Source organism: Bidens hawaiensis, unplaced genomic scaffold, assembly GCF_021521415.1.
Source record: "Bidens hawaiensis isolate Kalapana, Puna unplaced genomic scaffold, B.hawaiensis_p1.1 tig00001440_1, whole genome shotgun sequence".
NCBI classification, from domain to species: domain Eukaryota; kingdom Viridiplantae; phylum Streptophyta; class Magnoliopsida; order Asterales; family Asteraceae; genus Bidens; species Bidens hawaiensis.
In genome coordinates this window covers 2,724,557-2,796,645 of record NW_027491081.1, presented here as the reverse complement: position 1 = coordinate 2,796,645, position 72,089 = coordinate 2,724,557, and the positions used below count along the sequence as shown (strand labels likewise).

Genomic DNA, 72,089 nt, shown 5'->3' with positions numbered 1-72,089 from the left:
TTGTCTTCTTGAGATTGGAGGCCTAAAAGGGATAGACTTCTTTGGTTTTCCAGGCCTTAAGTTGAAAACTTTAATGTAGATGGCCTCCACCATTTCTGTTGGAAGGTTAGCCAAATCAACAATATTCTATCCTGCTAGTTCTTTAAGATCCAGCAGCATTCTTGCCATACTAGGAGTGTTTGCCAATCCAGCAGGCACAAAACTTCCATCCACAAAGGTTCTAGGGTTATCACTTTCCCTTAAAGCTTTCTCCCATTCAGCCTTTTGTATATAAAAAAGTTCTTTCAAATCTTGTTTCTCCAAGACATTAAAATCTGCTTCACTCATTCCCCTTTGATCAATCATAACCCTTCTTAGAATATTTATCATCTCTTCATTTTCCCAAGGGACAATGGGTTCTTCTTTAGATTCAGGTTTCTCTTCTTGTGGGGTAGGAGTTTCAACTGTTCTGACCTGTTCTTTTAACTTCTCCCTCATGGTCTTAATTCTTCTTTTCTTTGCTTGAGGTTCATCAGTTTGTTCAGACAGTTTGGTAGAGCTCTGAGTTTGGACTCTCTTCAATTTTTCTTTTCTTTTCAACTTGTTGTACTGGTCCAACACTGATTCTCTAGATAGGTTCTCAACAATCTCAGGCTTCATACCTCTCTCAAACAGGTATCCACACATACCTCCATACTTTTTCTTCAAAGTTTCCATCTTCTCAAGTTTTTCATTTTCTCTAACACATTTCTCAATCACCTTTTCTCTCTCACTGTTATATAGATCTTGGAGTTGGTCAAAGTTAAAGTGAGATAGATCTTTCTCTGAATAGTTAGGCCTTCTGAGGTATTCTCTAAACTTTTGACTCTCCCTGTTTTTCTCTTCCATCTTTTTCTTCAAGGCATATCTCTCTTTATCAATTCTCTTTTGCAACTGATCATCATCAAGATCAGCCAAAGATTCAAAACTTATCCCATATCTTCTCAGCTTTACAACCAATGGATTACTCTTTTTAGCTTCTCTCATACTCAACTCAATGTTGGCTCTCTGCACATCTGTCATTTCAACTTGTGGAGATTCAACATTCATAGCTTCTCCACCTTTTCCTTGATCATCATTGTTTTCATCAGAATCATCAGTTTCATCATCCTCTTCAGTTGATACATTGACTGCATCTATCTTTGGTTCATCTGAGGGTGGATGATCTGGATTCTGTTCAGACCTAGCAGGCACATCAGGAACACCTAGAATCTGTTGTCCTGGTTGCAGTGTTTGCAATGGAATTGCCCTGATTGGGCTATTATCATTATCACCTTCATCTTCAGGAGTCTCAACATAGCATTTGTTCTTTTCATCCCATCTCCCTCTCTTTGTTTTCCTCTCATCATTCCTTTTCTGTTCATCAGATTTCCTCTTTCTTGTATACACTTGTTCAAATCTTTTGGCTCTTTCCATCCTGATTCTGGTGATATTAGCCATCATTTCCTCAACAGATTCACCAGTTGGCCTTTCAGGTTCCCTTTTAGGTTCCTTTTGAGGCATTTCTTCAGATTCACAAGCCTTTTCAGATTCCTTTTCAGGTTGGCTCTGTGGTTGAAACAAACTTATCACCATAGCCAAGGAATTGTCAACTCCCTCAGTTTTGTTCATCATAATTAGTGTTTCAATTGCTTCTTGATCAGCTACATCCTCAAAAATTTCTTTTGCAAGTTTGGCTTGTTTGATCAAGATTTCTTGTTCTGCCATTTCTTCAGGAGTCATGGATTGAGCCAGTATCTCCCTATCCCTTGTTTCTCTCAGAATGTTCTCTTGTTCTCTTAGGGCATCTTCATTGGCAATAGCATCATCTTTAAATGACACATATTTTTCTGGATATGCCTTAACAGGCTCTTCTACACTGATTTTTTCCTTTGCTTTCTCAATTCTCCTCCTCACATCCTCTTCATCCTTAGACTGTACATAGTCATCAATCTCTTTTTCTAGTGCTTCTAACACAGGGTCATACTCTTCCCTCTTGGAGCTTTCTGGTTGTTCAGTTTGAGTGATGGGCTCCTCAGCAGCAGTATTCCCTTCATTCAAGACTTCAATCTCAACTCCAGTTTGAATGTCAGTTAAGACATCAGTAGATATATCAGTAGCAGATACATTCTCCTCAACATTTATCTTTTCAACCCTATCCTCTGTCTCAACTTTCTCTCAATCCCTCTCCACATTTACTATTTCATCATTAAAATCGTGGTCTTTTTCTCCTACATCTGATCTATCATCATCATACTCATCATCCTCAACTCTCCTCTCCTCACTACTCTCCTCACCATCATCATAAACATTCATAATCAGTTTTAAACTGTCTGCAGTCTCCACAACTGTTACAGTTTCTTCAACATTCAAATTAGAGACAGTTGGGATATTCTCATTCTCCCCCTGTTTTGGGGCAGCTGAGGTCTTCCCAACCTCCTGCTCCAGGGATTTGATTCTCATTTCAGCTTGTATCAACTTCTCAATCAACATTACATTTTCATCAGTCACTTCCTCATTCCTCCTCTTCAATTCAGCATTTTATAACATCAAATCCAGATTTCTTTGGAACAAGTCTGTGTAAGTGAGTGGTGTTGTGGGTGGTGTTGTGAAGAATGTTTCATGTTCAGGTTTTTCTGTGTTTGTGGTGTGGGTTTGAAGTGGGGATTGAGTGGTTTGATGTGGTGGAGTTTGTGGTGGTGACTGTGGTGGTGTTGAAATAGGTTGTTTTGTTTGCTTAAATTGCTCCCCTGATCAGGTGCAACAATATCCATAGCTATTCCAGCTCCTCCTTCATCTCCATCTATGTCATCATCTCCATCATCAGAACCATCATCATCACTCTCAACATTATCTCCTCCTTCCTCCTCTGAGCTTAACTCAGGCACTGGCATCACCTCCAAGTTATGATCTAACAGCCATGGCAGAATTTCAAATGGAACTTCAGAATTGAACCTATTGGCAGCACTTGGATTCTTAATTCTCTTATAAGTGTCAGGATTTTGTAGTAGGTGTGTTATACCAACAGTGGGTAGATCTTGTAATTCTCTGTTGAAGATTATCTGTAGGAACCTTGGGTATTGCAAAAATCTATCATTCTCAGCCTTTTTCAAATATGAAACTAATCCCTCAAAGATCATCTTTGAGAAATTAAATGGCAAATCATAAATGATTCCAACAGTGGCATTTACTAGATCACGACTCATCAAAGTCCATGATCCTTTTCGTGGAGCAAACCCCTGTATCACATGATGAATAAGGAATATGTACAACATAGGGAACATGCCCTTTTGAAATTGCCCATCATGTATCGTTCCCTGATATCCCATTGCCTGTTCAAAGATCCTCATCAGGTGATCAGTATTGAAGTTTATTGGATTATGATCATCATCATTCAACCGTAAACATCTTCTGATCATTCTTTTGGTCACATGTATCTCATGACCAGCAACATATGCTTCGATTCTCTTTCCATTGATATCTTCAATAAGTTCGGCAGATCACCAGAAATCCAGTGAATGATTTCTGTAGATGACAGGATTTTCAGTGAATAAAAATCTTTGAATTTCATTGAAAATGGTTAGCTTCAAATCAAGTGAAAGACTCAAGTTAAGAATTGAAGATTATTTGATGATCACAATGAGTTTATTTCTTTTTGTGATAACCTTGTTACTTGAAGTAGATCTTTGAAGTTCAAAGCCTCATTCATATATCCATACAACTATATCCAAAAGTGATATAAGAGTGATGATTTGAAATGAACAACGGGAGAAGCTTAACGTGAGGGGGAGAATTTCAACGAAAGACAACGAGTTATGAGGTGATCATAGAAGAAATTCGATGGCATCGGTCTAAGGGGGAGATTGTTGGGACTTATATTTTAGACCGACGCATCGAATTAATTTGTGGGTGAAAAATAAAATATTTGGTCTCAACCAAGGGTGGATGGCTTGAAGACCAAGTCATGCTAGACTAGTTTAAATAGATGTTTTTATTCATTTGTCTAGTATGAGTAATTGTATTGTGTAAGTGTGATATTTAGGGTTTTATCCCTTTGAGAGAGTCTCCACCTCCAGGATGAGCTCTCCTGGTGGCGGCTGATATTTCTTAATCGATTGTATGTATGAATGTATGTATGTGTGTTTCATCTTTATGAGAATCATTCGGCTAATATTATCTTACTACCATTTCTATCTTTTGTGTTTTGATTACAATTGTTCATCCTACTTTATTGTTGATTGTTAATCAAATCAGGCTCTCTCCCAATACACCTCATCCGTCCAAATATATTTCAAGAGTGAATAGCGAATACGATTCGATCCTAAACCTAGATACGAGCTCCACCGTTAATAATACCGATTATTCACGCTTCCACACCAGAGCTCTGTTCTCACAATTGGTATCAGAGCTTGTTGCCGCTATTTTGGAAAGATCGTTGCTGATTGAAGATTTGAAGAAGAATGATGTAAGCAGACCACTGTTATATTGAAAAGTGACGTCAGCAGCTCTGTTCTTCATTTTTCTTCCAGATCTACAATCTTTTGGTGTTTTCTCTTCCTTATTCTATTTAAAGTTTTAATCTTTATATATAAATCTTGTTCTAATCGCATCAGACAACTCAGATCTGAACAATCGATTTCTTCAGATCTGATTATTTTTAAAATTCTGTTTTTACAAAGAAATTACTTTTGATTTCACAAAATGTCTGGTTACGAGGAACAAGAGGTGTCTACTAACAAGATTCCTAGACTGTATGGACAGGAAAATTTCACAAAATGGAAGGTCTTGTCTGAAGCAGCCGTTTGCTATAATGATGTTGATATGTGGAACTCCACCAAGAATGGTCCACAAGGAGAAGTTGTAGAAGGTGCAAATCCGGAAGCAACTGCTGCTGTGAGAGAAAGGATGAGAAAAGTAGATGAAAAGGCTTTAGCTATGTTGAAGAGAGGTCTGTCGTGGGAAATACTTACCAGGGTTGCACATCATCCCAATGCCAAGGAAATGTATGATGCAATACTTGAAATGTTTGAGGGAAATATTGAACTCAAAAACATCAAGAAGCAGAGATTGAAGCAGCAGCTAGAAAGATTCAAGTATAAAGAAGGAGAAAGGTTGAAATCAATTATGGAGAGGTTTCTGGGAATTGTGAATGATCTCAGAACCACAGATTATGTCATGACTGACTTTGACCTCAATACCAAGCTGCTCAACTCTATGCCAAAGAAATGGTATACGGCCTGCAAGTTCATCCTCACAAAGCATAACTTCAATGAGCTAAAAGTGGATGATGTAGTGTGTTTTCTTCAAGCTGCTGAGATAGAGATGATAGAGAATGAGATGATAAAGGAGGAAAGACCCTGCTTCAATGTTTCAAATGCATTGATTGCACCTATGGGCAATTTGACTACCAAGAATCAACAACAGATACCTATCATTGAAGAACCTGTTGAACTCAATTCTGATACACCAAAATCATTTGTTGGTGTGAGCACAAGAAATCAAGGAAACCAACAGAGGTTCAATGTGCAGCTGATTGATGACACTGATTCTGCCTCTATGGCAAGTGGAAATGTTCCTCACACTAATGGTGAACATGGTCAAAGCAGTGATACACAGGCATTGCTTTCAATGTTCGCTGAGTTATATAATGCATTTGTTGCAAAGAACTTAATTCACACAAGTATAGTACAAGATGATCTTGAGCAGATAGATGCTGATGATTTAGAGGACATGGATTTGAAGTGGCAAGCAGCTATGTTGGCTCTAAGAAGCAAGAGGCTTTACAACAGGACTGGTAGGTCACTCCTATCAGGACCAAATGAAAGAATTGGTTTTGACAAGTCAAAAGACATTTGCTACAATTGCCAACAGCCTGGTCATTTTGCAAGAGAATGTAACATGCCAAGAAATTTCCAAGTAAACCAATTTCAGAATCAACCAAGAAATCAGCACCCTCAGTATCAACAGCAGCCTCAATATCAACAGAGACCAAACACTAACAACTTCAACAATAACTTCAATAACAACTTTAACATCAATCCCAACAACAACTATAATCCCAACTTCAACAACTTCCCACCTCAAATGAACAATCATGATCAAGGAGTGCCTCAAAATCAAGGTTTTCAGAGAAACAACAACCAAAACCTTCAAAATGTTCCTAACAACACTATTCCAGCCAATCAAAACCAGATCAGAAATCAAGGAAATGTTGTTGTGACAACACAGCATGAAGGTAACTTTGATTGGAGCAATCATGAAGAAGATATTGCAGATGATATCAAGATGGCAAATGTGACATTCATGGCTATAATTGAGAAAGAAGATGGATCATCATCTCAGGTATATTCTGCTCCTACTATTGATTTAACTGAAGTTATCAATGAACTGAAAATGAAAGTAGGCAAGTTGGAAAGTGAGTGTTTTAAGAAACAAAGTATCATCAACGCATATGAGGCAAGTGAACTAGTGAGTGAAGACAGAATGAAAAGTTTGGAAGAAGACTGTGTAAACAGTTACAGAGCTCAGAAAAGATTCACCACTGAAATTGATGGGTTAAAGAAAATGATTATAGAAGAGAAGGTGCTGAACACAAAACTGCAAGCTGACAATGAATTCTTGAAGAACTTGGTCTCCACTGGAAACATCTGTGAAATTTTAAACCAAGTTAAAGAAGAAGACAAGTACAAAGTAGTACCACCACCTTTCAACAACATTTTATATGCCAAAAGTTGATAAAGAAAAAAAAATGCATATCTACAACAATTCAAAGATGTCTTTCAAGAAAAAGAAGAACTTGTGGATTTGTACAAGAATGTTGAGGTGAGTGAAGAAGGAGAGTTTGTTGTGAAGAAAGACTTGAAAGAAGAAAAGTCTATTGGAGTTTAAGTCTCTGAAGATGACCTTGGGTCTGATGATTTGAACCAAGATGACTTGAGTGATTTAAGTGATCAAATTACCGAAGAGGAAATTAAAGCTGCTAAGAGAGGAAGAAGATACAAGAAACCAGAATCAGTTGATAAACTTCCAAAGTATCCACCTGTCACACCAAGAATGAAGAAACAGAATGAAAGAACAAAGAGAGAACATGTTTCTTTTGACATTTGTGAAAGGAAGAAGATAAGCTACAATGCAGTAAGACCACCAAGCAAGGCTGCATTGGAAAGGATAAAACAAAATAAAAAGAAGATGGTGACTGAAGAAATTGATACAGAAAATTTTATCCCAGTTTATCCAGTCTTTTCTAGTAATGAGGTGTTAGATGTTTGCTAGTGCACAGTTTTGCGTCTGGAGTCTTTGTATTTATCGTTAAAGTTTATTTGATAATTAATGTAATATTTAATGTTTATATTTGACTAGTTCGTTAAGATTAAGTCTAGTTCGCTAGGATGTTAGCGAACTAAGACTAGTTCGTTAAGGTTAAGTCTAGTTCGCTATGGATGTTAGCGAACTAAGACATTATAATATATTCCCTCCTGATTCGTTAGGGGATGTTAACGAATCAGGGGGTGGTTCGTTATGTTAAGTTATGTAACAAAGGGGAAACTGGTTCGCTAGGGGATGTTAGCGAACCAGGTCGCCTTCTATCTATAGTGAACAACTGTTCACTTGTAAATTAAGTTTTTGAGAGATAAGTTTATACAGGAAAAATCTTAAGTAATTACTCTCTCTCAAGCTTCATCTTAATATTATTGATAATATATACACATACATAACATTAAATCAAGGTTAATTATGAGCTAGATCTTTAATAGTGGTAATTGGATAATCTACAGATCTGAGATCTGTTTTATTGTTATCGACTGTTAATCCGGGATCAAACAAGTGGTATCAGAGCCGTTGGTGCTCTTTACACTTGATTTGGTGTTTTAAGTGTTATTGTTATTGTTATTATTATTAAGTTTTTTTGGTTTTATTTGATTTTGAATCAATTTGAGGTTATTTTGGTTGAATTATGTACGGATTGAATGGAATTCGTGTTGGTTAAGGTATGGATAGGTGTGGTTAAGAGGAATTGAGGTTTGAATTGGAATTGAGTGATCTGGTTTTGGTTTCAGTTTAAGTCCAAAACAGGGTGTTTGTTTTTGGTGAATTTGATTTGGTTAAAGTGTTAATCGATTACGAGGATATGTGTATTGGATTCGAAATTGGTTTACGAGAATTTTGATTGGTTATTTGTGCAATTTGGTTGAGTAACGAGGTTGTATTACGAATTCGGTATTTCTGGGTTTCTGGGTTAATCTTCATAATTTCTGGAAATTAGTTTGAAGATTTGAAGATTTGAAGATGAACTTGATTCGTTATCTTCTTCCTGGTGATTCGCTATATGTTTCTTGGTGATTCGTTATCAACAGTGTTACTTCGCTACCTTGTTCGTTAGCCAGTTCGTGTGAATTATTGATTCGTGTTATCTAGTTCGTTAACTAGATTAACTGATTCGTGTGACACGTGTTCTTCTTGGGATTTGTGTCATAACAACCTTTGCCACGTGGCATAAGGTGTCAGAGTTTGTTACAGACGGTTGTAACAACCTGATTCGCTATAGTGTGATTCGCTAATCCACCGTAGCTGATTTGCTAAGCATTCCTTAGTGATTCGCTAAGTTTATGTTGGCGATCCGTTACTGATTATCATCTGAGTCGCTAAACTAATCCTTTGTAATTCGTTTGGTCAATTCGTTAAGTTGACTTGGTCAATTCGTTTGGTCAATTCGTTAAGTTGACTTGGTCAATTCGTTAAGTTGACTTGTGATTCGTTAAACCTTCATCTCATTTGTTATCTGTTTCGCCATTTGGGTGATTCGTTAACCTTATTTGTGATTCGTTAAGTTGACTCGTTAAGTTGACTTTTGATTCGCTAAAACACTCACCTCATTCGTTAAGGTACTTCGTTACTGATCAGGTTTAACTTTGTTAAGACTTGATTCGCTACACTATTCACAGTTCGTTATACCTTTTCATTGATTCGTTAAACACAGTTCGTAGTTCGCTATAACTGTTCACACCCTTTAAATTTTTTGAATTTCTTTTTCAAAAATGGCCGGTATGTATGCATTAGCGTCTCAAAACATGTTGATGCAACAGATGTTGCAACTTGATACCGAGATAGGTTCACAATCTAAATGTCCAAGATTGATGAAGTTCAGTGACTTTGCCAAGTGGGAACCTCGGTTTCGTGCACATTTGGGATCAGTTCATCCTGACTGCTCCTATTGTCTTGATGAAGTTTATGTTGCACCAATGATTGGTGATGATACTATTGGATATACTCTTAAAGCTGTTTCTCAATACTCACAAGAAGAGAAGAAAGCTTTAGAAATTGAGATAAAAGCATATTCTACTTTGACTATGGCATTACCAGAAAATATTTTTCATCAAGTTGGTAGTATCAAGAGATGTGCATCTCTATTTCAACATCTGCGTATGAGAAGCATGGGAAACACTGCTGAGAGTAAGAAAGTGATGCTCAAGTTTCAGTTTCGAAACTTTAATTTATTGAAAGGAGAAACAGTTGAAGAGATGACAACAAGATTTAGTCATTTAATTGCTGAAATGGACAAGATGAAAATGGAAATTTCTGAAAGAGACAAAATTGACACTATTAAAAGTGTGCTTCCAAGTTCCTACTCAACATTTCTAATGGTTTTGAAAGAGAATGATTATTTTCTGAATGAAGACTTGACGGCACTTGAATTTCTACAAAAGATCGAAGCTAGAGAATATGATCTTAAGTGTCAAAAATCCTCCAAAGAAAATCAAGATCCAGCTTTCTATGGTGGAAGTATGCCTCTTAATTCAACGATCTCTCCAATCACTGCTTTTCTTACTCATGCTGCAAGTGAAAAAAAATCAGCTATGTTTAATGATCCAAAAGTTTGTTTCTACTCTGTTGGTAGTTCGGGTGGTTCTGAAAGTTCAACTAATACCAATCCATTTGCTACACCACCTAGTGTTAATATGAAGGAAGCTGAGCAAAACTTTGCTTTTCTGACGGCTTTTATGTCTTCATATGAAAACTTAGTGAGTAGTAAAATTGCCACAAGTGATTTAACAGATGAGGACAATGATCAGATAGATCCAGATGATCTAGAAATCATGGATTTGAAATGGAACATGCCTATGATCGTTCGTAAAGTTAGAAGATTCATGCAGAGAACTGGAAAAGATCTTCCAGCTTTAAACAAGAAGTTGGGTTTTGACAAATTAAAAGTAAAGTGTTATAATTGTCAAGAATTTGGGCATTTCGTGAAGGAATGTGACAAACCAAGGAAAGAATATACTGGACCTCGTGGTCAAAGTCAAAATGCTTCTATACCACGAGGAAGTGATGCTGAAAAGAAACCATCTTCTTCTACAACACAAGCAATGTTAGCAGATGGAACTGATTGGTCACAACGGTTACTATGCAATGATGTTCAAGCAAATTTGGCTATGTTACATAAAGATTGTCAAGATGCTACTGGTAGTGAGATATCTTCTGATAATGATTCTGGATCTGATTCTGACGACTCTTGCGAAAAGCCTTCTGAATCAATGTTTGCTTGCATGGCTAAGATCAATGAGGTTAGTAATTCTATTTCTACTACTTCATTTGTTAAAGCATCATGTGTTGACTGTGAATCTTAAAAATCTAAGTTAGAAGCATTGAACAATCAAAATGATAATCTTATAAGAGAAATTGCTTCTCTTAAGGATACTTATCGACAATCTCTTGAATCTCAAAGGAAATCTCGAGAAAAGATTGAAGTATTGTCGACAAGTAACCACGATCTCAAAGCCGAGTTATCTGTGAAAATGACCATTAATGACCAAAAGTTTCAGGAAATCTTGAAACATCGTTCTAAGATAACTGAGCTTGAGAATGAGGTTCTTGAATTGAAGAACAAATTGGGAAAATTTAGGAATTCATCTTTTCTGTTGAATGAAATTATTGAAGTATCTGGAAAACAAAAAGATTCTAAAAAGGGTATTGGTTTTGTTGAAATTCCACCACCTTTTCATAATGATTATAAAATTAATCCTTTTGCAAGAAAAGAAGAGGATTTGATTCAAAAACAATCTGTGATTTCTGAACAATCTAAATTGGTTAAACCTGAAATTGTCAGATCCCAAGTTGCTCCTCAAAAACCTCATGTGGAAAGTAAAAAAGTCTTTGTTGAAAATGTTGACAAAGTGATTATTGAAGATGTGCTTGAACCTGAGATTATACACAAGAATAAGAACATTCCTAGTTCTAATCATATTCTTTGCGAACCTCAAGAGTTTGAGGAAGCTGTGTATGGTTCATTCAAATCTCAAATGAACAAGGAAGAAACTGTGAAAACCAAACCAGTGAGGACAAAGAAGTCAGTTAAACCAAAGATTTCTGACGAGGACTTAATGTGTTTCATTTATCCTCCGAGTTCTAAGTCTTCATCGGCTAGAGTTTTTAAGTTAAAGGGAATGGACACAATGTTCACTGAAAAAGACATTCCAATTAGTATCATTAAACCTGAACTAATTGAAAGTGTGTTTTACAATGAAACTTCCAAAGTTCATGAACTTAAACGTATGTACGCTCAAGCGAAAACATCAGTTTCATCTTATTCATTGACTAAGGCAAAACAATTTTTAAAACAAGATAAGAAGATTAACTTTGTGAAGTCAACTGGAATAGATACACTAAAAAGCTTTTCGAATTGTTCTAATTTAGATTTTTATTTAAAGAAGAAATCTGACTTATCTGATGAGTTTGCTAAGAGCATGACTAAAAATGTGAGTCATCATCAATCATCTGCATCATTTATTCCAATTTCTTCTAAACATCATCATGTAGTCATGCGAACTTGTTTTTTATGCGGTTAACAAGGTCATGTTGTGAGGAATTGTAGTCAGCAAAACTTTCAGAATCTTCATCCTTTTATCAAGGACAAATCTAAGCCAATTCCAGTGGTTAAGGAGATCCTGAAACGACCTGTGTCGTATGCTGATGATACTCATATTTTGTTCTCTGATGTGAATCCTAGGAAGGTTTTTCATATCAATGAGACACACGGTCAAGTGAAACCAAAAATTCATTCCAACTGAACCTATATGTCAAAACAAGAATTCAAACATTGTTCAAGCAGCGTACTTAAGACGAAAGTCTAAGAAGCCAGTAACTTATTCACAAGTGGCTGAACAACAACTGAAATCTGTTAAGGTTAATGTTCAAAGAGAAAACCAAAAGGTGCCCAAGAATGAGGCCTGGGCTGCCTTTTTAAACTAATCACTTTTGTTTGTGTGTAGGGTTCATCCAAGACCATTTCTGGTGAAAACTGGATCATGGATAGCGGATGTTCTCGTCATATCACTGGGAATCTCAACCTATTAACCAACGTAAGAAATATTCAAGGGGGTTATGTAGCGTTTGCTGGGAATTCTGGGGGCATGATCACACAAGAGGGTGAAGTTTCAAATGGTCACATTACGTTTGAGAAAGTAAATTATTGCGACAAGGTTGATCATAACTTATTGAGTGTATCGCAGATTTGTGATAAAATGTACACTACGATATTTACTGACAAAGAGTGTCTTATCTTGAAACAGGGTTATGTTATTCCCGAGGACATGGTTGTCATGCGATCACCACGATCTAATGATATTTATGTCTTAAATATGAGTCTAAGATATCAACATCGATCGAAACATGTTTTGTCTCTAAAGCAACCGAGAAAGACTCGATTCTATGGCATCGTAGAATGGGTCACATACATGTCAGAAAGATGAATTATTTAATGGCAAATGACTTAGTTGAGGGTGTCTCGTTAAAGAATTTTAAGTTATGTGATCACTGCGTTGCATGCAAAAAGGGCAAGCAGAAGAAGAAGACACATCCCTCTAAGTTATTGAATTCCGTTGATACTCCTCTTGAACGACTTCATATGGATTTGTTTGGTCCAGTGAATCGTGCGAGTATTTCTGGAGACTGGTATTGTCTTGTAGTGACAGATGATTATTCAAGATATTCATGGGTGTTATTTATGATTTCAAAAGATCAAACACCAGTTTTGGTACAAAACCTTATTACTAAGATCGAATCACTGTATAAACAAAAGGTGAGGAGAATCCGATGTGATAATGGTACTGAATTCAAAAACACTATATTGGATTTCTTTTGTATTCAAAAGGGAATTCACCGAGAATATAGTGCACCTTATGTACCTCAACAAAATGGTGTTGCTGAAAGGAAAAATAGAACTCTGATTGAAGCTGCACGTAAAATGCTCGCTGATTCAAAGCTTCCTGTTCAATTTTGGAATGAGGCAGTGAATACAGCTTGTTATACGCTTAATCGAGTTCTAACAGTGAAACGACTCAAGAAAACAAGCTACGAGATCTTAAATAATAGAAAACCTAATTTAAAGTACCTGGAACCATTTGGGTGTCCGTATACAATGTTGAAGAAGGATTCGGGTAAATTTGAAGAAAAAGCTATCGAAGGGTATTTCTTGGGATAAGCATTTCCAAAGAAAAGGGTTTTTAATTCCACATCTGGCTGTGTTGAAGAATGGTACCATGTGGACTGTCAAAAGTACACAACTCCTCCTCAAGGGAAAGGTCCAGACTGGATGTTTGACTACGATTGTTTATTTAATTCTTTTACTCCTTCGACTGAACACATCGATGAAGATCTGGTTAGAGCATACTTTGAAGAACATTTGAACATTCCAGGATTTTCAAGTTCTAATGCAGTTGAAGTTCAACCAGATGCTCCAACTGAAGAATCTCAAGTTGTCTCTCCAGTTGCTATTGATAATGTTTCTACTTCTTCTGATGATGATCAAGCTGAAATTCAAGTTATTGATCTTGACAGTGATAATGCTTCATCTCCCGAGTTGGGTGAACATTACACTAACTTATTTGATAATGTTGTTGTTCCTGAAAATCCCACTCTTCGGATTCATGGATATCATCCACAAGAAAACATCATTGGAGAACTTGATGTGGGCGTTCGTACACGTCATCAAGTTGCTTTGTCAAGTGACAATAACACATTGTGTGCTTATACTAACTTACATTCTTCGAAAATTGTGAATATTGCTAAATTCAATTGCTTTCTATCTCAAGTTGAGCCAACGACAGCTCGTAAGGCACTTGAAGATCCTTCTTGGGTAGAAGCTATGCAAGAGGAATTACAGCAATTTGCACGTTTGGGTGTTTGGGATTTAATAGACAAACCTGCTAGAGTCAAGAAAGCCATTCCGACTAAGTGGGTATTTAAGTGTAAGAAGGACGATCTAGGGGTGATTGTCAGAAACAAAGCACGTCTAGTGGTGCAGGGTTTTCATCAGCAAGAGGGTATTGATTACACAGAGGTATATGCTCCAGTTGCAAGATTAGAGTCGATTCGAATCTTCCTGGCTTATGCATCTTATAAGAATATCAAGGTCTATCAAATTGATGTTAAAAGTGCTTTTCTCAATGGTGAATTATACGAGGAAGTGTTTGTCCAACAACCACCTAGTTTTGAAGATCCTGATTATCCAGACCGTGTTTACCGATTAAACAAGGCTCTGTATGGTCTACATCAAGCCCCGAGAGCTTGGTATGGCACACTCGCCGACCATCTGACTGATAATGGCTTCAAACGAGGAACTGTTGACTGCACTTTATTTCATAAAACTGTTGGTGACGATCTTCTTCTAGTCCAGATTTATGTTGACGATATTATTTTTGGGTCTACAAATGACACATTGTGTAGGGAGTTCGAGAAGTCCATGCAAACAAAGTTCGAAATGAGCTCGATGGGAGAGATGAATTTCTTTTTAGGGCTGCAGGTTCACCAGTCTGCTCATGGAATTTTTATTCACCAGACTAAATATGTGAACGACGTCTTGTGCCGATTCAAGATTTCTGCCGGAAAAATCCCTTCAACTCCTCTTCCAGTAGGGCACAATTTATCACCGGATGAATTGGAGGATTCCGTTGATCCTACCCTCTATCGTGCCATGATTGGTTCTTTAATGTATTTAACGGCTTCTCGCCTTGATATTATGTTTGCTGTTTTTCTTTGTCCACGAGTGACTCACCTAGCTGCAGTTAAGAGAATTCTTCAGTATTTGAGGGGAAATCCAGACATCGGGTTGTGGTACCCCAAGGATGATACTTTCGTTCTTACTCCTACTCAGACTCAGATATGGAGGATGCAAGATCAACTTCAAATCAACGACAGTGGGATGTCAATTTTTTGGAAACCGGCTTGTTTCCTGGCAGTGTAAGAAGCAGACAACGGTCTCCACTTCAACCGCCGAAGCTGAGTATGTTGCAGCCTCGAGTTGCTGTTCCCAGGTTTTGTGGATACAACAACATCTTCGCGACTACGGTTTGAAGTTTCTTACTACTCCCATCTTGATTGATAATTCTGCTGCTATTAGTATCACCAAGAATCCCGTACAACAATCTAAAACGAAACATATCGAAATTCGATATCATTTTATACGGGATCGCTATGAAAAGAAATTAATCGATCTTGAGAAAGTGCTTACTGATTTTCAGAAAGCCGATCTGTTTACTAAAGCTTTTGATAAAACGCGTTTTAAATTTTTGCTTGATTTAAACGGTTTGAAGACCCTCGCTGATATCCTTAAACAAGGATGACTATCTTTATTTTCTGTCATATTTTTTTTTTTTAAATTTATTTTGGTTTTAGGGGGTGAAAATTTAGAAAATACAAAAAGAGTGTGTTTTCGTTTGTATAGATAAAATCAAAAACATTTTAAAAAAAATTGAAAATCCAAAAAGAATGTGATTTATGTTTTGTACAGAAAAATCCGAAAATATAAAAAGATTGTGAAGTTTATTTTGTTTATAAGAAAATTGAAAAAGACAAAAATATTGTGTTTTTAAAGTTTGTATAGAGAAAAACCAAAAAAATTGTTGCAGACGTTTTTAGATTATTTTCTCGCTGAAAATTACGTCGGTTATTTAAGTTTATGAAGCATGCTTGCATGTCTTGGTCCTATGATTCACTCGTGAATTGATGGTTAGCCATTTATTTATAAATTTAAGTTAACTGGAGCGATTAAATTTATCTTTTCTTTATTTTATGCTCCTCAAATTTTGAGTTTTTGAAGGAAAAAGTGAACATGATTGTACATTGATTATCTTGACCCCAAATTCAGAAAAAAGTAAGCTTAAAAGACTATGTGCTTAATTGCATTGGTGCATTGGTAGTTCTTAAAACAACCCAGTAGAGTAAAGTATGTGATATAAACATAAAGAAACGCCAAATTGAAAGGGGTGTTAGTCTCTAGCAAAAGTCTCGGTGAGGATGGCAGAAATGTAATAACCAGTCATACTCAAGCCTTATATTTGTTGATCACCCAAAAATCAAATAAAGCAAATAACAAGCGTTAAGATTCGGGACACTGTGAGTCTTTATGCGGCTTAACCATCTGGGTATTCATAAGCATGAATATTTCACTCGCCTTCTAGAGCAAAACCAAAGTCATTAAACTTGATCACCGCTGTACTTCATACAATTTAAATTACTGACTTGATCAAAATCCGTTGTTAGTCATACAATTGTTCCTCCCTTACGTGCGTCTTAATACCATTAAGAAACGGACCCCAGGGGGATACAATGTATGTAAGCCGACAGATGGACTCATGCATACTCACTCACAGTAAAGGAAACTTGATGCATTGCTCAAAATTTCTACAATTGGTATCAAAAGTTTGATCAACAATATAATGGTTTAAGTCAAGTTGGGGTGATTTGGCAAAAATCAAATTAAGCTTGAACCGTGATTAGAGGCTAATAGTTTCTGATATTCTGTGCTTTAATTGAACTATTTAATCATATCACAAAAATACTTGAATGTGTGTTATTAGATTTATGTGGACAACAATACCAATGACCGACTTATCGCCAGTCAAAATATTGCTGAAATATAAAACTGTGATGGAAAGGCAATTTGGTCAATATGATTCTCTGCTCAAACTCAACAAAAATACAAAAATATGTACTGCTTTTGGTAAAATCATTGAAAAACACAAAAAGATTGTCTATCCTTTAACGGACCGGATATTTTTTTGTAAATACATTCTTTAAAATTCTTACAAAATACCAAAAATATTTTCGTCTTCTTTGTACAAAATACTTAAATAATTTTAAGTTATGTTTCGGAAATCGATAATTTGATTTATTTATTTATTTAATTCTTTAATTAATTCATTAATTTATTCATTTAGTTATTTAATTTAAAATTAAATAAAAGAGTTTATTCCACTAAAATCCAATTCGTTATTTATGGATAACGAACTAGGTGATTCTTTAGCGAACTAGCTTCTGGTTCGCTAACCTAATTCGCTTCCGCACTCTGTAACGAATCATCCCTTCGTTATGCATATTTAACGAATCATGACACGAATCATGTCTTGATTCGCTACCTTTAATTTAACGAATCAAGTAGCGATTCGCCAACATAAGGTAACGAGTTGAGTTAGCGAATGGGCTAATTCGTTAACTTTAAATTACACGAATCGTCTGATTCGTACAAGTTGTACCTAGGGTTATGCACTGTTATATAAGACAAGAAAACGAACAGTCTTCCACTGTTCGCCTTCTTTCTTCATTTTTAAGAAACCTGTTCAAATTCTCTCTAAAATTTCGACTCTCTTGTTTGAATATTTCAAGGACGTATTTGAGTTTCTAAGGTATAGCTGATTATGGCGATATCATTTTCGTCAAAAATGGCTATGTGTTGATAGTTAAATTATGAAATTTTAGGAGTTTAAGGGTTTCTGATATTTTAAAACCCATTTGTGTATAATTTATGTTAATTCATATATGTTTTTGATGTCATTATGATCGGAATCATATTCCGATACCCTTGGTGGGCTTCAATCATGAATTGATTGTTGTTTGTCAGGTTAATTATTGTTTTGTGACATTGGTGTTTACTGTGGGTTCGTCTACCTATGTACTTAGAGATTTTGAGTCTTAATCTCATTCATCTTCGATTACGATTGTAATTACGAGTACAACGAGCTCATTAGCGTGATGATTCGACGATAGTTATGGCCTAATTGTTCTTGGATTCATTTTGTTGACTATCCGTGTTCATCCTAATTTTGACCATTGACTGTGTGAAGTCAAAGAAAAAGTCTTATTTATGACAATTCGTTAGTCTTAGCGAATTGGAACTGTTTCGTGTCCAATTCGTTAAGATTTTACATGAACTAACTTAGCGAATAAGATGTTACACGGATCAGATTTAGATTCATTTTAAATATAATGAACTGGAATTTAGTTCGTTAAAATTAAATAGTGATTAGCTAGTTTTAGTTCGTTAAAGTATTTACTTGATAGCGAATCGCCTGATTCGTTATCTAGTATAACGAATCAGTGTGATTCCTAATGAATGACATTTAAAAAAAATTATTAATTTAAATTAATTTCAATATTCATTTATTTTAATATATAAGAATTAAATCGTCTAAAATACGTAAATAGCTTAATTACACATATTTTTTATTATATATTCTGATATCTAGTCTCATATTCGGTTTTATTTATACAGTAAAACATGGCTGATCAAGAACAACAAAATCAACCGCCACAGGAACAACCTCCACAAGGACAACCACAACAAGATCAACAAGCTGAAATGATCTTATTGTCGTTCGATAAGAAGCACAACATTTGTGCTTATGTTGATCAAGATGTGACTGATTTGAGAACGTTTGGAGCTATGTTGACTTTTTTACGCCGTTCAAAGATACACTATGCACTCACTGCTAAACCTAAAGTGTATCTTAGTATAATCAGGCAGTTTTGGAACACGGCGGAATATGTTGAGGAAAATAATTGGGTTCGAGCTACAATTAATCATATCCCTATTACGATTGATGTTGAGGTCATTCGTCGGGTACTTCAATTTGACGATAATGATGATTACCCGAGTGAATTTGACAGGACATTGGTTAGGGGTTTATTCACACGTTTGAATTATGGGGTGATATTCGTAAGTTTATGTTGAACAAGAATGGGTTGTGTCCACCATACAAGTATCTGCTGCATGTTTTACTTCATTGTATGAGTGGACGTCGCGGTGGTTTTGATGAGTGTAGACTAAGTTTGCAATCGGCATTTGTTGCTCTAATCCTGAATAAGCCCTTCAACTATTCAGAACTCATCTTTGATCATCTGAAAGAGCAAGTTCAGCAAACTCTACCGTCAAAGAAGTTCTTGATGTATCCTCGCTTTTTACAGCTAATTATTCAGGATTTGATACCGAATTTGGTGATTGATCGATCGTTGGTGAACGATGTTCTTGATATGGAACATATGAAAGCTGAAACGGTGCATCGTATGTTAATCTATAGAAAAGACAAGCCACAGGATAAACGGATGATTGGTCATATAATCAATCCGGATTATGTATGTCCTCCTAGTGAGCGTTGGATCCATGATGATTCGGATTCCGAGCGTGAAGGGGGAGAAGGTGGGAACAATGATGGTGGAGCTGGTGAACGAGCTCTTAAAGAACAACAAGATGCAGTCGATGTTGCTCTAGCTGCCACCATGAAAGCTCAGCTAGAAAGAAAACGAAAGGGGAAAGTTGTAGCTACTGGTGAACCATCAAAGAAGCCCCGTGTGTCTGCTGGGGCTGGGGTAATTATTGGAACTCCACCACCACGTCAATCAACTACTCAAAGCTCGGCGGTGTCGCTAACTACTAGCATTCCGATGCTTACCTTGACGACGACGATGGTGTCACATGAGAGGCTCGGTCTAATCTCTCAAATGACGTTGACCGAGATACCGAGGCCTCCTGCTGTGATGTCTACAGTATCTTCCACCACATCCATGAGACCTCCTCCTCTGCCAACAACTACTCTTCCTCCACCTCCGCCTAGTGATGTCTCTTTTATGAGGATTACTCGACCTCAAGGACCTGTTCAACCAGTTCATCCATCTGTATACAATTTGCCACCAGGTCGTCAAACTGAAATGCTGCTAAATCTGCTACATCTATATGAAAATCAAATGGCAGCTGACCATCAAACTCAAGAATGACTCATGGAGAATCAACGTCGAATGATGAGTTATATTTCTTTCTGTCAGAAGGAGACTAAGTCGTTACGTACGATTGTTGAGTGTCAGGGGGTGAAATTAAAGGAACAAGAAGAGTTGATTTTACAATTAACTTGTAAAGAAGATGCCCTCAAGAAAATTAAAAATGACGATGATGATCCTGACGAATCTGATGCAGGAGGTGAGCCTAAACAATCGCATGGTTCATCCTCTAGTGTTGGTGTTAGTGGCGCTGATGATTCGAACAAGCAGATAATTATTTATCAAGATCCAACAGCTGCCAAGCCAATTGAAATGATTGAGGCTAACACGGTGATATTTATGGATGGATCGGGGGTGGTTAGAAGTGTGGTGAACAGAGATGAGATAGAGGTCGGTGAGTTTATTGTTAGATCTTTGACACGGGAGCAGATTTCGATTCTGCTTGGGCTGAATGACGATCAGTTGACTGCTTTAGAGACTGAGCCCGATGTCGAAGTGATCAATGAAGAATAAATGGAAGTTGATCCGTTATTTATGGATACGGATTTTATTTATGAGAACGAGGAGATTGAGATGGAGGATGTGACAGCTGAAGAGTACCCGGACTTGTATCAACACGCAAACGTTGATCAAGGTGCTCCGGTATTTCACGAAGATATAATTAAAGAGACTGAGGATGAACTAGAAAAGGTTGTGCAGCGAACAGTTTCTTCACTCAAAGAAGTGACTGATGATGACATAGAAAGATGGTTCAAACGTCAGAAAGTGGGTAAGATTATCAGTGCTTATCGGTATGTAGATCAAGAAAGAAAAGATACCGCTGCTGCTTGGATTGAGGCGAATCAGGTGACTACCTTCAAGACTGTTTCTAAGGTACATGGTGATATTGTCTCCTGGCTCTATAATTCAAACCTTAAAGTATGTATAGTCAAGTGGGAAAAGGGTGTTCAGTATTACGAGAGGATAATGGATGTTTTAACTCTACCGCGTTGGGATGTACGTACCCTCGCGAGACGTCCATTTATCAATCGTGGAGGTCACCGAACGGCTGAGTGGTTTCATTAACACTTACTGTTCGAGGTCAATCATGGCTTCAAATTCTTCAAGCCCCAGGTTCCAAGACGTAAGCGCATTGACGAGATTGATCCAAGGATCGGCTGGAAGAAACTTGTCTTGAAAGTGAAGCCGCCAAAGACAATGAAAAAGGTTCCTGTGAAGACAATGCCTCAAGATATTTATCTGTCTTTCAACCGTTGGTACTATGGCAATCATACTGGCGAGGCCGTTATTGTTTGTGGTCGAGGACTGCAGACCAAGCTCATCAAGATAATCGACCCGATGTGGTTGGTTAATTTATCAGAGACAGACAATGACGTGCTATACAGGAAGCAGATTTTGTTTGAACGCCAAGAAGATTACAACCTGGCTATGCAATTCCAACGAGTCGTTCGTGTGTGTCACGAACATGGAATTCATAGTTGCATAGACTGGCAGTCCAAGCGCTTCAAATAAGTTAAAGACAAAGAGCTCAAGACGAGGGGGTGTCTGTTAGTGCACGGTTTTGCGTCTGGAGTCTTTGTATTTATCATTAATGTTTATTTGATAATTAATGTAATATTTAATGTTTATATTTGACTAGTTCGTTAAGATTAAGTCTAGTTCGCTAGGATGTTAGCGAACTAAGACTAGTTCGTTAAGGTTAAGTCTAGTTCGCTATGGATGTTAGCGAACTAAGACATTATAATATATTCCCTCCTGATTCGTTAGGGGATGTTAACGAATCAGGGGGTGGTTCGTTATGTTAAGTTATGTAACGAAGGGGAAACTGGTTCGCTAGGGGATGTTAGCGAACCAAGTCGCCTTCTATATATAGTGAACAACTGTTCACTTGTAAATTAAGTTTTTGAGAGATAAGTTTATACAGGAAAAATCTTGAGTAATTACTCTCTCTCAAGCTTCATCTTAATATTATTGATAATATATACACATACATAACATTAAATCAAGGTTAATTATGAGCTAGATCTTTAATAGTGGTAATTGGATAATCTACAGATCTGAGATCTGTTTTATTGTTATCGACTGTTAATCCGGGATCAAACAATGTTGGAGAAGTTGAAACTATGGAAGAATATGAGAAGAGACAATCAAGGATTAGAGAAAGCAGTGATAAAGAACCTATGATTATGGAGAAAGTTGTCTTTGGCAAAAGCAAACTTGAAAGACAAGATATCAAGATTGAGGAGTTTGTGCCATTCTCAATTAACTTAGATAGTTTAAAGAATCAGAAGACTCTAGGATTCAAGTCACCCAAGCCTAGTGAAAGATTCAAGAAACCAAAAGAACATGAAAAATTCAAAGGAAAGGTATGGTGCAAGAAGTGTGATGCATATGGATACCATACAGACTCATGCAATGAAAGATTGAAATTTCAACCATTTCATGTCCCAGATGGAACAAAGTATGGCCAAGACTTTGTTCTGTACAAACAGAAGTATGATGAATATCTGGGAAAAGGAAAAGTGTGTGGAAGTGAAACCATGAACACAGAAGAAAAGCAATCAACAAAGGAGACAAGGATTAAGAAGAAAGCTAATGTCAAAACAAAGAAGCAAGTGACTGAATCAGCAAGAAGAAGTATATCTCCTAAGAAGCATGAGAAAGTGATCAAAAAGAACTATCAACCTTTGAGATTCAAACAAGATACTCAATCTGTCAAATCCAATAGTTCTCTAGGATAATCAAGCAGTGAGAAGACAAGAAGAAAAGATGCATATCCTAGAAAGAAACCAACAGAACTCACTGGTGATGAGAAGTTTTTGTTAAAACATGGATTTGAACCTGAAGGATTCCTTTGGAAACCTAAGACTGAAACCAAAGTTGAAACAGTTCCTGATGTGAGAGATTACTGTGAAAAGAAGGAATATGTGATAAAAGAGTATGCTACTGACTCTACTGAGTACCAGAACTCAACCTCACTAGTCAAAACTCCAAGAGAGTGTGGTTATGAAACAGACAATTCAGACAATCTAGAACTCACTCATGAAGATCCTGAACCAACAACACTCACTTCCCAAGCTGTGTCTGAAACTGAATCTGATAAGGTGCAAGTTGATAAGGCTTGCACTTCATCACTCAACTAATCAAACTTTTTCTTATGTGCAGGAACAGTCCACTCCTCTGAATGACATATGGTATATGGATAGTGGTTGTTCTAGGCACATGACTTGTGATAAGAGGTCTCTTGTCAATTATGAAGAAAAGTTTGAAGGTCTTGTAGCTTTTGGTAGTGATGAATATGGTGGAAAGATTGTTGGAAAAGGAATCTTAACAAATGGAAAGTATCATTTGATAATGTATTTCATGTTGAAGGTCTTCTAGTACAATCTGCTAAGTATATCACAAATGTGTGATAATGGATACAAAGTCAGTTTTGATGATTCACATTGTTTCATTCTAAAACCTGAGTTTGTGATTCCACTTGAAATGATTATGATGATGGCACCAAGAAATGGCAACTTGTATGAATTGAATATGAAAGAAGCTGTTTCAAGAGGAGGTGCATGTTTTGTTTCCAAAGCCACTGAAAATGAATCAAAATTGTGGCGTAGGAAACTGTGTCATGTGAACTTAAAGAACATGAATAGACTTGTCAAAGGTGAGAATGTCATAGGCTTACCTACTAGAGAGTTCAAATTGGAAGATCATTGTAGTTCATGCCAAAAGGGAAAGCAACACAAATCTACTCATAAGCCAAAGCTCATCAACTCAATTGATCAAGTACTTGAATTACTTCACATGGATCTCTTTGGTCCTATGAATGTGCCAAGTATAGGGAAAAAAGATATTGTCTTGTGATCATTGATGACTATTCAAGATATACATGGGTCTATTTCCTAAGTACCAAGGATGAGACTGCTGAGTTGATTAAGGGTTGTATAACAATGATTGAGAACAAATTGAATAAGAAAGTGAAGATGATGAGAAGTGACAATGGCACTAAGTTCAAGAATGGAGTTATGAAAGAATTCTATGAAGTAAAAGGAATACAACAACAATTCTCAGCTCCTAGAACTCCTAAACAAAATGGTGTTGCAGAAAGAAGAAATTAAACTTTGATTGAAGCTGTAAGAACCATGTTAGCAGATGCTAATCTGCCTGTCACTTTCTGGGCTGAAGCCATAAATACAGCCTGATATGTTCAGAACAGGGTACTTGTCAACAAAAAGCATAACAAAACTCCATATGAAATATTTCACAACAGAAAGCCTTACATTAAGTTTTTCAAGCCCTTTGGATGCAAATGTTTTCTTCTGAACACAAGGGACTATTTGAACAAGTTTCAAACAAAATCCCTGGATTGTTTCTTTGTTGGATATTATACACACTCAAAAGCTTACAGAGTTTATGTGAAAGACCATTTGAGTGTAATAGAATCATCTGACATCATCTTTAATGAGAATCAATTCAATACAGTTGATGGTGCAGCATGGTTGTTTGATCATGAAAAATTGATAAGGTCCTTCAAGATTTATCCTGAATACTTTAATGAATCTTTCTACAAGACCAGTGAAATTGAAGAGAAAAAGAAGAAATCATTGGACTTGGAAGAATTATGGAAGAAGGTTTCTAGAAAAGAAAAGGAATATACTTTTGTGAAGAATTCCTCATGTGACATTGGTGAATATGATCATACTGAGAACAATCAAGACAATCAAGATGTGCAGAATGATCAAGTTCAGAATGAGGGTGACACAGGCAACCAAGCAAGTGGAGAAGAAGTTGCATCTACTGCAAGATTTCAAGATCTATTTCAAAGATTGAATTTAGAAAACAATGGTGCATCTACTTCAGGACAAAATAATGATGAAGCACCTGAATTTCATGATGCAGAAACTAATTTGATCATTTAAGAACCAGAGCTCAATGAAACAAATCTTGACACAAATTTGTCTACAAATATGATTATACAAACTCCATATGTGGAAAAGAATCATCCTTCTGAAAACATCATTGGAGATTTGCATAAAAGAGTTACAAGAAGTCATTCTGAAGTTGCAAACATCTGTCTTTACTCCTGCTTTCTATCCCAAATAGAGCCAAAGAACATTGCTCAAGCACTAAAAGACAATAGTTGGGTAGAAGCAATGCAAGAGGAACTGGCACAGTTCAGAGATCTACATGTGTGGGATCTTGTTGAAAGGCCAATTGACAGATATGCAATAGGAACCAAATGGGTTTTTAGAAACAAAAGGGATGAAAGGGGTTTGGTGATTAAGAATAAAGCTAGACTTGTAGCACTGGGATGTCTTCAATAAGAAGGAATAGATTTTGAGGAAGTCTTTGCTCCTATTGCAAGACTTGAAGCTATCAGGATTTTTCTTGCATATGCTGCCTCAAAGAACATTAAAGTGTTCCAGCTTGATGTTAAGTCTGCATTTCTGAATGGAAAGATTGATGAAGAGGTGTATGTAGCTCAACCTCCAGGTTTTGAGGATCCAATGTATCCAAACAGGGTGTATAAGTTAAACAAAGCCCTTTATGGATCGCATCAGGCTCCTAGAGCATGGTATGATGAGCTATCAAATCATCTTCTTGAAAATGTTTTTACAAGGGGAGCCATTGACAAAACACTCTTCTACAAAAGAAAGGGATCAGACTTACTTCTGTTACAAGTGTATGTGGATGACATCATCTTTGGATCTACTAATGAACAAATGTGCATGGAGTTTGAAGGGGTAATGAAGTCAAAATACAGCATGAGTTCTATGGGAGAAATGAACTTCTTTCTTGGATTGCAATTTCAACAAAAGGCTGAAGGGATCTTCATTCACCAAAACAAATATGTGCAGGACATCTTGAACAAGTTCAACTATCATGAGTACAAGACTGCTTCAACTCCAATGGACACCAAAGAAAATATGATTGCAGATGAAAAGGGGGAGTCTGTTGATGAACATGAATATAGAGCCAAAATTGGATCTCTGATGTATCTGACTGCAACAAGACCAGATATCATGTTTGATGTATGTGTGTGTGCAAGATTTCAATCAAGTCCAAAAGTCTCCCACATGAATGCTGTTAAGAGAATATTTAGATATTTAAAGGGAAGACCAGACTTAGGAATTTGGTATTCAAAGAACCAATCTTTTGATCTTATTGCATATACTGACAGTGATTATGATGGCTGTAACATGAGCAGAAAGTCAACCTCAGGAGGATGTCAATTTTTGGGTGAAAGGCTAGTGTCATGGCAATGCAAAAAGCAGACAACAGTCTCAATATCTACTGCAGGAGCTGAATATGTTGCTACATCTTCCTGCTGTGCACAAGTTCTATGGATTCAAAATCAGATGCTGGACTATGGTTTGAATTTTCTGAACACCCCTATTCTTATTGATAATACTGCTGCATATTTTACTGTTAAAAATCCATTTCAACATTCTAAAACTAAGCACATTGAAATCAGACATCACTTCACAGAGATTGCAGTGAAAAAGGTTTGATTGAAATGCCAAGAGTTTATATAAGTGACAATTTGGCTGACCTATTCACCAAACCACTTGATAGAACCAGGTTCAACTTTCTTTTGAAAGCCCTGGGAATGATCAACTCTGATTAAATCTGATTAAGGATGTGTACCTGGTTGTGTACCTCTATGTGCTCTGATACCAATTGTGAGAACCGAGCCCCGGTGCGGAAGCGTGAATAATCGGTATTATCAACGGTGGAGCTCGGATCTAGGGTTAGGATCGAATCGTATTCGCTATTCACTCTTGAAATATGTTTGGACGGATGAGATGTATTGGGAGAGAGCCTGATTTGATTAACAATCAACAGTAAAGTAGGATGAACAATTGTAATCAAAACACAAAAGATAGAAATGGTAGTATGATAATATTAGCCGAATGATTCTCATAAAGATGAAACACTCATACATACATTCATACATACAATCGATTAAGAAATATCAGCCGCCACCAGGAGAGCTCATCCTGGAGGTGGAGACTCTCTCAAAGGGATAAAACCCTAAATCTCACGCATACACAATACAGTCACTCATACTAGACAAATGAATAAAAACATCTATTTATACTAGTCTAGCATGACTTGGTCTTCAAGCCATCCACCCTTGGTTGAGACCAAATATTTTATTTTTCACCCAAAAATTAATTCGATGTGTCAGTCTAAAATATAAGTCCCAACACTGTCACACCCCTACCAAAGGCGGCGGAACATGCTGGGGTGCAACGTATTTCCCATGAACACAAGACACTATTAAAGTGATAATATTTAAACAACTCATTAATTTCATTCAATCACAAAAGTAATACATCTTGTTCATACATAACAACACAAGATATAAGAATTTAATTTCTCATTCTTCTAACAACTTAAATGGTCTCAAAATAAAATAGCATCTCCGAACTCCAATCAACCAATAATCAATCCTGTATCAATGCATAAAATAATATTTGTCAACACATATGTTGGTGAGCAATTTCATAATTTTGAGTATATATAATATGAAGCAAAATGTAACATCCCGTTTTCTAGTTTCAGTTAATGAAATAAATGAGTTATTATGAGTCGGGCTTGTGTTGGGTTAAATAGATATGGGTAATGGACTTGGATTAAAAAGGAAGGAAGAAAAGACCATGGGCTTAAGCCTATGACCCATGATATATAAACCTTAATTCATAATCCATTAATGTCACTCATTCCATACACCATCAAAAACACACACTTAAGCGCTCTCTCTCTCTCTCTCTCTATCTTTCTCTCTTTCTCTAACCGAATCAAGAAGGAAAACCGAGCATCGACCCGAGTTAATGATGTTACGATATCTTATGGATCCAAACCCGCTAGATCTAGACGTGAAACGATGAGCCAACACACTCAACCGTTAGCGTCACGAGATCCGGATGGAATTGGGTATAAACCGGTCAAAATATAAGCTTAGGGGTCACCCTAGCTCAGATCTGGATCGAACGGGACGTAAAACGGTGCAAAAATACGTTTTTCCAGCCACCGCCCGTTTTTCCGGCACGACGGCGCTGGAAAGGCGGAGTACGAGGATTAAGATGTCAGAGAATGTTTCTGACATTCTCTGACCTGGCCCTAATTCGTTAGCGAAAGAATAACGAATTAACAGCGATTCGTTATGCCCATTCATTATGGAAGAATAACGAATTAAAAGCAATTCGTTATGCCCATTCGTTAAGAAGAAATAACGAATTAACGGCAGTTCGTTATGAGCATTCGTTAAGGTTAGTTCGTTATAAAGACCTGTTCATTATAAAGACTAATTCGTTAAGAGAGTCTGTTCATTATGAGCCCCATTCGTTAAAGAGCATAATAACGAATTAAACTTTGAAAGAATGACAGAAAGGTCCCTGGACTTATAATAAAATGGATTAATTACAAAGAAGCCCTCTAACTTTACGAACTAGCAAATTAAATAATAAGTTAGAATTCTAATGAAAGAATGTGTTAAGACAGCTCGAACCCATTCAGGGGCTCTGCCCCTTGGACCCTGCTAGTGGCTTCCGCCCCTAGAACCCCGCTGCTAGGGGCGCTGCCCCCGGATCCCTGTTCGTTTAGGGTTATAATTAAACTAGAAACGTGATATCGGTAGTGATTGTTAATTGATACGTGAGAAAATTACTGTTTGCATCCATGTGGTTTTAGGAAGGAGGCACAAAGAGTCCCCAAAAGAAATTTTGAATTGGTTGAGTCCCTATGGTTTAAAAAATGAACTATTTGAGTCCTTGTTGTTACTTAACTATGTTAGCTTCAATGGTAGATTTGACATTTCACTTCTATATATATACATTGTCACTCTAAGTCCTTGAACTTTCATAACTGGTCACTTTGAGTCCCTTTCACTTTTTAACAAAAATAAATAAACTTGGCCATTTTTTTATCAAAAATAAACAAACCAAACCACCTTTTCAACTGAAAATAACGAACCGAATTACTTTTTAATAAAAATAAACAGACCAAGCTAACTTTTTAAGCAAACTAAACGAACCGAATCATTTTTTTAACAAGTAGTTATTTTGTTTAACAAAAATAAACGAATCAAACTTATTTTTTAACAAAAATAGGCGACCCAAACTTGTTATTCTTAACAAAGATATACTATTCAAACTATCTTTCTAACAAAAATAAATGAACCAAACTTAACTCTTAAAAAAAATAAACGAATCGAACTACTTTTTTTCTACTAAACTAAACGAACCGAACCACTTATTTTAACAAGCAGTTTGGTTCATTTCATTTAACAAAAATAAATGAATCCAAATATTGTTGAACTAAACACAAAAAACGAATCTAACTTATTTTTGAACAAAAAATAAACTAACCGAACTACTTTTTTGACCAAAAAAATATAACTAAACAACTTTTTTAACAAAAAGAAAACACCGAAATACATTTTTTAATACAAAAAAACAAAAGGAACTACTTTTTTTACTAAACTAAACAGACTGAACAATTATTTTAAATAAAAGCAAACATAGAATTACTTTAAAAAAACGAACCAAACTTATTTTTAACAAAAATAAAAAACAGATCGAACTACTTTTTTTTTACCAAAAATATGAACCAAAATTTTTTTAAACAAAAATAAGCTAAACCGAACTTATTTTTAACAAAAATATCATCATAGCTTCCGCTAAGGTGGAGTGGGAGTGCTATTTGATTGCTTATTTTAGAAGTAGTTACGTTCGTTTAGTTTACTAAAAATTAGTAAAAAATTTGTTCGTTTATTTTCGCTTAAAAGGTACTTCGATCATTTATTTTTGTTGAAAAAGTAGTCTGGTTCGTTTAGTTTTATTAAAATTTAGTTTGGTTCGTATTTCTGTTAAAAAATAGTGCGGTTCATATTTCTGTTAAAAAAAGTCCGATTCGTCTATTTTTGTTAAAAAAAATTAGTTTAGTTCGTTTTTTTTTTTGGTTTTTTTTTTGGTTTAAAAAAAGTTCGATTCATTGTTTTTGGTTGATTTTGGTTTGGTTAGTTGATTATGGCTTGATTGATTATAGTTTGGAGGTTAATTATGTAATTTGGAGGTAATTTTTAAAGAGGGACTAAAATTGATCAATTACTTAACCACAAAGACTCATATGGATCATAAAAAAGGGTTAACTAGTAATTTCAGATCTGGCAGGGACTCAAATGGTTCATTTTTGAAACCACAGGGACTCAACCAGTTCAAATTTTCTTTTGAGGACTCATTGTGCCTCCGCCTTGAAACCGCAGGGATGCAAACAGTCATTTTCTCTTGATACGTGTAATTGTTATACAGTTAGTCGCGCACAGCTAAAGAAAGGAATAACCACTAATGGTGAACGTAACCGAGTTAGGTGAGTTTCTAGCCCCATTTCCTTGTTATGTTTCGGGGCTGTGTGCATACTCAATGTGAATGTTAAATACACTTACCTTAAATGGTATGTGTATGCTATGATGATTGATGTGATAGTATGTATGAATATTATGAATGTATGCTTGTCGGTATGTGAACGATCTTCAGATATTGCGCGTATTTCCAGGAAAGGTGTGTCTTATATAAGATAGATAAATGATGCATGAATGGGTAAGAATATATATGAACATATATTATAAAATGTATGTATGAAGAAGCATAGGAATTATTGAGTAGATAGAGAAGGAAGGGACCAGACCCTTATAATATCTAAGATAGAGAAAAAAGGGACCAGACTCTAATAATGTCTGAGATAGAGAAGGAAGGGACCAGACCCCAAAAATATCTGAGATGGAGAAGAAAGGGACCAGACCCTAAGAACATCTAAGATAGAGAAGGAGGGGAAAAGACCCTAATAATATCTGAGATAGAGAAGGAAGGGACCAGACCCTAAAAATATTTGATATGGTAAAGATAGTTATGTATGTATTATGAATGTATGAAAGTATGAAAAACAGAAATAAAGTATGTATGTACGAATGAAAGAAACATAACAGGCTAAGTATGTAATATGTATCTACTGATACGTATATAAAAATATGTTAATGTATTGTATGTTGCCTGATTAACTAGAATTCACTCAGCGTAGCTGACTTTTAGTATGCACGCGGGTGAGTAGGATGAGACAGCTGGCTTGAAGGGGGACACACGGCAGATGAATAAAAAAGCTGGCATCTGAAGACTCAGTTGTTAATGTTTGAACTAAAATACATGTTTTAAGTTGTGTTTTAGAGACAAGTTCGAATGTTTTGTAATGAATGTTGAAGTTTTATTTATTCCGCGAAGTTTTAATTAACTCTGATATTAAGAACTATGTTTATGAGTAAATCCAATGCTAAAGTAGGGCACCGGGATCGGGTCCTTACAAGTTGGTATCAGAGCATAAATTCGAGAGAATTAAGCATCCTACATGCTTAGACTCGAACAGAGAATGGGATTTAAGTTAGAAAAGATAAAAGATGTCAGTTCAAGTAAGTCATGTGTCACTCAAGCAAGCTAAGTAAAGGTAAAGTATGTGATTAATTTCACATGTAATGTAAAAATGTGTAAGGAAGTTAGCTTAATTTCTAGAGATAGGAGTGTATGCTTATATGAATAGTTTGAATGTTTGACTGTTAGAAGTAGAACTATCACAAGTGGACTCACAAAGGGAAGTGTATATGACACGGAGAGTAACGTGTTCAGCTAATCAAATATGGCCACTGTTATTACCTGTTAGCCTTACTATCCTTATACTAAATGGTTCCTTAAGTGATGACGTTTTTGTTTCCTTATAGAACACGAATGGCTTGAGCAAGAAAGGCTATCAGTCAAGGAGGTCGTACTGGACGTCATGGTAGGCCACGTATTATCTGAGAACCTTCTATAGAATCAGCTTCTAACACATGGGAGGAAGGAAGCGCAGCTGGACGGAATCCGAGCAACAATGAGGGGTATCAGCTTGACCAACCTTCTGTTCAAGCAGCCATTGCTCAAGCTGTAGTTGCTGCTGTGAAGAACCTACAACCTGAAAAGTCTACTGGAAGCCATGCAAGAATTGCAGAGAGGTCAGGAGAGAATGGTAAGAAGGATGATGAGAGGGAGAAAGGTGACTCGAGTGAGGTTAGGTCTGTGAAGATTGATGACAGGAGGAGGGGCAGAGGCAGGTGTAACTATAAGTCCTTCAAAGGTTGCGACCCGCCGAAGCTGACTAGTTTAAGAGATGCCATCGCTAGTCTCCAATGGATAACCGCCATGGACACGGCTATCCGAATTTGCAAGTTCCTTCCTGTCCAGGCAGTGGGTTATGCCACCCAATCCTTCGGAGATGAATCCATGTACTGGTGGGAGTCAATAGAGCAGAGAAAGACTCGAGAGGAAGTTAAGGCTATGAGGTGGGATGACCTGAAGGAATTGGTGATGAAGCGATTTTGTGCTGATGCTGAGGTTGAAAGGGCTGAGATGAAGTTTCTAAATTTGAAGGCGGGAAACATGGCACACCGTGAGTATACTACTGAATTCAACCGCATGTCGAGGTTGGTGCCTAACATGGTGAATACCGAAGACAAAAGAATCAAATGCTACATAAGAGGACTGCCACAGAATGTCCACAAGTAAACCTGCTACTTTCGACTCTGCTATTGAACTCGCAGAGATGGTTTACGAGGATCTGGCGGTGGATTAGGTGGTGATGGAAGCGAATAAAGAGAAGAAATGGGTTGTTCCTGCTAAACGACCCGATACTCAGTTTTGGAGCCCTAGATATAAGAAGCAGAGGGTGTGGGAGAATAAGCAATGTAAGACGTGTGTAAAGATGCACGGTGGTGAGTGCAAATGGGGTAAGGTTACTGATGTTTGTCACAAGTGTGGTAAAGCTCATGGTGGAGAGTGCAGGCTTGGATCAAATGCATGTTACAAGTATGGGAAGGTGGGCCATTATGCTCCAGATTGCACTGCAAAGCCCGCGTGTTACAAGTGCGATAAGACTGGTCATATGGCAAGGGAGTGCACTGACGGTGAAGATGGAGGAAACGGAAAGAAAGATGTTGATCAAGCAAGGCCAAGGACTAGGGCCTTCATGTTGACTCAGGAACAAGCCAAACAGATTCCTGATGTTGTGACAGGTACGTTTTTAGTGAACGGTATTCCTGCTTCATTATTGTTTGATTCATGTGCGAATAGAAGTTTTGTAGCTACAATATTTAGTTAGCTAGCAAAAATGAAATGTTGTCGGGTGCCTGAAACTTTTAAAGTAGAAACCGCGAGTGAGACCTCAGTTAGAATAATGAGAATGGTTAAGGACTGTAAGATAGAGTTAGAGGGACGTAAGTTCCCTGTTACCCTGTATGTTATGACCTTAGGAGGGTTCGATGTGGTTTTGGGAATAGATTGGCTATCTGAGTTTGAGTCTCATATAGTGTGTAAGAGTAGATTAAAAAGGTTAAAATACTTGGATGGTGGTACGGTGACGGTTTATGGTGATAAAGAAAGTTCAGGGCTTAATGTCATTTTGACGATAAAAGCCGAAGGTTTGTTACGACGAGGGTGTGGTACCTACTTGGCGTATGTTGTCAAGGCTACGGCCGAGACGAAAGAAGTGAAAGGCGTTCCCATTGTGTGCGACTATCCAGAAGTGTTCCCTGAGAAACTTCTGGGGTTGCCACCGGAGCGTGAGATAGAATTTCAGATAGACTTAGTACCAGGAGCACAGCCCGTCACGAAAGCACCTTACCGCCTGGCGCCATCCGAGATGAAAGAATTGTTGTCCCAACTGCAGAACTCCTCGATAAAGGTTTTATAAGACCGAGTGTTTCACCGTGGGGCGCACCGGTGTTGTTTGTTAAAAAGAAGAATGGAATCATGAAAATGTGTATAGACTATCGTGAGTTGAACAAGCTTATGGTGAAGAATAGATATTCGTTGCCACGGATTGATGATTTGTTTGACCAACTGCAAGGTTCGAGTTGGTTCTCATGAATAGACCTTAGATCAGGTTATCATCAGCTGAAGGTGAGATAGGCAGACATCCCTAAAACAGCGTTTCGGACGCGGTATGGACACTACGAGTTCCTCGTGATGTCGTTTGGTCAAACAAATGTTCCTGCAGCATTTATGGATATGATGAATAGGGTATGTCGACCGGTGTTAGACAATTTAGTTATCGTCTTCATTGACGATATACTGATTATTCTAAGAGCGAGTCTGACTATGCAGACCATCTAAGAGAAGTGTTGGATATGTTGAAGGAAGAGAAGCTGTATGCCAAGTTTTCAAAATGCGCATTCTGTTTGCGTGACGTGCATTTTTTAGGTCACGTAATCAATCCTGAGGGGATTACTATGGACCCAGCTAAGAGTGAGGCGATTACGAATTGGAAGACTCCGCAGAACCCGACTGATATACGAAGTTTCATAGGGTTGGCTGGCTATTATAGGATATTCATCGAAGGCTTCTCCAAAATAGCAACACCGTTAACCAGTATGACCCAGAAGTCAGTAATATTCAGTTAGGGAAAGTTTCAGGAAGAAGCTTTCGAGCAATTAAAGAAAAGACTCACACAAGCTCCAATCCTTTCTCTACCTGATGGTAACGATGATTTGGTTGTTTGTACGGATGCCTCGCATCGCGGGTTAGGTTGCGTGTTAATGCAACGAGGGAAGGTGATAGCTTATGCGTTCAAACAGTTGTAGGTTCACGAAAGTACTTACCCGAAGCATGACTTAGAGCTAGAAGCAGTAGTTCATGCTCTCAAGATATGGAGACATTATCTGTATGGTACTAAGTGTACTATTTATACGTATCATAAGAGTTTAATGTACTTCTTCGAGCAGAAAGAGTCACATGAGACAGAGGAGATGGTTAGAGTTGATAAAGGACTATGACTGTGATATCAAATACTATCCTGGTGAGGCTAATGTGGTTGCTAACGTGCTAAGCCGTAAGAATGAAGAAGTCATTGCAACAGTGAAGTCTTATAAGTTGCTTATCAACTCATATCTTTTTAGAGAAATCATCGAGGCACAGTCTGGGGTACTGACAGATGAAGGATTAATGAAGAAATAAATGTTTTCAAGAAACAAGACGAGCTGATAGATAACATTCATGGTGTGAAGATTAAGTTTGACCGCATGTGGATTCCACGCCATGGAAATCTTAGAGGTCGAATCTTAGATGAAGCTCACAAAGTCAAGATACTTGATTCATCCGGGATCTACCAAGATGTATCAAGACCTAAAGAAAGACTATTGGTGGCCGGGTATGATGAATGATGTAGTAGATTATGTCAGTAAGTGCTTAACTTGCTTGCAAGTCAAAGCGGAGCACCAGAAGCCCTATGGGAAGATGCAGCCACTAGAGATACCTGAATGGAAATGGGAACACATCATCATGGATTTCATAACTAAGCTACCCCGTACAGCTAAACATCATGATACCATTTGGGTCGTGATTGTGGACCGTTTAACGAAAAGTGCTCACTTTCTGCCTATACGAGAAGCCATTTCGTTAGAGGTATTGGCAAATGTGTTCATAATGGAAGTTGTGTCTAAGCATGCAGTGTCGTTATTGATAGTGTCTAATAGAGATACTCACTTTACTTCCAGATTTTAGAAGAATTTCCATGAAGCTATGGGAACAAGACTAAACATCAGTACGGCGTATCATTCTCAAACAGATGGGCAGTCTGAAAGGACTATCCAAACCCTTGAGGATATGCTACGTGCTTGTGTTTTAGACTTTGGAGGAAGTTGGGATGATCATCTGCATCTTGTAGAATTCTCTTACAACAACAACTACCATTCGAGTATTGGTATGCCATCGTTTGAGATGCTATACGGTAGACGTTGTAGAACCCCTATATGTTGGGGAGAGATTGGACAGAAAGAGATTGGAAGCCTGGAAGTTATGCAAGAAACCTCTTCAAAGTTTGATCAAATCAAAGCAAGAATGAAAGCTGCTCAAGACCGACAGAAGTCATATGCTGATAAGCGGGGACGACCGATCGAGTTTACCGTTGGTAACAATGTGATGCTCAAGATCTAACCCTAGAACGGAATTATTCGTTTCAGGAAAAGAGGGAAGCTAAGTCCAAGGTACGTTGGACCGTTTAAGATTGTGTGTGGGTGAGGTAAATTACAAGCTAGACTTACCTGAAGAGCTAGAGGGAATTCACTCGACCTTTCATGTTTCCCATCAAAGAAAATGTCTGGCTAATGACACGTCGCATGTACCATTAGTAGACATTGAGGTTGATGAACAGTTAAACTATGTCGAGCAGCCGATAGAGATAGTCGGAGAAGCAGCTTCGTCATAAAGTTATCCCTTTGGTAAAAGTGATATGGAAGCATCACAAAGGATCGGATGCCACTTGGGAAGTCAAAGAAGAGATGCGCAAGTTTTATCCAGATTTGTTTCAGTAATAGTTAGGTTTCGCGGACGAAACCTCTTTATGGAGGGAAGACTTGTAACATCTCGTTTTCTCGTTTCGGTTAATGAGATAAATAATAGTTATTATGAGTCGGGCTAGTGTTGGGTTAAATAGATATGGGTAACGGACTTGGATTAAAAAGGAAGCAAGAAAAGACCATGGGCTTAAGCCCATGACCCATGATATATAAACCTTAATTAATCCATAATCCATTAATGTCACTCATTCCATACACCATCAAAAACACACACCTAAGCTCTCTCTCTCTCTCTCTCTCTCTATCTCTCTCTCTCTCTTTCTCTCTTTCTCTAACCGATACCAAGAAGGAAAACCGATCATCAACCTGAGGTAATGATGTTATGAAATCTTATGGATCCAAACCCGCTAGAACTAGTCGCAAAATGACGAGCCGACACCCTCAACCGTTAGAGTCACGAGATCAGGAGGGAATCGGGTATAAACCGATCAAAAGATGTGCTTAGGGGTCACCCTAGCTCAGATCTGGATCGAACGGGACGAAAAACAGTGAAAACGGTCTACAAATACGTTTTTCCGGCCACCACCCATTTTTCGGACACAGCGGCGCCGGAAAGGCGGCGTACGAGGATTAAAATGTCAGAGAATATTCCTGACATTCTCTGACCTAACCCTAATGCGTTAGAGGAAGAATAACGAATTAACAGCAATTTGTTATGTAATTCGTTATGCCCATTCGTTATGGAAGAATAACGAATTAACATCAATTCGTTATGCAATTCATTATGGAAGAATAACGAATTAACAGTAATTCATTATGCGCATTCGTTAAGAAGAAATAACGAATTAACAGCAGTTCGTTATGATCATTCGTTAAGGCCAGTTCGTTATAAAGACTAATTCGTTAAGAGAGTCCATTCGTTTTGAGCCCTATTCGTTAAAGAGCATAATAACGAATTAAACTTTGAAAGAATGACAGAAAGGTCCCTGGAATCATATTAAAATGGATTAATTACAAAGAAGCCCTCGAACTTTATGAATTAGCAAATAAAATAATAAATTAGAATTCTAATGAAAAAATGTGTTAAGACAGCTCGACCGCAGCCAGGGGCTCTGCCCCTTGGACCCTGCTAGGGGCTGCCGCCCTTAGAACTCCGCTTCCAGGGGCGTTGCCCTCGAACCCCCGTTCGTTTAGGGTTATAAATAAACTAGAAACGCAATATGGGTAGTGATAGTTAATTGATTCATGTAATTGCTATACAGTTAGTCGCGCACAGCTAAAGAAAGGAATAACCATTAACGGTGAACGTAACCGAGTTAAGATGAGTTTCTAGCCCCATTTTCATGTTATGTTTTTGGGGTTGTGTGCATACTCAATGTGAATGTTAATACACATACCTTAAATGGTAAGTGTATGCTATGATGATTGATGTGATAGTATGTATGAATATTATGAAAGTATGCTTGTCGGTACGTGAACGATCTTCGGATATTGTACGTATTGCCAGGAAAGGTGTTTCTTATATAAGATGCATGAATCATCATGAATGAGTAAGAATATATATGAACGTATATAATAGAATGTATGTATGAAGAAGCGTAGGAATGATTGAGTATATAAAGAAGGAAGGGACCAGACCCTAATAATATCTGAGATGGAGAAGGAAGGGACCAAACCCTAAGAATATCTTAGATAGAGAATGAATGGACCAGACCCTAATAATATCTGAGATAGAGAAGGAATGGACTAGACCCTAAAAATATCTGAGATGGTAAAGATAGTTACGTATGTATTATGAATGTATGAAAGAATGAAAAACAGAAAGAAAGTATGTATGTACGAATGAAAGAAATATAACATGCTAAGTATGTAATATGTATCTACGGATACGTATATATAAATATGTGAATGTATAGTATGTTTCCTGATTATCTAGAGCTCACTCAGCGTAGCTGACTTTTAGTATGCACGCAGGTGAGTAGGATGAGACAGTTGGCTTGAAGGGGGACACATGGCAGATGAGTAAAGAAGCTGGCATCTGAAGACTCAATTGTTAATGTTTGAACTAAAAGACATGTTTTAAGTTGTGTTTTAGAGACAAGTTCGAATGTTTTGTAATGAATATTGAAGTTTTATTTATTCCGTGAAAGTTTTAGTTAACTCTGATATTTAGAACTGTGTTTATGAGTAAATCCAACGCTTAAATAGGGCACCGGGGTAGGGGCCTTACACAAAATCCACAAACGAATATGAGACTATAAATAAAAGCATCAATTGCGACATATAAAACATATCTAAATGTTCTAATAGGTAGAAACCGACATACTTGAATAATGATTCCCTATGCTTACTTGCACAAGGCTAAGGAGTTAGGGGTGCGTATGATCATACTTATTGAGACTCCACAACTTGCATAAAAACAATTACTCGTGCACGTAAAGCATATGAAAGATATAACACACAATAGAGCAAGTATTCTAAGTATCATACACTCTAGAATTTGTGGTTTGAAGATAGAGTATTATAAATCATTCTTGTTTTGGATAAGTATGCATGTTACCCCCAAAGTATAAAAGAAAACGGGGCTTGAAATGTACTCACGTGAAATAAGTAACTTGAAGGATAGTTTGCGATAATACGGGGGAAGGGTAAATTCAACGGGCAAGACCTAGATTAAAAAGGGTCTTGAGTTAGTAGATGGTTTTGAAAGCTTTAAAGTAAAATAACTTGACAAATAACATAAATAATTAAAGTTTGAAGGCTCAAATGTAAATACATAAGGCATTAAAGTAATGAATTTTTGAAAAGTAAGTTTACTCGAAGTCGGGTCTTGGTATTATATTCATTAGTTTTTACTTAACCTTTGTTAAGTAAATATTTGGGTATAATTACAATATTTCAAAGTTAAGTAGATACCAAAACGATATTTTACGAGTGTTCGGATTTGTCGGTTCGAGTCTTGATAATTGGTCAAGCTCGAAGCCGATATTCCAAAGTATTAAATGTTGTGAGATAACTCAATGAAATCAAAAGAAGCTTAACCAAGTGTGTAGTTCTATTAAGAAAAACCTTAACGTCCGTTAAGCGGGTGTTTGGCTTTGTTGGTCCAAGCTTGTTATGAAATCTAGTTGGATCCGACACACCATGTATTTTGAGAAAACAAGTTAAAACTAGTTTATAGTATAGTTTTTGAAGAAAATGAAATTCGGTGGCCCAAAACACAATTGTGTATCTTAAGCGAGTGAACTCGGTTTAGTTCGGTCATGGTTCGGTCCTTGACTCAGAATAAATTCGATGATGGTTGTCACATATCCAATGCCATAGAACTTTATTAAAATAATTTAGAAATGATAATACTCAAGTTTACTTACAACATGTTAAAATAAAGTGTTTAAACAAGAGCTCGGTTTCGGTTCGGTCCTTGACTCGGAATAAAACCAAGGATGGTTTCCACATACCCAATATCATAGAACTCATTAAAATAAACTTAAAAATAATAATACTCAAGTATTACATACAATATATTAACAATAAGGTATTAAAACAAAAGTTCGGTTTTGGTTCGGCTATTGACTCGGGATGAAACCGAGAATGGTGACCACATTCCCAATACCATTGAACTATTAAAAATGATTTGGAAACTAAAAGTAAGGACTAAACAATATGAAACAAGTTATAATAACAAGCTTTAATTAACAAGAATTAGTCAGAAGAAAAGATTAGCACTAGTTTGACCTTGAGAAGTCAAACTATCAAGAGTTTGGACAAAATACTTAGATCTAGATTGGGGAGAGTTTGAAGTGAAAGAGCAAACCCAAATGGGATGCATTGGCCTTGTTTATTTAGGGAAAGAGTGAAGGGTTGGTCATGGTGTTGTTTTTATAAAGTTTTATGCATTTGGATGGTTTAAGTTGGTCAAACAAGGTGTAAACAAACAAATATAAGTAAACCCAATATTTCATTAATAACAACGGATCTGAAAGATCAAAACGGGTCAGTTTTTTGATACAAATATAAATATAAGTTATACCGAAAATGACGAATGTTACATAACGTATTTCAAAAATATTAGAGTTTATTAAATATATCTTTTAGCTATTTTAAACAGTTTCATACACTATTTTCTTCATAAAACACGAAAACATAAACCGAGAAATCTAGGATTTTAATCAAAGTTCACGTCTTCCGATTTTAGTTCCAGATTTAGGAAAAACATGAATAATTAATTAACATCGATCTGTGATACCACATGTTGATCAGTTTTTCATTAACTTAATAGAAAACATGAATATAATATTGAAATTATGAACTTGTTAGAGCAGAGAGAGTAGTAACCCCAACAAAGAATGATGTAGACGAGATGGTTGTGGCTTGGTCGAGTTCCCATTTAGAATCTATAGTTGAGGATAGGGTTCATGGGTTCTTGAGAAAAAACCATGAGGGAGAGAGAGGAACACGATTTTTGTGTTTGATTAGGTTAAAATGTTAAAATATTTGTTTTTTTTTTTTAATTTCTATACACCAAAGGAAAAACTCTTTATTAGTTAATTAAGGTTAATATGGTCAATCAACAATTATCAAACTAATATATAATAAGGTATAATTATTATTTTGATATGTTATTATATAAATGATAATAACTAATATATAATAAGATATAATTAATATGTTCTATGTTATTATATAAATGATAATTACAACCATATTAATAAATATAATAATATAGTTATTCTTACATAACATTTTGATATTGTTTTGATATATAGATCTTCAGCAAGAGTTTTAGAAAAGAAAAATTAACTGACTGTTTTTACTAAGGGTTAAGTGTTCATCAAGTATTTTCTTTGTAGGTGTTAATGTGGTTGATGTTTTATTTTCTGTTTACAGTACTATCAATTTAATAACACCATCAATGAGCATGCACACAACACACGTAAGTGTCAACAAAACAAAAGATAGAATTATGGATATCATATTACATAAGTAAACTATATAACACAGGTCCACCACATTAAACGATTCTACTGCAATATATACTCAGCGCGCTTCATTCTCTTGGCGCTATGAAACTAGAATTGTTATTTTTGTAGTTCCTCCTATATTGTATCATATTGTGTGGATGAAAATAATGAAATGTAGGAACATCGATTTTTTAAGTAACTATGGGATTGGCTTCCGGAATGTTCACCGAGGATTCCACATTTCCCAGATTTTGTGTTTCTAGCGTAGGAACGATTGGGGGTTGCATTCTTCGTGTTACCGTCATGTTCAAACCTTCGGTTGTGTGAATCGTTGCTCCTGTTGTCATTTTCACCTGAAAAAAAGAACAGTTTCATGTTTTGTAAGGTCTTAAATTCATATTATGGGTGTTCATAAACTATTAGAACCGATACAAACTAACAGAATTTTATAAAGTTGACTTACCGGCGGTGCTCCTAATGCCATTTGAAAGTTGAACCTACGAACAAGCATCGCGACTGCAACTATTGCCTGCACGCACAATTTTTTTTTTTTTTTTTTGAACACTTATATGTTACCCAAAACTTTTAGAGCATTAGTTATGAAACATGGATGACTTATTAACATTATTATTGTATGTAATATTGTAATATGATTACCTCAAATGAAGCAAACATGTCACCAACACATTTTCTTGGTCCACCACCAAACGGTAAGTAGCTGAAACAATTCACGGCATGCAGTGACTACATAATACTTAATTCATTAAATTCATATGAATTACATCTAACATAAGAGAGCAAAATAAGTTAGGTTGAGGTTGAAGCGTTACAATTAAAAAAAAAAGTGTCAAATAAAAAATTTATATTATTTAAGTGATAATATAACAAATGATATGAAGCGTTTAGTAGGTTTTATGCATTAAAACGTTAGGTGAATTTCAACCAAAGTTCGACAATTCGACATGTTTGTTTTAAAGCTTATTATTTAAAAAATTGTTCCCAGTTGTGCCCGGTACCATTAATTTGAAATATAAAACACAATCCAGAATCTCAGATCAAATAAGGGGACGCTTGGTTCACAAATATGTTAGTATCTTACACATTTTGTTACAGAACCAGTGCCAATTATCAATTCCCAAAAAGTAAACATCGATTGAAAAAATATAGTACCTGAAGTTTTGGTTGCTCTCATTGGGATTTGGTCCATCTAAAGGCCATCTTTCGGGATTGAATTTATCTGCGTCTACCCAATGAGTCGGAGACCGATGAAGATTCCAAACAGAAATAAACAAGTCTTCACCCCTAAAAATAAATGAATAACTTCAATAATCAGTTTCATGCTAGCTGCAAATAAACTGATTAAAATACCCAATTACCCCTTCTTACAACCTAATTTGCAAGAATGCCATATTTGGGCATTTCATGTATTAATCTCTTAAATAATCTGAATTTGTCATAAACAATCCGATTATTTCAAAATAGGGGTGTCCATGGGTTGGTTTGGGTAGGTTTTGGGCTAAAGCTAAACCAAACACCGAAGTTCAGTTTCAGTGTTTATGGCTTTCACAATGGGTTTGGTTCGTTTTGTTTTTTTCAATTTTGCCATTGTGGCTTGAAATTTTTGGGCCCAAGAAAATGGCTCAAAATAATGAATTGAATTTGGGCCTGAAACTTGAGCCTAAATTTTATGTTAATTTATAATTAACTTATTATGGGTTTGGATCAAATACAAATGAACTTAACGTGCTAAACGTGAGAATCAAGTAGAGTAATTATATATACAAGTAGAGTAATTATGTAATTACATCATAGAGTAATTACATAATTACTCTATGACGTAATTAAATAATTACTCTACTTGATTCTCATGGTTAGCACATTAATTTCATTTGTACGTTAACTTTCCTACACATTTGGTCTAAAATTTTTGGGCTTCCACCATTACTTAATTTTTATAAACTACTTAACATTAGAAATATAAGCTATAATCCATAAATTCAACAAAAATTTCGGTTTTTTCAGTTTTCAGGCATGCAAAAGTACAAAACCAAACTGGAAATTTGGTTTTTTGAAGAAACATGAAACTAAACCCGTCAGTTTTGGGTTGGGTTCTGCTATCTCAGTTACTAGTAGGTCGGTTTCATGCACACCCTTGTTTTAAAATAACATAATCACAAAATCATAAATTGTGGTGGTTCATAGTAGTGTTTTAACAATTGTAGCACAAGTATAGTAAGTTAAATCATTTTCACTTCCAAAAAGACTTAAAATAAAACTCCGTAAAATAATATAATATCCCAAAACTTAAATAATTTGACCTTTTAATTGGATACTTGTCAAGAACATCATCTTCTATAGACCGCCGTATCAATACAGGAGGTTGTGGGTAAAGCCTCAAAGACTGCATTATGTATAATTACATGTAAGGGAATAAATACTATTATCTAAAGTTCTAAACCCGAATAAATAAAAATTTAATTTATTACCTCGTTAATCACTCGAGTTGTATATTTAAGTTTCTTCATGTCTTCCATTGTCGGAAACCTATCACCTAGAACCGCATCAACCTAACAAACATATCATTTTAAATAATGTATCATTTCAAAATTTAGTTAGATGTCTATATTCGTATATTACATGTAGAATGACCATTTATTAATGAATGTGGCAAATGAATCGAATGACAAAAGACGCTAAAGGACTATTTTTAACGCACACTCTTTAATCATTTTATACGATAAATAAGATTAATCATTATAATTATTTATTATAGTACACAATACAATCGGTCTGCGAAAAAATGATCATTTTAATTATTTGATACGATAATTTAGCAAAATCATAATTACTTTATTATGGTAAATAATCTTATACGATAAAATTAATGATCATTCATCTTATTTGTTACAATACATATTTAGTTTGGGAAATAAATGATCATATAATTATTCTATAGGATGAGTTAGCAAAATTATGATTATTTTTAAGATAATTCAAATTTAAATATTAGTTAAATCATTTTTAATACATACCTCTTAAATCACTTTATACTATAAAATAGATAATCATTTTAATTATTTATTACAAAATATTAGTTTGGAAAAAGATTTTTCAGGCAATGGGTAACCCAACATATGTTTTAACTAACCTCGTTTTGAAGCTTTACCATGATTTCAGGTTCCTGCAACATATCAAAGTACCCATATTTATAACGTTTATAACAACATTAATATGCTTAGGTAAGGAATTCTTGTTTCAAGATTTTTAACATTAACACGTGTTTGATGATCCTAATTAACCTTTAATGTTTGATGATAAACTTGATTAAAAAAACTATTTATTAAGGAAAATATTTTTAGAACCGTAATAGTGAGGTACCTTGGAAAGAAGATAAAAAGTCCATGTCAAAACTGCAGCGGTTGTCTCATGTCCTGCAATAAGCATTGTCATCAGATCATCCCTCAGTTGCTTGCTTGACACCTACATATCACAAACATGTTTAATGATTGATTCAAGTTACGTATTATATGATTTACTTCTAATGAGTCAATAAGGAATTTTTAAAACAATTAGCTGTGAAGAAAGCTAGTCAAATGGGTTGAAAGTAGAGGTGTGAACGAGCCAAGCTGCTCGTCAGCTACTGAGATTGGCTCGCTAAAAACTCGAATCGAGCCAAACTTATACGAGCCCAAGCCCTAGCATAAAAATAAGCTCGTTTGATAGACAACCCTTAGATTCACTCATCGAGCTCAAGTAGGCTCACCAGCCTATTATTTTATTACTTTTTAATAGTTAAATATATATTTGAATCATTTATATTAGAACAAATTGCACTCTTCGTCCTTTAGGGATAGCAAATTTCACATTTCATCCTTAAACCAAGGAGATAACATAATTCATCCTCCATGTTCACATTTTGTCACCGTTTTCGTCCTTTAGGGATAGCAAATTTCACTTTCAAAACGTGTTGAACTCTCATAAGTTAAACGAACTCGAGGTTTGACAAGCTCTCTGCTCGGCTCATTTACAACCCTAGTTGAAAGTATCCTTTTAATTCATGCAACCTACTAAACTGTAGTCATATTTAACATAACCCATTTTAACACTTGCCAAAATTACATATACTCGACCCGCCCATTTTAGAATACTTAAAGAAGTGTCAAAATAAGAATCATACATTGTCTCCTGATGCCAACAGAAAATGAAGAATACTTGGATCACTTTCATTCATGTATTCCTCATTGAACTCAACGTCCTCTTCGTCTACCATCCTCTGCATGATATGGTTAAGATGAAGACTTAAATTTGTAAAATATTATTTAAAATCAAAATGAATAGTTTTCGGATTACTAAAGTCAACCTGAAAAATTGGGTCACTATTCTATGGTATTTTCCCTATTGTATATATTACTTTTTTGTGAAATTAAAGAGATATAAAAAAAGAAACTATTGCTGGGCCAGCCCCATCCAATCCAAACCATTCAAAAAAAATTACCAATTTTGACCCCTTACCCACCGACCCGACCCATCAGATTTCCCACCTATAAATAAAAAGTAGAGGTGTCCATGGGTCGTTTTGGGCACAAACCGAATCAAACACCAAAATTTCGATTTTTCAGTTTTTGAAAGCCGTTCGATTTTGGGTCTTTTCAGCTTTGCCATTTGGGGTAAAAAAGTTTGATCGAAACAAAAATTGGGCCAAAATAATGAATTTTGGTCTAAATGTTTTTGCTAATTAGTAACTAATTAAGTTTTATAGTTCAAAATAAAAAATGAAACTCCATAAAATTATTATGTGTCTAAAAGTTTTTGTTAATTAGTAACTTTCAAACTTTGGGGACTAAATCCAAAGTTCAGGCAAAACCACAGGGACCATCTGTGTAATTTACTCTAAAACTTATTACAAGCTTTACCTTGCAAATTGCAATTAGATCATCCAATGTTGTGTTGATTAGTTTAAGAGCTCCGTTAACCTTCTTCTGCCTAGGAGAAATATCTTTCCATATCGGAATCTCCCAAGTTGGAATAGGCGAGACGCTTCGATCCTCAGCTTCTCGCAACACCGTGTATACCGCCTGTCTAAGATGATCCATCACAAAATATGAGCAAAAACGCAAAAACTAAAAATTAGAAATATCAGGCGTATTTACTAAAGTAAAACTTTAACATACCTCCACAATCCCGTTATCCGTTGTCAACGAATCAAAATCATAATTAAATACTGATTTCCCAATGATATCTAACGTTAAACGTGAAAAAAGTGATTCCATCTCCACATCCTCGCCGTTATAGGCAGCAGCATCTAGCTTTTTGCCCAGGCGGTCGGTTGCTTCTCCAAATAACCCAATCATTCTTGCTACATACTACACATGAAACCGAGATAACCGATCCGTAACCAGAAAACTGAACCGAAATAACCGAATACAAATAAAAACCGATGGTATTACTTTATGTTTTCGAAAAACCGAACTTAATAATATTAAGCTAGTAAGGTTGACCAGTACTGTTTCACCTTTTTGTAAATTTTATACAAATAAGATAATAAAAAAAATACTATTTTTAATATAATAACCTCTTTACTTTACTAAATTGTTTTAAGTAATTTTAAACATTTGAGAACATTTTGACTGCTTTTTGACCTGTTTGCACCGAACCGCTTGACACTTTGGCCATCTCCCTTTTTAACTAGGTTTTAATATTTAGCCGTGTGACGTGTGAGATAAAATAAAACCTACTTCGAAGGAATAATAAATTAACAGGTTAAAAATGCCACATCACCATATATATAAATGCAGACGGGTCAACTAGGTAAAAGTCAAATTTAAAAATAAAAAAAGTTCAAAAGCAAAGAGATCAAACTGGTTAATCAAGTGTTTGCAACCCCCCAAATTAATTAGTTAAAATAACTAGGCATTATTGTTATATCATTATTTGTAATATATTTAACATATTACTTTATTGTGAAAACTGAAAAAAAAAAAAAAAAGACACAAAAATTGTGGCAAGTGTTAATAATTAACAATAATTAAATATAATAATCCTTAATATACATACATACATACATATATATATATAAAATAACTATTAAAAATATATGAAACGATAATACCTTAAGATGTAACGCAGGAACTATAACCCGTCGTCTAACTCGCCACACCTCCCCATCAGCTGGAATTAGTCCAGTGCCCATTACAAATTCTAGAATTTCAGCTAATATACCCTAAATATCAAATATAAAGTTTACACACATTAATATTAACACAGTTTATATTATCTTTTATCAACATGAATATAACGGCTAAAATACATACAAACAACAAATCAAGAAAAAAGTGCTTACTTTTGAGTATGCCTTTGCATTGTCTCTCAATATATGTTTTGCAATGTTGGGATCAGAAACTATCAAAAAAGACTGCAATACAATACAATGCAATTAAATCAACAAGTGCACTTCTTTTAAACATTATTGGTACGTTAAAAATAATAATCTAAATCTTTTAATAAACTGGGTTAGAAGATTGTATTATAATTCATACCATTTGACCTATTTGGCTTTTAGCTTTTTTTTTCTTAATTTAACATGTTTGATGTAAAAATAATGCAGGTAAAAAACATTCTTGTTTGGCTTTTAGTTTTTGACATGTTTTTATATAAAATATATAAAACATAATTCAGGTAAAACACATTTTTGCTAACTTTTTAAACAAAATTGGCGCGTTTAAATAATAATCTGAACCTTTTATAAACAGAGCTAGAAGATTGAATATAAATTATAACTTGGCTGACTTTCAACCGGTTGCCCCCATGGGACTCATCTAACTTTTAGTTAACTTTTTTAATTTAACATGTTTTATGTAAAACAAAATCCAGGTAAAACACATTTTTGTTAACTTTTTAAATATAATTGGCGCGCTAAAAATGATTATCTGAATCGTTTAATTAACCGAGTTAAAAGATTCTATCAAAATTTAATTTGACAAGTTTGACTTTTTCACTAACGTTTTAATCTAGCATGTTTGATACAAAAGTAACAAACATAATCCAGATAAAACACATTTTCTTTTTAACTTTTTAAATATAATTGACGGGTTAAAAACAATAATCTGATACATTTAATAAACCGAATTCAAAGATTGGATTATAACTTATACCTTGGATGACTTTTAACCCGTTCCCCTGTTTGACTTTTAGCTAACTTTTTTAGTTATGACATGTTTTTATATAAGACATAACACAGGTAAAACATATGTTTGTTGACTTTTTTAAAAAAAGTAACTGATGCGTTAAAAATAATAATCTGAATCATTTAATAAACTGAGTTCAAAAATTGTATTATAAATTTATAATTTAACCTTTGGTGATTTTCAACCCTTTCACCTCGTTCACCCTATCTGACTTTTAGCTAACTCATTTAATTTGGCCCGTTGTACTTTTGGTTCACTTTTTTAATTTGACATTTTTGATATAAAACATAATCGAAATCAACCCATAAGTAAACGGGTCAAAATTGGCAACTACATCTTTTACTACATGATGAATAAGCAAGAAAATGAAAAGAGTCAAACCTTGGGACCAAAAGTCAACCTAAAAATTCCACCATATGTAAGATAAAGCTCGTACAAGGGTATAAAAAACGCCTCGCTTCGAATGGCACTAATTGCTCCTTTTGCTTCCGGAATCTTTGGATAATTTTCTCCCAAATTTATCAAATCTGATAACGGTTCGAGAAAATCCGAAGGCACGCCTAATTTTGCCAAACCACTCACCAACAACGACCCTAAACTGTTATCCCATGAAAAATAAATAAACAAGAATAAACATTAAGATTTGATTTAGTTTTTGCCAACTAGTAATCATTACTTTATTCATTAAAATTATTCCGAGAAAACTCCACCAAAACTAAGCTTTCCAAATGTTCCACTAAAGTCACTTAAACTCTTAAAAGTTTTTTTGTTCCTCTAAGGTCCACTCGTGTTTCAATCCTATGTAATATTTTTTAAAATGCTTACATCTTTCAATCCAAAGTGACTAAGTCAAAACACTTTGATGAAACATACTAGCATAGGGAGAATATTTTGGGACATCCCAAGTAAGATAAATCTCATCAATTTCTGGAACATAGATAACACAAAATCTCAATTAAACATCAATTTCTAGACATCTTAACACAAAATCTTGCATAACAATTGTCCGTTATCTATTTTAATTAAACATCAAAGTTGTAACTTCAATCAAACCAAACAACATTCACCTAATCACTAAATATGTTACTATGTTAGGCCAAAATTGTTCAATAAATAAAATCTGTACCTCGGCTGCTCAACTGTGAACTTGCCCGAAGCAATTTGGGCCGACAACTCTGCCCGCCGCCTCTCCTCTCGTGTCATCTCCTCCGGCTTCCTCCCATTTGAATACGAGCATTTAATCCGTGAAACCCCTGCCCAAAAACCCCCCAAATTACTTACACAAATAATAATATTCATATTGATATTGTAACTTAAAAAATCAATTTTAGTTAACATAATAAAACCCCCACAAATTAATTAAACTAAACAGATAATGGAATTGTAATATAAGTAAAGCATACTAGCATTTAATTTTTGGATTGGAGTGGATTTGAGTTTAAATTTTCTGGTGGTGTGGGATTGGAGATATGGAGAAGGAAATTGAAGGGTTGTTAAAGTTGAAGCCATACTCAGAGAGAGAGAGAGAGAGAGAGAGAGAGAGAGAGAGAGAGAGAGATATTATTTGATTGAGGATACAAGAAACGTGATTTTTTTATATATAATATAGACCTGTAAAGTGAATGGTACAAAGACAACGATTTTGTTGGAATGAAACAAAGAGACAAACCATGGAATCTTTTGTTTGAGAGAGAGATGGATCCCCTCCTGAGTACATTGGTCGGCAACAGCTTTGGTTTCTATCTTTCTCCTTGTCACATAATAATTAATTAATTACCGAAGATTGATTTTCATTTCATTTTTATTCGACCCATGGTCAGTAGTGACAGATACACAACAAAACTTACAACCAAAATCCCCTGGAAATTAAGCGTATGTAGGTGAGTATGAATATAGGATGATTATGTCACTGGTATTCTCTTTCACAACTTCTTTTTTTAATCCTTTAAATTGGCTACTGTTAAATTCATCATAGCGTCCTAACAGGGCATTCCTCGGTATTCATGGCTTGCAATGTAACCGGTGATGAAGAGAGCGATAGTGATTTGTCTATGGGACAGATGTCCACAATGGGTGTAGGAATCATTAAAGAGAGAACAAGATGGGAGATATGTTGTGAAGAGATACGTCCATAGAGGCGTATGGCTTGGTCGACGTCTATGCACCCTCTAAAGCTCGGTGTAAATAAATTATAATATTACATATAGAAACTTTTTTTATCATCGTATCCATAATTGTGTTTGCATCAGTGGCAGACCTAGTTTATTATTAGGGGTAGCCTTCGTTACTCCTCAACTTTTAGTTGATAGTGCAAAGAGTGTTTTTTGGGGTCTGTTTTCGTATTTCACTACCCATGAAAAAATATAGTGTTATCCTTATTTGTTTAAAAGCCAACCAATTTAAAAGTTCAACTCAATTAAAGCCTAACCGTACTTTAAAGCCCAACCAAATTAAAACTCAATAACCCTTTTCAAAAGTTATACTCATTGTTTGGAAATTGGTACTAACTAGACATCAAACAACGTTGCACAAAACACCATCACTCGACATCATGTTGAGTTTGAAGTTTTTAATACGGTTTTGGATAAGCAAATTCAAAAACTTGGAAATAGATTCAGTGAGGTCTCAACTAGTTTGTTAGAAAATATGGTTGGTTTAAATCCTTACGATTCATTTTTTAAGTTTGGCATATCTAAGATAATGACATTTTATGGGATGTATCTGAATGACTTTAGTAATGAAGAAAGAGGGTGTATTTCGGGTGATCTTACGCCCTTTTATTACATTTTAAAAGAAGATAATAAATTTGCAAAATTGGATAGAATGTATGGCATTGCTCGTGTAATGGTAGAAACTGAAAAACACACTACATTTTATTTGGTTTATTGAATATTGAAGCTAGCATTGGTTTTACCAGTTGCAATCACAACCGTTGAAAAATGTTTTTCTAGATTGAAGTTTATCAAGACGGATTTGCGCAATCTAATGGGTTATGACGATTTGAACAATGATTTAATTTGTGCGGTCGAAAGAGAAACGTTTGATAAAGTAAAAAAAAGATGATGTAATGACTCGATTTTAAGCTTTAAAAAAATGAAAAAGAAAAATCTGCACCCTTTTGTTTAAATTTATTTATTATCGTGTTTCTATTTTTGTTACGTTTACATTGTATGAAATACGGTAAAGAAAAACATTCTCGCTAAGATTGATGTCTAGATTCATCACCGATTTGCATGTCAATGGCCTTGAAAGCTAGGGCAAAAACAACGTCGTGTAGCTTTAGATAGTATGCACAGATAATTCGAGGACTTGATATTGGTTGTGTGCATACAATCATTTTCTACGAAAAAATAAAATTGATTCCAATGTGTGTTGTACACACATGAAAAGGGAATCTATTGAAATCTCAGATAAAGCTAAGGGCATGTCTGGATTTGAGTTTGAAAACAACTTATTTACCTTTTATTTTTGGAACGAAGACTTTCTTTTGTATTAAGCCACTACACTCCCTAAACTTAAAGAGTCTCGTTGTCCCACTCCGGCTAGACTATGTTGTCTTAACTAGACTCGCGTTGGCTTCAGAGTTTCACTTGTGTGTTCCCTCAACTGTCCCTTGACAGTCATGCCACCACAAGAGCAGAACTCTTTGATGTAACAGACGGTGGGATGAAATCCCGGGTGGCTCGAGATTCGAACTGAAAACCTCGCAAGAATTAGCTCAAACCCTTCATTACTATAATCCACCAAAAGTGACACTAGTAGGAATCGATCTTGGGTCTCCACTAGATAACTTAAACCTCCTACCACTAAGTCACAAGTAGAGATTTAACTTAATTACTTATTGGTTTATTTCAAAAGGCAAAACGTTAAAAATTTAATAAATAGATAAATAAAAAAATTAGTCAATCACAGAAGTCCTTTTCTTTTAGCTTTTATGTTGAGCTAGTATTATTTTGGGCTTGCATTGTAAGACAAGATCTCATGGATCTCGGTGGGCTTTTGGTAGATTTGGGCTTAGGGTTAGCAAGTGTATAAATATTGTGTAATGTTAACTGGTTGGGGTTGGACGTAGACGAGAGATAGAAATACTAGAAGTATCATTCAGTTTGTAATCCATAGTGCTTAAGCACCAGACATTGAATAAATGTGTGTTTTGAAGCATTCACATCTTGTTCTTATTGTTTATTTGCTTTATATCGAATCCATTCGTTGTTAGATTCCGCATAACAACGATTTCACGTGATATCACATTGAAATATCCATCTAGGGACTTACAAATTGGTATCAGAGCCTATTGACCTATTCTAGGCTCGGGTTGTGATATCACGGATTCAAAGAGTGTGTTTGGTGTTTCCTTTGGGGTCTGTGTTGGCTTAATTTCCGGTGAATTGTTCACCGGAGAAGGTAGAAAGTATTTTTTTTTTATAGGGATTGAGTTTAATTTGGTTAAAATTCAAATCCCATTCATTTCGGGATTTAATTTGTTGCCAAATTTACTTGGTCAAAGCTTCTTTGGGAGTTCTCTGCCTTGTTTGGTCATTCTCGGGCACAACAAGGTGTTTTTGGGTTATATTAACTGTCCTCGGGTGAGGATTAGGGGATTTCGGCCAATTTCTTGTGTTCTCGGTTTTTTGGTTCTCTATTACTTGGGTTCTCTAGACAATTGTGGTGTTCTCGGCTAAGACTATTGTCATCAGTTAAGAGTTTTCGGTCAATTTTCAGGTGTTCTCAGTTGACTTTCAGGGTTCTCGATCAACTTTAAGTGTTCTCGGTTGACTTCCAGGGTTCTCGGTCAACTTTCAGGGTTCTCGGTTTCAGTTTGGATCTGAGCCTGGACTTTGGTGGGTTTTAGTCGTTGGGTTTTCGGTTTCTGTCTTTGGGCATGTTCTGTTGGATCTGATCCTTGGACTTATTTTTTAACTTTTGTTTGAAATGGACCAATTAACTAATACTTCCACTATTGTTGCACTACATCAAGAATTAAACTCCAACATGGGTACTGCTACTCGTGTACCTCGTTTACTGTCTCATGAGGGGTTTACCGAGTGGAAGTTCAGATTTGAAAAATATGTGAAAATGAAAGATGCGAAGATTTCGAGGAGCATTGTTCAGGGCCTTCAAGTTATTACTTATTAACGAGAAAATTCTGATGAGGTGGTTGTGAAGCCTGTCGAATTGTATGTCGACGCAGATTTTGAGAAGATTGAAGAGGATGAAAAGGATCTTGCTACCTTAACTATTACATTTTCACCTGAAATTGCCTTGGGATTTAGAGAGTTACAGTCTGCCAAGGCTTTATGGGAAGCTCTTATTGAAGTGTATGAGGGAAATGAGAACATGTGAAGAAGCCAACAAGATATCTTACGATAAAAGTTTAACATGTTTAATCACGTTCAGGGAGAGTCTTTAGAAACACAGCTGCAGAGATTTATATCACTAGTCACTGAAATGCGATCCGCAAACATAAACTTGACGGCTGTTGAGACAAATAATAAGTTGGTCAACTCCCTGCCACAAAGCTGGGATATGAATGTTGAGTTTATTAAGAAGAAAAAGGATCTTGTCCGGCTAACCTTATCAGAAGTAATGGCAATCATTAAATCATGTGACATGGATGATACGCAATGTGCAATAAATCATGCCAATTCTTACAATGCAGGCGGCTACAGTGTCTCTTCTAATAATGCTCTTATGTCACAAGACAATTTCTCTATGTTTAAATCCTCTCAGGGTCAGTATGCACAGCCTCAGCAATCTCAAAATGGTTTCTCAATGTTTAAGTCTGCTCAAGGTCAATTCACTCAGCCACTACCACAGCCAACTCCCGTGTTCTTTCCACAACCTGTTCAACAACCTGGTTTTGTTACTAAGCCCTAGTCAACTATTGCATCTTCCAGTCAGTCTCCACTCAGATTCCCACTATCTCAAAGGAGACTCAAGAAAACATTGCCTTGATGGTAGGATTCATGAATTGCTACAATGCTTTTCTTGCAGGAGATTTGGTTCAACCAGTTGCAGCTGCTGAGTTAGATCAAATCCATCCTGATGATGTGGAGGAAATGGACATCTCTTGGCAGATAGCCATAGCAGTGTTTCGAGAAAGAAATTTACCAAGAGAACAGGCAGAAACAACTGAAATGTGCCAGCTAACCAGAAGGTGGGATTTAACAAAGACACTCTGAGGTGCTACAACTAGTCACAAGCTGGGTCACTTCGCTCGTGAGTGCACTAATCCAACTAAGGAGGGAAACAGAGAAAGGACATTGGTTCCGGTGAGCAATGCAAGATGAGAAAATACAGCTGGTTCAAATGAAAGTGAACGGGGATTGGTAGCTCAACAGTTTTCTTGGAATGACCAGATGGCAGCTCTCATCATCAGCAATCAGACTGCCAACGTTGCCCGGATTGATGTTGCTGAAGAAGCAAACGATGCTGAGGAACAAGTTAAGGAACTTCAGTTTACCTTCATGGCTTTCAGTTCTTCCAGCTCATCTAAGGTAAGTTCTGAATAATGTTCTCAATCTTGTGTTAATAAGGTAGATTTATATAAATCTCACAATAGTAACTTTAATTGATAAATTGAGGGAATAAAACATGAAAACTTCACTCTTAAGAAATTTGAAAAGCCTTTAAAAGAAAAACTTGAGGCACAACAAAAGGATTTCTATAAACTCCAGTCCGACTTTAGCATTAAATGTTGTCACCACTTAAATGCTAAACAGAAAATTGCTGAATTAACCGTCGAATTAGAAGCTTCTAAGTTAGAGATTGCTAAGTTAACTAATAAATTTGGAAATGCTGAATTCAATTTTAAGAAATTCGATGTCTCTAGTGTTGTTGTTGAGTCCATGATTGAAAAGCAATTAAAATGGAAAGAAAACAAGGGTGAGGGTATTGGGTACAGTGTGGTCCCCCCTCCATATAATGACAACTACACTTGACTTCCTCTTACCAAAGAAGAGGAAGAAATAGAAAAGTTTATGCAGTATGGTAAACCAACTAAAAATGGCAAAGGTGCTCTTGGTTCAGTAAAAGCTACTTAATCAACCTCAAGGGTGAATGATACTAATGTGTTTACTTCATGTGCAGATGAAGTAATTGTTGAGGATTGGACTGATGAGGATATTTACATATTTTGAAAAATAAAGGCATTAATTCTAATGTTCATCTAAATTTGCCTGTTTTGGATTCTATTACTTCACATGTTTGTGTGAGCTTTGTTTTTAAGAGCAAAGACAATTGTGTGTTTGGTTCTTCTAAAACTTTTAAATTTGGTGGTGTGTTTTTGAATAAATTTGATAAAACTAAAAGTTCTCATAAACATTTATCACCTAAGTTTGTTAAAGAAAGAAGCTCATGTGTTCACAATTGTGATAAATCAAGTGATTAGACAAGTGTCCGATACAAAGCGAGACAAACCAGCTCACACAAGAGATTAAGACCTAGAGTAGACCACAATGAATTTTATGTTAAACGTCAAACATGTTTTAACTGTGGCATTCTTGGTCATATTGCTAGAAATTGTCCACACCGTCCATATATCCCATATTATGGATATCATCAGAGGAATATGCCTCGAAATACCTCCTACAAGCACACCTCCAATAAATCAAGGTATTATGAGGCAAATCCCTCTGACGGTGATTGGAAAAGAAACAAGGCTGACAGGTGAAGTTCGTATCAGACCAAGCCTAATGTGTTTCAGAAGCGTGGTGGAAACTCGGCTTCGGTCCCGAGAGCAAATTCGGCCTCTAGACCAAAATCAATTTGGAAGTCAAAGTCAAATATGTTTTCCGCTTGCAAATCGGAGACTAAGTCAACCGTTCATACAAGTAACAAAGTTTTAAAATCCAAATATGAATGGTTTCCTAAATATCTGGTGACCAAGCAATCTTGTTCAATCTTAGATAATCAGGAAGACATGTCATGGCAACCGGTGACACGCTTAGATAAATCAGGCCTACCCAGAACTACTATGGACTAGGTACCAAAAACTAACTAATCTCGCACATCGTGCATGAACAGCTATGGAGGAATATAATCAGGCCTTGGTATGTTGATAATGGTTGTTCCAGACACATGACATGAGACATCTCCCAATTGCATGAAATTCAAATATTTAATGGAGGGTATGTTTCCTTTGTGGGGGGAGAAAATGGAAAGATCACACAGAAGGGTACTGTAAGTAATGGTGTTCTTAAATTTGAAAATGTCAATTTTGTTCTAGAATTGAAACACAATCTGCTCAGCGTCTCGCAGATCTGTGATAAAGGGTTTTCAACTCATTTCACTAACAAAGAATGTTTAATTTTAAAACCTGGTATCATTATACCAGAAGATTGGGTTCTTGTTCGATCACAAATAAAAGATAATGCTTACGTGATCGACATGAACAAAAAATATTCTTGATGAAATCACTTGTCTATTTTCAAAAGTGTCAGAACATAATGCCATGCTTTGGCATCGTCATCTTGGCCATGCAAACATTAAAAACTTAGACCGTCTTGCTAAAAATGACTTGGTGCATGGTTTTCCTGTCAAGGATTTTGTAACAATTGAGAAATGTGTAGCTTGTGCTTTGGGCAAACATAATCGTAAGTCTCACAAGCCAAAACTAGTTAATACCATATCCTCGGTTTTTCAATTGCTACATATGGATCTGTTTGGTCTGGTTCATGTCTTGAGTCTTTCTCGCGGCTCTTATTGTTTGGTTATTACTGATGACTACTCACGTTTTACTTGGGTGTTTTTCTTGTTAAATAAGAGTGAAATTGCAGAATTGATAAAACGCTTTGTGTTGCTCATGGAGAACTAACTCAATCTAAAGCTAAAAGGAATTCTTTGTGACAACGGCACATAATTCAAGAACTCAACGTTGAACTATTTTTATGCCGAAAAAGAATTACTTAGACAGTACAGCTTAGCTCGCACACCGCAACAAAATGGAGTTGCTGAGAGAAGGAACAAAACTCTTATCAAGGCTGCAAGGACTATGTTGTGTGATTCAAACCTACCTCTGTTTTTCTGGGTTGAAGCGGTCAACACAGCCTGTTATGTTCAAAAACAGGTGTCACAACCAGAAGTCAGACAGGACACATCAACAGTTGTTTATTTTCCTGTTTCATCTCTCAGATTGAACATAAGTTAGTTGAAATGGCTTTACAAGAACCAAGCTGGGTGGACGCCATGCATGAAGAATTGAATCAATTTGAGAAACTCAAGGTTTGGAGATTGGTTGAGCTGCCCGTCGGGAAGAAGGCTTTAGATACAAGATGGGTTTTGCGTAACAAGCAAGACGATACTGGGGCTATTGTTCGAAACAAATCACGGCTTGTGGTTCGTGGTTTTCGACAGGTTGAAGGTTTAGACTACACTAAAGTGTACGCTCCACTAGCTCGTCTTGAAGCTGTCACACCCCGACTTAGGGCCTAGAAGTGTGAACAATAGCTGGTACTTGTTTTGTAAATATATCAGAGTTTATGGTTAATTTTTAGCGGAAGACTTTAAATTGATTAGACTATTAATTTACATTGAAAATTTTCGTGGGAATTAAATACCCAAGTATTCGTTTACAGAATATGTGTTTATATTACGAGGATTTTAATATCAAAAGGTTGAGCCATCTTGTAACGCGCTTCTAACTCTACGACGACTCCAATCCTTGCTACTTCTTATAAGTACTTAATTACCTGCATTGGGTTGGGAAAATGCGTCAGCTATGTGCTGGTGAACACGTATGACTCCAAAAATAACTAAATAACAGTTACAATACAAACATAGTTTTCTATACAAGCTCAGCAGAAGTATTTCTACTTCCGGGATTTGTACCACTACCCTACACACACGAAAGTGTTCCCGAGCCACGTAGCCCCTAATGGAGAATTAGTTATAACTGTTAGCCCGCGACCACGTAGCCTTTGACTGTTTAGGCTGAACAGTTATGTATGGATCCAGACACATGTGTAATTGGTTTGAGTAGCTTTTATTTTCTATTATATATTATAACGTTTTAGATATCACGTAATCTCAGGTAAATGTTGACTGACTCTTTAAGACAAACAACCCGTTCATCTTATAGAGTATAAATATATTTTGACTGTTTATAAAGGTTAATGTATTCACCTATACCGTCAGCGCGTTTGAAACCTTTCTTGATTGAGAATGATATTAACCTATACATAAATAGGTTTGTATAAATATTTGAATGATGTTTATTGATTAAGCTATTACTCTTAAGCTTAACCTTCATAAAGTTTACAACTTTGTTTGTGAATGAAAACACTTTGTAATATGTGATGTTTGATATAGCATGCTTTGGCTTAATAGGTTCTAACACGTTGGTAAGTTTCTCCTGGTAAGTAAACGGGTCCCACTGTTGATTGGGATTTATAAGAATTACTTTTCATTAGGCAAAAAACTCACTACTAGTGATACCCCCCTTACAGTTTACTACATGCCCGTCAAAAATTTATTTTTTGTTAATATTACTTCATTAAGAAGTAACGTCTATAAAAAACTCATTATGAATGTTTATAAAATACTTTCAAGGTTAAAGGTCATAGCCTCAATTAAAATATAAGTTATAACTTGAATAACTTAAACATAACTCCTACCTAGTATCTAGACTCAAAATGATAAGAAAAGAGACTTGACGGGTTGGATCTTGATCTAAACTTGCTTATATGATTGTTAACTTGTTTATGGCTTCAAGACTTGCACAAAATTTGAGAAAACGGAATCTTGGCTCGTCGTAACGACCGGGCACACTAGCCTAGGTTGACGATGTGAAACTGAGAGTGATTTGGGATGAGAATGCCTCAATGCCCGTCACCCCCTTTTATAGGCGGATTTTATAACCCGTCGCGATACGCGATGGGTTTCTTTTAAACCCATTGTGTAGTGCGACGCCGCAAATTTACACCGTCAATCCATGTGATGACACGTGGTCAGTCAAATCTTGCCACGTGTTGACACATGGTTGGACAGGTGTACTAGATTACTTAGAGGTATCACGTATCGCGATGATCCTATGGGTTTGGTCATCGTGTATCGCGTAACCGCCAAATTTTTGATTTGAGTGCAATTCCATCACGTTCGATGGGTATACGTATATCCCGTCGCGTATCACGATGAGATAAAGTTTTCATAATTTTCATTCTAAGAACCTAGACTTTATAAGTTGGCATTTTAGATAAATTCTATAACGGCTATCTACGTGGTGTTACATCCTCCCTACCTTTTGAATAATCTCGTCCTCGAGTATTATTGGATTAGATAGGGATATTTCTTCTTCATTTTTGACTCGAGCTCCCACGTATACTTGGGTCCTCGTCCCATTTAACTTTTACTAACATGAGTCGCTTGCGTTTGAGGAACTTGATCATGTTGTCTTCAATTTGAATCAGTTGCTCTACAAACTTAAGCTTTTCGTTGATTTTAACGTCCTTCAAAGGCCTTGCAAGAGTTTCATCGGCTAAACACTTGGATTGGTTAGACACATGAAATACGTTATGAATGCCTTTCATTTCCTCGGGTAATTCTAGTCGATAAGCAACCGGTCCAATTCGTTCAAGTATTCTGAATGGTCCAACGAAGCATGGACTCAATTTTCCTTTCTTCCCAAATCGTACTACACCTTTCCAGGGTGATACCTTGAGTAGTACTCTATCGCCTTCTTTGAATTCTAATGGTTTACGACGAATGTCCGCATAGCTCTTTTGTCTATCTCTTACCGTTTTCAATCGTTCACGAATTTGCATTACTTGATCAGTGGTTCTTTGAACAATTTCAGCATTTGATAATTGATTATCACTTGTTTCAAACCAACATACAGGTGTTATGCATGTTTGTCCATACAAATATTTGAATGGTGCCATTTGGATACTCGTATGATAATTATTGGTGTACGAGAATTCCATCAGAGAAAGATGAGTATCCCAACTCCCTCCTAAATCAATTACATAGGCACAAAGCATGTCTTCCAAAGTTTGAATCGTACGTTCACTTTCTCCATCTGTTTGGGGGATGATATGTAAAACTTAGGTTTAGTCGACTCCCCATTTCCTTTTGAAATCTTGACAAAAAATTTGTAGTAAAACGACTATCTCTATAGGATATAATGGATAGCGGCACACCAGGTAAAGATACTATGTTTTCCACATATAATTGTGCTAGTTTATCCATGCTATATGTTTCTTGTATTGGAATGAAATGAGCAGACTTGGTAAGTCTATCTACAATAACCTAGATTGCATCATTTTAACGAGAAGTTTTGGGTAACTTCATAATGAAATCCATGCTTATCATATCTCATTTCCATATTGGTATTTCCAGTTGTTGTAGTAATTAGGCTTTTGATGTTCGGCTTTTAGTTTGGAACAGGTTAGGCATTTTGCGACATATAGGGAAATATCCTTTTCCATACCAATCCACCAATATCCGTCTTTCAAATTGTGATACATCTTGTCACTGCCTGGATTCATCATGTACTTTGACTTATGTGCTTATTCAAGAATCTTATCTCTTAAATTTCTAATTATTGGTACCCAGATTCTTTTGCCAAGTCTAAGTATTTTGTCGCTTCCTTTCACCAATTGATCGATGGTACCATTTTCTTTCTCGAATTTAATATTTCCTTCTTCCAGTACTAACTTTTGAGCATCTTTAATCTGATTAGCTAAATCAATTATAAGTTCCAATCTAAGAGCTCGGACTCTCTTGGGCTTATCATGTTGCTTTCTACTTAAAGCGTCATCCACTACATTGGATTTTCCTTCATGATATACGATCTCACAGTCATAATCATTGAGAGTTTTCATCCAACGCCTTTTTCTAATATTTAATTTCTTTCGATCAAATACATGCTTCAAACTTTTGTGATCAGTGTATATTGTAAACTTTACACCATACAGATAATGTACCCATAGTTTCAACGCGAAAATTATAGCGACCAATTCAAGATCATGTGTGGCGTAATTCTTTTCATGAACTTTTAATTGTCTCGAAGCATAAGAAATAACTTCCTTTCCTTGCATCAGAACACATCCCATGCCTGTGTGCAAGGCATCACAGTAAATGATAAAGTTATCCAATCCTTCTAGCAAGGCCAAGATACGTGCATTGGTTAACTTTTGTTTAAGTGTTTCGAATGCTTCTTCTTGTTTTGGTCCCCATTCAAACTTAATTGATTTCCTAGTGAGTGAAGTTAACAAAACCGTTATTCTAGAAAAGTCTTGAAGAAATCTTAGGTAGTGTTTGGCTAATCCTAGAAAGCTTCTGACTTGTGTCGGTGTTTTGGGTTTCTCCCATTTTGTAATAGCTTCAGTGTTTGATGGGTCTACTTGAATACCTTTTTCGTTTACAATATGACCAAGAAATTGAACTTCCGGTAACCAAAATTCACATTTAGAGAATTTGGCATACAACTTCTCTTTCCTTGAGGTTTCAAGTATACCCTTGAGATGAACTTGATGATCTTGTTTGGACTTGGAGTAAATAAGAATGTCATCAATAAATACGATAACAAACTTATCACGATGTGGTTTGCAGATACGGTTCATCATGTTCATTAAAGCCGCCGGAGCATTAATGAGTCCAAAAGGCATAACGGTGAACTCATAATGTCTGTATCTGGTTCTAAACGTTGTCTTTGGTATATATTCTTCTTGCACTTTCCCATTGATGATATCTCGACCTGAGATCATTTTTGGAAAAATGGCTTGCCCCTTGAAGTTGATCAAACAGATCATCGATTCTTGGTAATGGGTACTTGTTCTTGATTGTAACTTTATATAGCTCTTGATAATATATGCACATTCTCATCGATCCATCCTTTTTCTTAACAAACAGAATTGGAGCTCCCCATGGTGACGAACTTGGTCGTATGAATCCTTTTTCCAAAAGTTCATCTAACTGTTTCTTCAACTCTTTCATTTCAATGGGTGATAATCTATATGGGGATTTTGCTACTGGCGAAGTTCCTGGTATGAGGTCAATTCTAAACTCTACTTCCTTATCTAGTGGGATTCCAGGTAGTTCGTCAGGAAACACATCTTTGAATTCGGATACAACTGGCACCTCTTCCATCTTCTTGGGTTCGTGTTCTTTGGTTACGTAGGCCATGAATGCAAGGCATCCCTTACCTAAGCAAATTCTTGCTTTTATTTTTGAGATTATTCCTACTTATCTCTCCTCTTTATCTGCAGTGATACGAATGGTTTTATTATTAGATGTTTGAATGTCAATGGCTTTATCATTACATAGGATACGAGCTTGATTAGTTGATAACCAATCCATACCTAAAACTACATCAAAACCTGCAAATGTCATGGGTAACAATCGTACAGGTTTGATGTGATTAGCTAAAGAAATTGTTGCATTATTTAAAGCCTCGGTTATTCTACTCACATTTCCTTTAGTAGTTTCAACTTCATAATGCTTATCTAATTTAACTAGATGTTCATTAATAGACTACATAACTTATAATCTTTAAAACTCTGGTTCACACCTGAGTCAAACAAAACTCTAGCATAAACTTTATTGATAGAAAACGTACCTGTGATCACGTCTGGTATGCCCGCAGCCTTCTGAGTATCAAGCATGAAGACACGCGCGTTCCTTTTCTTGGCATCAGCCTTGACACCACTACCACTTGCACCAGCCGCTGTTGTTGTCGTCTTCCTTTCATACATTCAGTACTAAAATGCCCCTTTTTCTCCACAATCAAAACATACCACGACCTTTCTCTTACAATCAGCCTCAACATGACCCGTCTTTTCGCTGAAATTACATACGATGGTGTTAGATTGTTGAAGACATTTACCAAAGTGTCTCCTACCACAAGATTTGCAAATCGGACGGTTGTATATGAATGTTCCTTCCCTCTTTCTGTCAACCTTTCTCATCTTTCATCCATCATCTTTCTTCTGTTCATCCCTATTAATGATCATCCCGACCAACTCCATGGTAAACTCTGTCGTGGACGGAATATGAGAACGGACCAAATCACGTATCTCGATTGGTAGTTCGTAAATATACCGTGTCACTTTATTAAATTCATGACTAAATGTGGAACAAATGTACATAGAAATATACATCTTTTCGGCATCAAATAATCTCTAAAAACTGCAATTTCTATCAAATAACATAGCATAAAAGGCTACTTATCATAATAAAACATAATTTCAGGTGAAACCAAACCCCAAACGAAGAAACGAGCAAAAAGACGAAGAAAAACAGAAGAAAACACAAGAAAACAAAGAAACACGCCCCCGTGTCTCAAGAAACACGCCCCCATGCTTCTGACACAAGAAAAGACAAAATCTGGGAAACAAAAACACGGGGCCGTGCTCAGCATGCACGGATCCGTGGACGGAAATGCAGAAAAGACAAAGAAGAATTGAGCACATGTCACTAAAAACCACGGGGCCGTGCCTTCTAACCACGGGGCCGTTGCCACCTCACACAAAAGACAAAACAAATCTGGCACATGTCATAAATATACACGGGGCCGTGCTCATCATGCACGGGGCCGTGCTTCATCATCCAGATTGCCTATAAATAGTGGCTCATGTTGGATTCATCAAGTGTGCCTTGAAAAGAATCCTCTCCGGTTTTCACTTATAAAAACACACACTAACACTCACCTTGAAGATCTAGTGAAGAGTTTGAAGGTTTGGAGGTCATCACCACTAATCATCATCATCAACCATCATTACCATCATTAAGAAGAAAGATTCATCTACATTTGGTTAGATTGTTCCAAGTTTAATCACGTATTTGTTATTATCAATCATCTTAATATTTATCATTATGCTCATTATGAGCTAAACTCCTTTAACCATCTAAAATCTATGAAGAAGCTTTGTTTTACTTGATAATTAATCAAGACATGTGATGTAGTCTAGTAAAGTACATGGTTATATTACAATTATCTTTTGATGAGAAATGTTTCACCATATTAAATCACTAATTCAAAGTTGGTGGTTGTCAATCTCATTGGCAATCGTTCATGATCGATTCATGTTCTTGAAAGATAGAAATACTTTGATACATTATCGAAACATGGATCCTTATATTGTACTTAGAAATGATGAGATATAAGTTATGGTGTATTTTTCTAAACCTTGGTAATCCGAAAATGGCTTTGCTTAGGATATCAAATTAGTTAAAGAAACCATATGTTAACGGAATGTGTAATTATAACCTACTTAAATCAACTAAGGGGAGGTTGTGTGATGAACTACAACCACCCGATGTTGTTAGAATTGGTATTCGAGAAATTGAAGTCAATCCTAATCTTTCTACTTTACAAAACTACTTGCAACTTAAATTGACATCATTGAGATGGTATGACATTAGGAAAGGGTGGACTTTAAAATGCGCATACCATCTCCTTAGTGCCAAAGATTCTCACTTAAGGTTTATGGAGCTATCTATCATATATTACTACGGCAAGTTTATCACATGTCTACATATTAATTATCAATGCTAAAATTGAGTGGATTCTTGATCTTAGATGGTAACCTTCGCATAATTGAACAACTCGTTTGGAATTTCTTGTCTTGGTCACCTATATATTATATATATAAGTATTTACATTTTATAAAAAGTTCAAAAATTAACCCCAAAATGACTAAAACCTATGATTGAAGTAAAACAACGATTTATTATTAGAAACATTTGTGTCCACGGATCGATACTTGGTTCTTACCAATACTATTCTACGTATACGATAGGTAGACTTGCCTATTTTGTGTGTGTTTAGTCTTTGTAGAAATCACTTTTATAAATTTAAAACACGATCTTGTGCAAAAGCAAATCATTCCATCCATCATATTTTATACTACTACACGCGCACACGCATCAAAGTTATTTGGCGCCGCTGCCGGGGACATGGTACGTTTATAAGAACGATCCAAGTTATAATTTAATCATTGTCTATAACTATACAAATTTTTAACTTCTATTTTATTTTATCTTTATTATTTTTTACTAAATATTAAAATACATAATTTTACGGCTAGCCTACTTTTTACCTTTAGTTACCTTACTTTATTTTAGCTTAATTAATTTAGAACATAGATAGTTTAGAATAGCTTAGCCTAACTTATAGTTTAATTTAGACTAACCTTTAGTTTAACTTTAGCTAACTTTTACTTCAGTGCTTATTTTTTATTTAGTCCCATGTATGTCCTCTACTTTTGAGCATGAGCTTGTTTCTCCAATTTCTGAACCGGAACGACTCTTTCGTCGACGAACTCGTAAACGGACTACAAAAACCGCAGAAGCAATCAAAGACGAATCAGTAGACGCCACCACAAAAGGAGAAAATCAAACCAAAGAAATGATGGCGACCCAGAACAATGAGCCGAACATGAGCCAGTATGCCAAGTCATCTCTCGAAGGCTACGGCAATGGAGTGGCTCCACCCGAAATCACCGAAAATTTCGAAATCAAATCTAGCACCATTCATATGGTGGAAAATTCAGTTCAATTTCATGGTCTCCTCGGCGAAGACACTCTTTCTCACATATCTCGATTCTTACGAATCTGCGGAACCTTTAAAATCCAAAAAGGTTCGAAAGATCAAATCAAACTCAAACTCTTTCCTTTCTCACTGAGGGGCCAAGCCATAGAATGGATAGAATCTCTTTCCTCTGGTACCATAACCACTTGGGACCAGATGGTTGAACAGTTCCTCCTCAAATATTTTCCGCCCGATAAAACTGCCAAATACCGAGCAGCATTACCGGATTCCGGACTGATGATGATGAGTCGTTACACGCAGCATGGAAAAGATACAAAAGTCTTCTGAGAAGATGTCCACACCATGGACTGAGCGTATGGTTACAAGTACAAACTTTCTTTGACGCACAATCCAGTCAAAACAAACAGGCCATCGACCAAATCGCTGGTGGAGACCTGGGATCCAAATCACCTAACGAAGCATTTGAAGTTCTGGAGAAGGCTGCAAAGAAGAGTTTCGCTTACAACCCACCAAGATCTACACCTACCCATAAAGGAATACACCACGTTGATTCCAACACTCTTGTCACAGCACAGCTTGAAGCTCTTTCTAAAAAGTTCGAATAACTTCAAGCCGAGCTATCAAAAACCAGACTCACCTGTGACACTTGTGGAGGAAATCATAAGACGAATGACTGTAAACAAGTCATTATGGCCATGTAAGAAGTCGATTTCATCGCTCGACAGAACAACGCTTTCAGCAACAACTACAATCCAGGATGGAGAAACCACCCGAATTTCAGCTGGAAAGACGGAGGTAACACTCAACCTTTACCCGGAATCGAAAAGAGACCAATGAATCAATCCTTCCAGCCTAAACCTCAATACCAAGATCAAAGTTCTAGTAGCAATCAAAACCCAAGCTATTCTAAGATCGAAGAAATGTTAATCCAACTAATGACCAAAACAAATGAAGCAGAAAAGAAAGCTGACTCAAGAGCTGTTGATATCAGCGGAGTATTATTAAAACATGAAGCCGATTTCAAAAGTCAACAAGCATCACTTCAGAACCTAGAAACCCAAATCGGACAAATTGCCCGACAAATATCCGAAAGACCACCTGGCACTCTTCCAAGCAACACAATCACCAACCCAAATGCAACAGCTAACGCCGTTAAACTCCGGAGCGGTACGACCACTGTTGTCTCACCAACTTCAGAACCAGTTATGGAAAAAAGTCTCCTGATGAAACGCAAGAAAGGCTGACCCCAACAAGCATAATCCAGCCTAAGGAGCCAGTCCGAACCTATGTTCCACCTATTCCATACCCTGGAAGACTGAAGCAGGAGCGATTGGAAGCCCAGTATGGGAAGTTTCTAGAACTCTTTAAAACAACTCCATATCAACATCCCTTTTGTCGAAGCTATTGCTCAGATGCCAAAATATGCCAAGTTTCTCAAAGAAGTGCTGACAAACAAAAGGAAGCTGGAGGAGCTCTCGCATGTCACCCTAAGTGAAGAATGTTCGGCTGTCCTCCAAAGCAAGCTACCGACAAAGATGACCGATCCAGGGAGCTTTACTATCCCTTGTCTCATAGGAAATTTATCTGTTAGCAATGCCCTGGCTAACCTAAGAGCTAGTATTAATTTAATGCCTTATGCGGTTTTTGAAAAACTAGGGATAGGAGAACCAAAGCCCACCCGCATGAGCATTCAGTTAGCCGACCGATCCGTTAAATATCCTCGGGGCATTGTTGAAAACATGCTTGTTAAAATTGACAAGTTTGTTTTCCCAGTAGATTTTGTGATTCTAGACATGGAGGAAGATAAAAGTGTACCTCTAATTCTAGGAAGACCCTTCTTAGCCACCGCAAAGGCTATCATTGATGTTTGCACCGGTAAACTCACTCTCAGGGTCAATGACGAGGCAATCACTTTTGACATAGGAAAATCTATGCAATATCCGCAACAACACGATGACACCTTATATTGTGTTGACATCATAGACTCCATCGTAAGTTGCTATATGCGAGATTCCTCTATCAATACTCCCTTAGAAACACAAGTCTTAGACAAAACACTCAACAAACCCATTTTAGAGAACGAAAATTTCAATAATAACCACCAAGAAGAATCAGAAATAATATGCGAAATCATTGAAAACAATGAAAAATCAAAACCATCAATCGAAGAACCACCAGCCTTAGAGTTAAAAGAACTACCAAAACATCTAAAATACGCTTTTCTAGAGAAAGATTCTCAACTCCCAGTAATTATTTCATCTCACCTTTCCAAAGAAGAGAAAAATGAACTTCTTAAGGTTCTCAAAAACCATAAGAAGGCTATCGCATGGAAGATCATGGATATCAAGGGCATCAGTCCTTATTTCTGTACTCACAAAATCCTCATGGAAGAAGAATACAAACCCGTGATCCAACATCAAAGACGTCTCAATCCCAACATGCAAGATGTGGTGAAGAAGGAAGTAATCAAATTACTTGATGCCGGATTAATCTACCCAATCTCAGATTCACCTTGGATTAGTCCTGTTCAGGTAGTACCCAAGAAGGGAGGAATGACGGTCGTAATGAATGAGAAGGATGAGTTGATACCAATGAGGACCATCACAGGCTGGCAAGTTTGCATTGATTACCGGAAGCTTAATGATGCCACGAGAAAAGATCATTTCCACTTCCTTTCATAGACCAAATGCTCGAACGATTATCTGGAAAAATGTTCTACTGTTTTCTTGATGGATTCTCCGGATACTTTCAGATTCCTATTGCTCCTGAAGATCAGGAGAAAACTACTATTACATGTCCGTACGGAACCTTCGCTTACCGAAGAATGCCATTTGGACTATGTAATGCTCCAGCCACCTTCCAACGTTACATGGTGGCCATCTTTCATTAAATGATCGAAAACTCTATGGAAGTTTTCATGGACGGCTTCTCAGTCTTTGGAGACTCCTTCGATCATTGCCTGAAAAACCTAGACAAAATGTTAGCTAGGTGTGAAGAAGTAAACTTAGTACTCAACTAGGAAAAATGCCACTTTATGGTAAAGGAATGCATTGTTTTAGGACACAAGATTTCTCAAAACGGACTAGAAGTTGATAGGGCCAAAATAGAAACCATATCCAAACTTCCGCCGCCAACTTCAGTCAAAACCATTAGAAGTTTTCTAGGTCACGCAGGCTTCTACCGCCGCTTCATAAAAGACTTCTCAAAAATTTCTAGACCTATGACCAAACTTCTGGAGAAAGACGCACCATTTGTCTTCTCCGAGGAATGTATTGAATCATTCAATACATTAAAAGACAAACTTGTCAATGCACCAATCATAACCACACCCGATTGGACCCTTCCATTCGAAATCATGTGTGATGCAAGTGACTTTGCAGTTGGAGCCGTACTCGGACAACGCAAAGAAAACACTTTCACCCAATTTACCATGCTAGTAAAACTCTTAACAATGCACAAGAAAATTATACCACAACAGAAAAAGAGTTACTAGCAGTAGTATTTGACTTTGAAAAATTTAGATCCTACTTAGTTCTTTCCAAAACCATAGTTTACACCGATCATGCCGCAATACGATACCTATTCAACAAACAAGATGCCAAACCTAGACTCATCCGGTGGATCCTACTACTCCAGAATTCGACATCGAAGTTAAAGACAAGAAAGGAGCAGAAAATGTAGCCGCAGACCATCTTTCACGTTTAGAATGTCTAACTTCCGAAAAACTTCACAAAGAAATTATCAATGATAATTTCCCACATGAAGTCCTCATGCACATTCAAGAAGTGATAGAAGAAAAGGACGAAAGTCCTTGGTATGCCGACTTCGCAAATTACTTAGCTTGTAGGATCCTCAGAAAAGGACTCACCCATCAACAGCGAAAGAAATTCTTCTCCGATCTTAAGTTTTACTTCTGGGAAGATCCATACGTGTTTAGGATAGGTGCGGATCAAGTCATTCGTAGGTGCGTAGCAGGCAAGGAAGCCTTAGACATTCTCAAACACTGCCATGAAGGACCAACAGGCGGAAACCACGGTACCGCCACCACGGTCAGAAAAGTGTTTGATGCAAGATTTTTCTGGCCCACTATATACAAAGATACACATACTTTGATCCAAGCATACGATGCTTGTCAAAGAGCCGGAAACATCTCAGCCAAAAATGAGATGGCTCAAAAAGGCATTCAAATTTGTGAAATCTTTGATTTATGGGGGATAGATTTCATGAGGCCATTTCCTAAATCATTCAGAAATAAATACATCCTTGTAGCAGTCGACTACGTATCTAAATGAGTAGAAGAACAAGCTCTTCCCACCAACGATGCTCGAGTAGTTATACGATTTCTGAAAAAGTTATTCTCAAGATTCAGAACGCCAAAGCCCTCATCAGTGACAGAGGTACTCACTTCTGTAACACCCTGATGGACAAGGTCTTAGCACGATATGGGGTTCACCACCGACTGGCAACACCATATCACCCGCAGACCAGTGGAAGTCTCGAATCGAGGAATTAAGAGAATTCTGGAAAGAAGTGTGGGGATGAATCGCAAAAATTGGGCAGAAAAGTTAGATGACGCATTGTGGGCCCTTAGGACGGCCTACAAAACTCCCATAGGAACAACACCCTTCAAGCTCGTTTACGGGAAGGCATGTCATCTACCAGTAGAATTAAAACACAAAGCCTACTGGGCCCTTAGAGCAGTGAATTTTGATCTAACGTCCGCCGGAGCAACCCGGGAAGATCAAATTCGTGAGCTCGAGGAACTGAGAACAATGGCCTATGAAAATTCATGGTCCTACAAGGAAAAGACTAAACGCATACACGACACTCATTTAAAAGGAAACAAAAAATTTCAAGCCGGCGATCGTGTACTGTTATACAACGCTCGTTTACGTCTTTTCCCAGGAAAACTGAAATCCCGATGGACAGGTCCATACGTGGTTGAAACAGTTTTTGACTATGGAACCATCGAAATTTCAAATTCAAACGGCCAGAAGTTCAAGGTAAATGGACATTAATTAAAGCCATATATTGACGATCTACTTAAAGAAGTGTTAGAGGTATTAACCCTCCAAACTTCTTGATTAAGAAATTAAGGAAATAAGGTCTGGCCAAGACCTTTGCAAAACTAGGCCCTGTAAATAGTTAAATGTTTAAAACCAAAAAAAAACACGGGGGCGTGCTTCCAAAAGCATGGTCCCGTGCCTAAAAATGCGGGCCGGCATCTTCGCTGCAAAAATCTCAGTCAGACTGGCTTGTAACAGAATTGTCAGAACAAAAACACGGGGGCGTGCTTCCAAAAGCACGGTACCGTGCTCGGTTTCCTGTTTGGTTATAAAAGGCACCTTGTGTCATTGCATTTCGTGCACAAACCAAAACCAAAACCAAAACCATAAACCTCTGAAAATTCAGCATGTCAACTGAGATGAATGAAGCAATTCCCGTTTCCCGACATCCGAGAAACAATGCCCGCCATGTTTCCGAAACCGAGCTTCTCTTGAAACTTCAAGAACTCGTGAAAGAACTCACCGAACTGAATCTCCTTGCGGAGATCGTCTCGTGCAACTCACCGAATCGGTGGAAAACATGAAAATGGAACTCCGAGACATCAACGAGCAACTCCAGTTTCAAGTTCTCGGTTTCACGTATTTTCCACCACCAGGACCATTCGGAGGAGGAGAGCCTTTCGGGGAACTCTAGGAAACTTAATTTTATGCTTTTATGTGTAAACAAGTGCATTAAACACAATGTGTTAGGACTTCGGGCTTAACCCGATTATTTTCTTTTCTTAGGAAACCGTGGCTTATCCCGAAATTGTTCTAGTATCTTTATTTAATGAAAAGTAATTTTTAGATGACCAAACTTCCAAATTATCACAATAAACGTCATTCTAAAAATTCCGGATCATAAATCGTGTTGAAAATTTAAAGGAAAAAAATCACTGTGACAAAATGCACGGGTCGTGCTTTCCTAAGCACGAGGCCGTGGTCACCCCAGAATCTTCAGCATGATACGCGCTGACTCCGTACAATTCTCTGACTCAGAAA

The 72,089-nt window shown here is 36.5% G+C and overlaps 2 protein-coding genes across 2 annotated transcripts; both read right to left on the bottom strand.

Annotated features, from left to right (window-relative positions):
• Window positions 1–41,347: 41,347 nt before the first annotated feature.
• On the bottom strand, window positions 41,348–50,125 carry LOC143576356 (protein LUTEIN DEFICIENT 5, chloroplastic-like). The gene is made up of 16 exons (XM_077060462.1): window positions 49,958–50,125; window positions 49,681–49,807; window positions 48,936–49,152; window positions 47,711–47,782; window positions 47,480–47,590; window positions 46,542–46,733; window positions 46,284–46,445; window positions 45,548–45,643; window positions 44,749–44,850; window positions 44,519–44,551; window positions 43,857–43,937; window positions 43,689–43,771; window positions 42,541–42,672; window positions 42,028–42,088; window positions 41,834–41,899; window positions 41,348–41,723 (listed from the first exon to the last, which is right to left on the bottom strand). Exons 1-16 carry the CDS (start codon window positions 50,061–50,063, stop codon window positions 41,562–41,564), a joined length of 1,803 nt encoding a protein of 600 aa, XP_076916577.1. The 5' UTR covers window positions 50,064–50,125; the 3' UTR covers window positions 41,348–41,561.
• A 10,932-nt stretch (window positions 50,126–61,057) lies between these two features.
• LOC143576266 (uncharacterized) lies at window positions 61,058–63,244 on the bottom strand. The gene is made up of 2 exons (XM_077060400.1): window positions 63,109–63,244; window positions 61,058–61,605 (listed from the first exon to the last, which is right to left on the bottom strand). The coding sequence occupies exons 1-2, from the start codon at window positions 63,242–63,244 to the stop codon at window positions 61,058–61,060; spliced, it is 684 nt and encodes a 227-aa protein (XP_076916515.1).
• Window positions 63,245–72,089: the final 8,845 nt, after the last annotated feature.

What these genes read in the sequence shown, in the direction of transcription:
- LOC143576356 (XM_077060462.1), bottom strand. Translation starts at nt 50,063, where the DNA reads ATGGCTTCAACTTTAACAACCCTTCAATTTCCTTCTCCATATCTCCAA. An exon ending in CGGATAACGGGATTGTGGAG is followed by an intron (nt 46,446 to 46,541) that starts GTATGTTAAAGT and finishes CATCTTAGACAG; the next exon opens with GCGGTATACACGGTGTTGCG. An exon ending in TGGCATTAGGAGCACCGCCG is followed by an intron (nt 41,724 to 41,833) that starts GTAAGTCAACTT and finishes TCTTTTTTTCAG; the next exon opens with GTGAAAATGACAACAGGAGC.
- LOC143576266 (XM_077060400.1), bottom strand. Translation starts at nt 63,244, where the DNA reads ATGTATGAAAGGAAGACGACAACAACAGCGGCTGGTGCAAGTGGTAGT. An exon ending in CATACCAGACGTGATCACAG is followed by an intron (nt 61,606 to 63,108) that starts GTACGTTTTCTA and finishes CCTTGCACACAG; the next exon opens with GCATGGGATGTGTTCTGATG.